Genomic DNA, 68,608 nt, shown 5'->3' with positions numbered 1-68,608 from the left:
AAAATTATTTCACAATGGGGAACTGTTCATCACTCACAGGAACCTCTGGGGAGTGTCCTAAATCTATTAGGGTTCTTACAGATTCTGGGGCTATGCTAGAATTTAAAGGCCCTAAACTAGCTGCTGAAATCCTCACTGGTTTTCCAGGCTATGGCATTTTCCAACAGGGCAAGGCCTCCTTGCCAATGTCTGACCAAGAAACCCTAATTAGTGGCCAGTACTATCTTCTTCCGCTGAAGCCACAGCCACTGGTTTGCGAACATGGGGTTGCTGAGAAACCAGAGGCTGCGGAAGCTGAGCCTGTGAAGACGTCATTTGGTGCACTACCGGATTTCGTGGAGAATTCGGCAAACGGGTCATCAAATCTTGGAGTTGAAGTCCTGGAGAAGGCTGCAGAAGCTGAGTCTGTGAAGAAGTCATTTGGAGCAGGATCAGAAGTTGAAGTCATGGAGGCTGCTGAAGCTGAGCCTGTGAAGAAGTCATTTTGTGCAGGATCAGATTTCGTGGAGAATTTGGCGAAAGGGTCGTCGGCTCTTGAGGTGCTGCCGTCTGGTGGCGACGGGGTTTGGAGGGTGAAGCTGGTGATAGACACTAAGCAACTGGAGGAGTTATTTTCCGAAAATGGCGACGCAGGGGCGCTGATTGAGACGATGAGGATGGCTGCAAGTGAAGGAGCAGGGGCAAGCACTCCAAGGCAGACAAAGAGCCTTTGGGGAGGAGCAGGAGGTTGGAGGAAGCCCATCTTCTCCAACTTGTTTAAGGTGCCCCCCAACTGATCCTGGGATATAAAAAGCTGGGTCATTTGAAACATCATGTTTCTCTGTCCCAATGTTTTTCAGATTTTTAAGGGCAAATCAAATGTTTTAGAGGGCTAAAACTTCTAAAACTTGATTAAGGACATCAGTTTAGTTATTATGTTATATTACCTTGTGAACTTTATTTTTGTACATATGACGAAGGCAAGGGATTTATAAACGGTTCGACGAATCTGTGTTTCGCTCTCTTGTTTTTTGTTTCCGTTTGTTCATGCCGATTCGGATGCTCCACGCACACACAAGAATCTCTTCAAATATGAAGGATTTAAACATCCTCCATTCATGCTTTATTTCTTTCGTCCTCGTTGTTTCTTGTTGGAATGCTTGAATTAAACATGGAAGATAACTAGGACCAATTCAACAACACTCTTTCAATCATCCACATCAGCTAGGACAACCAATTTGGGGTTTCAGGGGGTCAACTACGAACTTTCGGCAGATAACAGAGAACACAGCAGGTTATTTTCGTAACATTAAGGGCTAATTAGAAACATGACAGCAGTATTCGAGTTCTAAACAACGTATTCTGACATCAAATGACCAATTTGAAGCCCCAAAGCCCAGCCAAGTCATTTCATTACAACCAACAACGTAAATAAAATTCAAAAGGATAAAGACATTTCGATATTTTGAGATGATATTCTCACTAGATTCTTGACTCCATCTTACTAATGGCTTTCTCTATAGCAGGTACATTCTTCTTGAAGACTGACCATTGCTCCTCTGTCAAGCTTATTCCTGCAGAAAAAAGTTTACACACATACCACCGTAAGTAAACTAAAGACAGCACAGGTATCCATACATCCAACACATAAGTATAAGAAATATAGAAACGAGCAATATTGCGCTCAATTTTCGGCACAAAGGACTACTTGCATACACAAAAGGTAATGCCACCAAGAATTTCAGAAACATGAAATTGCATTAAAAAGCCGTAACCATCCATGACCTTGTATGTCTTAGGCCACTAATTGAAGTTTTCCCAAAAGAAGCCGTCTCTCCTGAAGCACTTTGAATAAACAATGGTAAGCGAGAAGAGAGAAAGCCCGAGGAAGTGGACTGTTACTCTTCTATTACATTACAGTACAGAAAAGCCTATTCTCGTCATAATCGATTCATGTCAGGAAGCGAGGGGTATAAAAAATAGAAGGAAACAAGTGACTGAAAGCCACTCCAGTACTCTACTACTACCATCAACGACTATAAACAACAATGCAGAAAACAAGTAGAGCAATTGGCATTGTAGTTTACCAAGACCGGTTTGGTACTCAGCCTTTTTCTTCGTAATCCCTCACCAATCCTTTGCTACCAAGATGACAACCTAAGTCATAAGTTCGATGTGCCGAAGAACACATTCATGATTCAGATTGTGCAAAATGCAGCAATGTAACAAAAGCTTATTCACAGCGTCAGGGAACTCAGTATCACGAGTCGCATTAACATCATCCATCAACAAATCCAGACAAATGAATTGTGATTAAGCTCTATAAGCAGAAATTTCAGCTACAAACTCAAATCATTTCCTGATATAAATGCACAGAATTAGAAGCTGCTAATAATCGGATTAAAGTTAAGTAAATCACCTTTGGCAGTAGGAAGCTCTTTCCCATCTTTGAAATAGAACTCCCTAATCGACACCAAATTCTTCCCTCTGAATTCCTGAAGCGTCACCTTCCTCTTCGCCGAGAGCTGCATATCACAACCAAAACCCAATAAACAAAAAACCCAAAAAAATCAAAACCCAACAACAGAAAATACATTCCATTCAACTTTTCTCGGGAAACAAACAGAAAAAACTGACCCTGCAAATCACGAGATCGCCGTTATCATCGTACTCCCGTTCCTGGGCACCTTCGGCTTCTGGGTTTTCATCCTTCGGCGCTGCTTCTTGTTCCTTCTGATGCTGCTCCTCGAGGAAGGACTGGACGACCTGCTTGACGAAAGCCCTGTAGGGGGGGTTGGAGAGGTTGAGCTCCAGCTCTTCGGAGGCCTGCTTCCGAATCTTGAACTCCGTCATCTCGTCCATGTTCGATTCCTCCAGAATTCTCCGCACCGTTTTCTCGATTTTCTGCTCGGTTTCGGCTTCCATTTTTAATTCAATTTTCGGTTGTGGCGCAGAAAATCTATGAAAAGTTATCTTCTTTTTAGCTTAATTGGGGAAGCCCTGTGTCACTCTGCGCCTCGAGTTCTTGTGGATTTGGGGGTGCTGTCAAAAAACAGAAATTTTTAGTTGTCACGGAAATGGTACATCATGTGCTTTTATAGGAATGGTAGAAACTTTTATTTTTTAAGTTATTAACATTTTAGCATATATATCTTACCATTTAATTAGTAACATATGATGTATCATTCTATGTACCGATCACATTGAAAAATATTTTATTCCGTGCGCAATTGAGCACAGTTATGCATCACAACGGTTCACTATTTTACTGGTCTAAGGTATGAAAGCATCTGACAACTTTTTATTCTCGAAAAAAACTTGAGTAAGTTATTTTATTTTGGTCTTACTCAATCCACGTTAATCTTGTTATAGTGTGAAGGTTACTTTATTTTGACAAACCTTTCAAAAATTTTCTTCTCAGTCCGATATTTATTATTGACTATCACGATTCACATCATAAATGTAACAACTCGAGCGCAACGGTTAGTGTTTGTTTCGGAGAAACGATGGTATGGACCTGAGAAACCGGACTTCACATCTCACTGAACACAATTCGAAGCATGAAGCAGAGAAAACGGGAAGATAGCAAGCAACACTTGACTTCATTACCAATCGGCTCCAACGATTATCATCTGGAAATGAACCCCGGTGTTGTAAATAAGAAGACGGGGAGCAACAAAGTGAGTACCTAAGCTGATGATTCTAGTTAGGAAACAGAAACTTTGAGTTGCTGACATAGAAGATAGAAGATACGACACCGGAAAGAGGGACTTTCCGATGACACTTACCACGGCATCAATCTATGACTACAAGAATCTGAACTGTATAGGAAAATATAACACACATCCATTTTTCAATTCAATGTGGTAAATATATACCAGATGGTTCACATTAAAACCCTCCAATTGGGCATCGGCTATTCGACTTCACACTTGTTATCAACTACTATACGCCGTCAAGGCTCTACCGAGATGCAGTTACCTCTTCTGTCCTTGGACCTTCTTTAGTCTTGCTGCATATACATGACATGACATGACACAGAATAAGTAGAAGAATATAACATGCCAACAAGTCTGGCAGAAAGTATCTATCAGGTGATCGAAATAACAACATAAGATCGGAGTTGATATCTTGCAGAAGATCTAAACTTTGGATGAGCAATGATCATTGAATTACATAAAAGACGGGAAAGTAATTTGTATCATGATCCGTGGATGCTACACTTAGGGTGTAGTGAGATTTGGTTTCAGCACAAACCAGATGACAAATTCAGAATCAAACGAAACTTCTTTTTGCACACATCATTTTCATTAGTTTTCCTTTATTTAAAATGAGTTTTAACGAAAAGCCCACGATATTGTTCTCTTTAACGAAAAACCATAATTTTACACTAAAAAGTCAATCATGGTACTATTCACTTTGCCCTTTATTTTGTCTTTATCGTTAAAACTTAAATTTTCAAATCCTTTTCATTAGTAATGCTTGGTCCAAATTCATGAGAAAGCGGCATCCTTAACATTGCTAATCAATTTCATTTGTGAGTATAACATTGTATTCCAGTAACATCGATGCATTAAACTGCTCTCGAGCATCGAGCATTCGAGCTATACGCACAAACTAGGAAAGCAATCCCTACATGTTACAGGGAAATCAAAATCTTTACCTTAATGCTAGTCTCGTCTTCCCCCTCTTCCGAAGGCAACCTCATCCAAGCTTTGCCCTTGTCGCCTATAGCGGCCGCCAGATTCCACAAAACCAGGACAGGGCCTGTAAGCTTTTATAGGCCACCAACCAAAGCCTGGAAATGTTGCAATTCCACCTTGAATCCTTCCCTCCCCATTGCATCCCTTCTCCACCTCCTCTCTCCCACAGGACTTACAGCCACTGCACCAAATTTGGTTCACATTAAACACCACATATCACACACACATGTTCTTTAAGCGAAATGATTTCCGTACACCCCTTTTCTCCCGCTACACACGAGAATCAACGGAAAGTTTCATTCCCCTTAATTAATCATCAAAATTCAGAATCATAGAGCTAAATCCCACATTAAAGAATCAAAAATTGAACAAAAAGTTTCCAAGTGATGCAATCTATATTATATTTCACACCACCTGCATACCAAAGTTCACAACTTTGCCAAAGAGAAACTTAAATCAACTCACAGAAAAGTTCTCAAATTATACTATATCTGCAAAAAGATGTAAAATTTGGGATGGAATCCAAGTTCCAATTAGTGGGTTTGTGACAGAATGAGGTGAAAGATTTGGAGTACCTGAGGGGAAACTGTTGAGTGGGGGGCTGTGATGGGGAAGCAAGAGAATCATCATCTTCTGCAACTGAGGAAGGTGAGGAAGTTGAAGAGAGAAGGGTGAGAGATTTAGAAGATGGGGAGGAGGTTTTGATGAGAGTTGTTGTAGAGGGATGGAATTGCGGCCATGTCTTGGTGGCGGTGGCGGTGGCGGTGTGAGGGAAGTGAGAGAGTGGGATGGGAGGTGAGAGAAGGGATGTTCCCATTGTTTTCCCAGTAGGATGAGAGGTGGAGTGAGAGGACTAGATAATTTCCTTCCCACTCTTTTTCTTTCAATTGTGAGGTTCACATCGAGGTTTAGAAAAATAAAAAAGCGTGAAAAAAAAAATTGGAGAAAAGAAAAAGGTTGGAGGTTCCACCGAGATTTGAACTCGGGTTACTAGATTCAGAGTCTAATGTCCTAACCGCTAGACCATGGAACCTCAGATACTTCTCTATTTCATGCTTATTATTTATTGTGTTACGCTGACAAATCCCTTTTACCTATGTTTTTCTCACCTAGACTTGGCAGAATTTCGAACAACATGTTAACTCAACACAAACACGCACGAAAAAAATTAGTGTTTCGATCGAGCATTAATTGATCATGCTTATATTATGCTGCAAAACCCGTTACTAATCAATTATTGACATTCAACACATAGTTTATAATTTCAACATTTACAGACTGATGCAAGAATAGAAATTAGAATCATTTTAATTTTTGAATTTCATGTGCTCACTAAAGGCGTAGGTATAATAATCATTTCACACCTTAGCTTTCCCTATAAATAATTAATTAATTAAATACTAACAATTAAGAAATGGATCAACTAGAGTGACTAGTTGATCTAATTCCCTTTCCTTACTTTTTGTAGTTCTAAATTCTCTCATCCTTTTACTAATTCTTTCTTGTTAAAAATCATAAGCTTATGGATCATCTTTCATTGGAGAAAATCTTGAGTGTAACTGAATAAATCCTCATGTTTATGCATCTCAATGTCTCACTCGCACAAATCCTGAAGATATATTTCCAAAAAATCTTGGATATAACCTCATATGCATCCAAATATAAGTATCTCACTCATGTTTTGGAAATATATTTCCAAAAACATATTAGGTATATACCCCATATGTTGGATATAAGTCAACAATCTGTGATAATTTATATATGCTAATAAATAATAAATGCAATAGAAACTAACAGAATATAAACTAGAATATGAATTATAAAACAGACAACTTGAAGATCGAGGCTTGCGTACCGCAATGTCCTTGAAACAGAAATTTCGTCCCTACTCTGTGCTTGTAGTTCTACGGACGTCTGCTTCACCAGGATTCAACGATCAAGTTAAAATTCCAGCACCGGAAAATTTAACTTCTGGCGAATTTAGTGTGGTTCTCTCAGTAAGAAGGTTTATGAATGTAGAAGATGAAGTTTATTATTTCTGTGATCTAAATGCTATGCAGATGTATGTATATATAGCAGATAGATGCCTGTTTGCAACATGTATGAGAATGGGGTGTGACTGTTGGGAGACATCTCTTCAGAAGGGTGATTTGCTCTGTGTTCAGAAAGAACTCTCAGACTTCATCTGAAAGGATGAGTCTTTTCATAAAAAATAATTAATTAATTAAATTAGAATTTAATTAAAAAATAATTAAGTAAATCCGAAAAATAATTAATTAAATAATTTAATTATTAGAGCCCAAGAGCCCCAAGGCCCAAGGCCCATCTTTTGACAATTAAATATATATTAATTATATATTAATTATAATTAATTATATATTAATTATATATTAATTATATATTAATTATAATTAATTATATATTAATTACCAATTAATTATTACACCCCAAAGCCCAACCCCAAGGGTGAGCCCAATTTTAGTCTCCAGGCCTATTACTCCAATCACTTTCTTTAAAGGACAAAACCTTATAAAGTGATAAAATGTTTTGGGAATGGCCAATGTGGGACAAGGAAATTTCTACTCAAACTACTCAAAATTCCAACAATACCCCACATTTGAGTTGAAATTTCATTCAAACTCCAACAATGACCCCACATTTGAATGCAAATGTAAATGCAAATGTGTGACTAGGCTGCCTAAAACTGAGAGAGAATAGTCATGATATGCATCGGGTGAAGTGTCTTTTGGACTTGAACTTACCCTAGTGAAAACATATCGGGTTTACTTGGTGACGCAGTGGATGTGGAAGATCTTGAACTGTTCACCGCAGTAGTAAACCAAGACAATATGCTACACACATATCATGGCTGCCACACGTCAATTCATACGGTTGTGTTCATTTTGGCCCTGAACAGATCCCGGATTTCGTAGGAGCTTTAGAGAATTTAGCCATGTCAATTCTCATAAATGTGGCCCCATTTACTCCTATATAGGTGACATTAATTAAGAATAGTCTGCCATATTCCTCTTGATAACAAGATATTAATGTCATTAAATGTATAAAACATAACCCCTCAAACGTCAACAGACAACACACATTTTATCATAAGAATGGGTAAGTTGTGTGTTCAACTTTTGAATCAAACTCAACCAGTTTGCCTATTGAACCTAGACCATGGGATCTCCAATCAGCTAGGTTAGGTTTCCGCCCAGTTCGATTCATTGAATTGGCTTAAGACCCATTCCCCTCGATGTAAATAATATTTGCTCTCTTGGTAGGCCTTTTGTCAAAGGATCAGCTATATTTTCCTTTGACTTCACATAATCAATGGATATTATTCCATTGGAGAGCATCTTCTTAAGAGTATTGTGTCGACGTCTGATGTGACGTGACTTCCCATTGTATACATGACTTTTGGCCCTTGATTGGGCGGCCATACTATCACAATGTATACATATAGCCGTTACCGGCTTTGGCCACATTGGAATATCCTCCAGAAAATGTTTGAGCCACTCGGCTTTTTCGCCAGCCAAGTCTAAAGCTATAAACTCGGACTCCATGGTGGATCGAGCTATACATTTCTGTTTAGAGGATTTCCAAGATATTGCTGCACCTCCCAAGGTAAAAACATATCCACTTGTCGACTTGGATTCTGTAGTGTCAGAAATCCAATTGGCATCACTGAAGCCTTCTTCAACAGGTGATATTTTGTGTAGTGTAATCCGTAGTCAAGTGTATTTTTCAAATACCTTAACACTCTTACTAAAGCATCACAATGCTCTTGTGCCGGATTACTTGTATATCTACTAAGCCTACTTACTGCATAAGCTAAGTCGGGCCTAGTTGAATTCATCAAGTACATTAGACTTCCAATTACTTGAGAATATTCAAGTTGAGATTTGGCATCGCCTTTATTTTTCTCCAACTTGCATCCAGCATCAAAAGGAGTCGCAGCAGGTTTGCAGTCAAATTGACCAAACATTCGTAATATTTTTTCTGCATAATGGGATTGTGTAAGGACATATCCTTCACTATTTCTCTTAATTTGAATTCCTAAAATGACATCGGCTTGACCTAAGTCTTTCATGTCAAAACTTGAATTCAACATTTTCTTTGTTTTGTTTATTACATCTTTATTGCTTCCCATTATGAGCATATCATCCACATACAAGCAGATAATAACACAAGTTTTATCATTACCCTTAATGTAGACACATTTATCAGATTCATTTATTTTGAACCCATGTGTCAACAAAGTATGATCAAACTTCTCGTGCCATTGTTTTGGTGCTTGTTTAAGTCCATATAATGACTTAACTAATTTGCACACTTTGCTTTCTTGTCTTTTAAGCACAAACCCTTCAGGTTGTTCCATGTATATTTCTTCATCTAGTTCTCCATTTAAAAATGCTGTTTTTACATCCATTTGATGGATATCAAAGTTGTATACAGCCGCAATCGCTATTAACGTCCTAATTGACGTTATGCGAGAAACTGCAGAATAGGTGTCGAAATAATCCAACCCTTCTTTTTGGCGATAACCTTTGGCTACTAAACGTGCCTTGAACTTGTCAATGGTTCCATCCGCCTTGAGTTTCTTCTTGAAAATCCATATATTAATTATATATTAATTATAATTAATTATATATTAATTACCAATTAATTATTACACCCCAAAGCCCAACCCCAAGGGTGAGCCCAATTTTAGTCTCCAGACCTATTACTCCAATCACTTTCTTTAAAGGACAAAACCTTATAAAGTGATAAAATGTTTTGGGAATGGCCAATGTGGGACAAGGAAATTTCTACTCAAACTACTCAAATTTCCAACAATACCCCACATTTGAGTTGAAATTTCATTCAAACTCCAACACCATATACACCCAAATGTATGTATCTCACACATTGATCTGGTGACGTATATCCCTTCTCGATTACACGGCATAATCTCTTACGATAAGAGGATTGATTTTAAATCTTACGATAAGAGGATTGATTTTAAATGTTGACTGCTACAACAACAACAAAACCTTTTCTCACTAAGTGAAATCGGCTATATAAATCCTAGAATGTCATTGTGGTGCAAAATTAGGTAAGCAAATGGATTTAAGTTATTTCTTGTGAAAATCATCAGGAAAGAGCACGTTCGGTATCCTTCTTGGTTTCAACTTTTTGTTACTCGTCACGTAGGTTCAAAACAGAACTGAATCCAGGAAGGATACCAAAACCACCCATATCTTACTCTTTTCATGAGGCTTGGACTCTGAGTACCTTGTTCATTCAAGCTTTAGATCTCATTCAAACTCATTTTTATATCCAACTAATTAATTCCGCAAAAACAAATTATCAACAATTATGATAATAGCAATAACAGGGAGAGAAAAGGGAAGCAAACCCCCTTTTTACCAGAAAAACAACCAAAACTGAGGTTGGAAAAATTAAAAACATCTTTCCGGGGAAAATATATCGAATGTTAAATCGACTTTCTCCTGCAGTAGATACCACTATTTTCTTAAAACTAGTATTAAGTTATATAATCAGTATCATCGTATCTTCACTTCTTTGTTACCCCTGCACAATCTGCTGTTCTCCCTCTACATCCATCACAGAGCCATGATGATGCACCATGTACCATCGCCCGTTATGGAACTCATAGACGTTGGTCACATTGAATGGCCCAGTGTCAATTTCAACATAGGTTTTCATGGTAACCCAGGCCATGTCTGTTAGAACCCGCGCACGCACATCTCGAATCTGAAAGTTAACCCCTTGCTCCCAATTAAATGCTAGTTGCCAACTCTGTATAACAGCATTGTACCTAAAGAGGTAGCAAAAATGACTTAGCTCTGGGTGTCATATATTAATCAGGCGCAAACGGAAAACCAAAAAGGCGTTATGGATATTTAAAACCACAAGAATAAAATCAGCTCTATAGAGAAAGAAACAACTAATAATGTTTCAAGATCAAACCAAAGAGAGGTTATGGGTATGAAACCCTCACTCTTTCAATTTCCACCAAAATTCAAATAATCAAACGGGATCTTCCTATCATGTCAATAACCCCTACCCGAAAGCCATCTAATAACTGTCATGTACATTTGGTTGACTCTTTTATCTAAATCTAAGTTTCAATAGATAGCATTTCACTCCCATCAAATAAAGAAAACCGTTAAAACACGAGGCAGAACAGGAGTTTAAGAATGAAAACAAAAAAGGGTCCGTTAGTGAATGAAAAGGAACGTTAAAAAAATCTCTCAATCACTTGGATGAACTTAACAGAAGAAAACAGTCATAAAAATGCAGTTGTTGTACAGTTGTACACAAATGAGGCATCTTACCCCGAAAAGAGTTCTCCAGAGGCATGAACACACTTCACATAATCTGCATTCAGCCATAAACGACTCATTTCTGGAAGTGACCTTCCTCGGATAAAGTTAAAGAATTCAGTATTGACATTCACAATCGCTCTTGTAGCAGCATAGTAAGCTTTCCATCCATTAACTGGGGTTACGCTATCCTGTTCCAAGGTGAAGTCCTGAAAGAAAATTTGAAAGCCCATAACAAAATATTCTTACAAAATGTTTTGGTATCAGATGCCAGTACATAAGAAACCGACACAGGTTAGGGTCTCAGATACGGACAAAATCGCTGTTTCTAAATTAAACTAAACACATGTCTCAACACTATCGCGGGCTAAATCCCATGTTATCCATACACCAAAACCATTATGTATTAGGAAGTTTAAATGTAAGAAATTTCACCATTTAAAGGAATGAAAACTTCATGCAGAAGACTAGATCCAATGATATCCATTAACCAAAACCAACACGAAAAGCAAATAAAAAGGATTAATCTTGTAATCTCTCAGGCACCGAAAATGTACCATAAATAACCATACAAAAGCCTAATCTCATCCCACATTCCCAAGTTAGAAAATGTACCATGGGTAACATGGAGGATCCTTATTTCATCACATATGTCAAACAACATTCCATTAACCAAAACCGATACGAAAAGCAAATAAAAAGGATTAATCTTGTAATCTCTCAGGCACCGAAATGTACCATAAATAACCGTACAAAAGCCTAATCCCATCCCACATGTCAAACCACATTCCTAAATTAGAAAATGTACCATAAGTCAAACAACATTCCAAAGTTCCAATACTATAAACACAATCACAACGGATTTTCGATTGATAGAGATGAATAAAGGGTCCCAATTTTCCCACATTTTCTTTGCAACCAAACACAATCCCTTCAATTGGGCAACCATCTTAGCTTCAAATCAAAATTGAACAAACACCCACATAAAAATACCTCAAATGCAACTAAAAATTCAGTAATCACGTACTTTATGATAAAGCGCCTTCCAAGCATTATCATCATTGGCGGCCCTCCGCATGAGCGAATTGGTCATCGAAAGCCTACAGAGGCTCGGGTAGTCCAGATAGCTAAGAGCATGCGTCGTAATCTCCGGAACCAGCTGCTCCATCATCGACGCGCCCGTATGCCGCTCCAGTACGGCCACCGCCGCCGTCGGCTTCTCCGTCACGTCCGTATCCGTCCCGCCGTTCAAGTGCGGCGCGCTCACGGGCCCCGAATCGGAGCCCGAAACGACCTCTTCCCGGTGACTAGTACAGCAAGTGCAGGCCTTTCCGCTTCCACTCGACGACGAGGTGGCAGAGGCAGCGCCGCCCGATTTGGGTTTGCCGGGGAGTGATCGGACGGCGAGGAGAGCGAGGAAAAAGGTGAGAAAAGTAAAAATTAGGGCTACAAAGAAGGTTTGGGGATAAGAGAGAGTGAGGGAAATAATCTCCATTCATAAGACATGAAAGCTCTGCAGAACATGAAAAACCCTAGAAATCTGGTGGTGGGAGATCCAGGATAAGGGTGTGCTGCGTCCGTGGGTGGGGGCGAGACTGGGCCGTTTTGCCTCGGCGGGTTCCGGTTTGAAAAACCCTAGAAAATGGTGATGGGATCGAAATTTTGCAGAGATAAAGAGCGGAAAGAGGGAAAGAGAGGTTGGTTGTGAGTTGGTGACTCGTGAGTGGCAACGGACTGAGTCCGGAGAATCAACTCGAACCGAGTGTACCGGGTCAAATATTAAATAAAATCAAATAAATACTCTATTCTTTTTAAAAAATACTTGGGGGTGCTTTCGTAATTAGACTTTTCCTTGTTCAAATTAATTTTTTGGGCAAAAGACTGTTTACTACCCTCATGTTTTATGGTTTTCAACATTTAGTACATCAATTTTTTTTCGTCCCAGAGTCATACCTAAAGTGTAAATTTTAGGACAGTTTCATATATTCGTTAGTCAAACTGTTAATTCTCCAGTTAAGTGATGACCTAGCGCCCATGTGGACAATGACTAGGCGCCACGTGTTATTAAAAATATTAAAATATTATTATTATTATTATTATATATATATATATATATATATAAAACCTGTCGTCTTCCCCACTCCGACCCCCCTCCCTTCTCTCTCCAACCCCCAACCTCTGCACCTTCCCCCACCCAGAAACTGGACACGACAAAATATCCTTCTCTTCTTTGCACCTACCCAACCCCAACCTCTGCACCTTCCCTCACACCGAAACTGGACTTGACAAAATGCAAGATCCAGCCAACCTGAAACCGGATCCGAGCTCCAGCTCTCAAGACGCATGGCGCAGCCGTTGCCAGACGCAACTCCGAGCGCCCCGTTCCGGGGCTCCTACCACCGTCAAACCCAATCCAAGATCCATTTTCTGATCCCGACGACCTGGATCTGCTCTAGGACTCGTTCGAAGCCCGTCCTGCAGCTTCGAGGAGCTGGGCGGCTCTGAGGACGAAATCTTCGACACCTACTGGACATGGAGAAGTTCGGATCCAAACTCGATGATGGACCCTCCAATCGATTATGCTTGGGAGAGAGAGGTGAAGAGGGAGGAATGAGGGGGATCGGGGAAGATGGACAGGGGGTGGGGTTGGGTTGGGGTGCAGGATAATGAGGAGGAAGAGGGGGTAGGGTTAGGAGAGGAATGGTGGAGGAGGTGGTGGTTGTGGAGAAGGGGGGATAAAAATGGGGGAGAGAAAAGGGGGAGCCGAAGAGAATGTTGCAGAGGGAAGAAGGAAGGGAGGTGGAAGACGGGTTAATTTACTTGATTTGGATGTGCAGTGGGGGAATATAGGGGGTGGGGGAAGGTGCAGAGAAGAGAAGGGAGAAAGAAGGGAGGGGGGTCGGGGTGGGGAAGACGATAGGGTTTTTTTTTTTTAAATAATAATAATATTTTAATATTTTTAATGACACGTGGCGCCCAGTCATTGTCCACATGGGCGCCATGTCATCACTTAACGGGAGAATTAACAGTGTAACTAACGGATGTATGAAACTGTCCCAAAATTTACACTTTAGGTATGACTCTGAGACGAAAAAAAATTGATGTACTAAATGTTGAAAACCATGAAACATGAGGGTAGTAAACAGTCTTTTACCCTAATTTTTGTATCATTTTTTTTGTTGGAATTCATTTTTATCATTGAAATTTTACTTGATTTATTTACAAACGGCGCTTCTATTTTTAGACTACGTAACACTTGTCTTCCTACTCAACAAAGATAAGAAAATAAAATTTTAAATAAAAATTGGTGGAAAACAATAATGTTTATGTACGTGGTGCAGATTCGATCACATTGATCATCTCTCCTAACATTTTTAACGCACTAACGTTGTCATTTGTCCCCAAAAAAACAAATATTCTTTAATACTTATAGATTCATTAGTTTGTTTTCCTTAAGCTATGGAACGAACTTTACGTTAGATGAGCCTAAAAAAATTGTTCATCCGGTAATAGTTCAATCAATTTGTTTTTTTTGTTGCCAAAACATAGTTTAATCAAATTGAGTAAAACAGTTTTAGATGAATTTAGCCTAATTATTATGTCGTATATAAAAAAAACTTACAAAAAATATTCAATTTTAGAGACCATAAAAAAAATTTGAACCACTGCGTAGCAGGGCATTTCAGACTTTTAGCCCTTTTGGTCAACGTATCAATTTTCATCGTACGGAACAAAAGGATATTACAAAAAAGATTCTATTAAAACGACATCACACAGGCTTGGGCTGTCCAAAGCAACAAAGCAAGACGAGTTGGACCTTGACACACCAAAGTTCAGCTCAAACCAAGTGAAGGGCCCAGGATTTTTTTTTCACCTCTTCACCAAGAAGATATTCTAAATTATTTTTCTGAGTAAGCGGGATTCAAATTTGTAAGTTAGGGGCGTCACACTGTTTTAACTAACTGACATAAATCACGTTTGTAAATATTATTAATTTCAAAACTCTAGGGGAAAAAAAAAAGAAACAAAGAACCAGTTTCGGAATATTTTCTTATCGACCACAAAAATTGTGATTCATCCAACGACATGAATTTTGAGTTTTTCTACAACAAATTTCTTTCTATTATACAAAAAAAAAAAAATCTAAAATTAACAAGTGGCCAAAAACCTAATGCTAAAGCTGGATTGGGACTATAAGAAAATTAAGAGGAATTTCTAACTATAGATCAAAGTAATGAATATTGTCATACTGCTGCTAACAATCATAAAAACCCAACCTCTATTGTTCCTGCATGCATTCTCAGGCTGAGACTGAGACGGCGAGGACGAGGAGGAGGAGGCTCCTCTTAAAAATGTCAAAATTTGCATTGAAACTAGTTTCAGAATTGCAAAGCACAAAAAGAAAAGACTAACTGCTAGAACCGCAAGCTCTTTGCTTTCGAGGCTCGCTTGATCCTTCACAACCTTCTCAATGTCTATTCTGCAGTAACAAAGAGCGATGTCAGTGAATCTATAGATTGATGTGAAGCAACGAGAACGGAGAATTTACTACATCACAAAAGCCTATAAGTTAGAAGTATATCTAACCTTAACATGTTATTTTCCCTGGCCAATGCATTCACTTGGGATGAAACAGCAGCTTTCCATGATTCAAGGTCGGTAATACTTTTTTCCTGAATCGAAGAATGCCAAAGAATTAGGTTGATAAGCTTCCTGTCCCGAAAATTATATGCATAAACATTATATGGATAGTAGGTTTTAAGAAAAAAAACAATGCAGTACCATAATTTCCTTCCATTGCAAGATATCTTTGATCTCCGTTTTGCTTTGATCCAGAAGCAATGATATTCTCAACAGCTCTTTACCAACCTCCGGCAAGATACCCCCCTGTCTTCGATTTAATTCTTTGATATATTCCTCCAGCACAGCTAAGTTCAGCTCGAGTGACCTCACTTTTTGCATTAAAATCTTCAGAACTGAGTCACCAGGAATTCTTCCATTCGGCTGCTGTCTAACCTTCAGAACCGGCTCTGGAATCTTGCTTGTAGTTACTGGATTTTTGGTAACATCTACATTGACCTTTTGTGTATCTTCAACGCTTTCTGTCCCTACACCAGCTGTTCGAACCCCAGTTTGACCTTCATTACTTGTTTTCCCGTCAGTTGAACCAACCTCTTCTCTTGGAGACAATTGTACAGTTGAATTAGGCTCTGCCAATTTATTGGCTGCAGGTTCTGCAGGCGCCACAATCAGATCTTCTAGCATCCGCTCAATTGCGTTAATGCCATACACCTCTAGAACACTTAATGTGCAGTAAAACTCAGACCCATAGTGACTTAGTAAATCTAACTTCAAGTATCTTACCCATTTGGGTTCAGGCAGCTTAAAGGTCTGAGCATGCTTGACATTAGCAGCAACAAAGTTGCCCAATGGCAACCACGCTTCTGCCGGAAAGCTTAAACTTCCAGACAATTCAAATTCCTTGAAATTAGAAGAGTAGTGCTCAAAGTTTGCAATCTTGACAGAATTTACCAGAGTCTCTTCTGCAAGCTCAACTATAACAAACTTTCCCCCGACGGAACAAGGGTTTCTCAGGTACTTATCGTGATCCTTTCCCAATATGTTACATGCTCCCTTTGCTTCCTTATTGTGAGCCACCACTTTTGCACCTTTGGATGCAGAGGCATAGTTGTATTCCATTCCATCAGATTCAAGCCCCTGGGTAATGTTAATAAGCTGACTTGGCATATCCTGACCTTTTTCCTGCTTTGTTATGTTTCGAAATTCATCAATATTGAGATAGGAGGGATGAGAAGTTCCTCCATTCAGAAGTTGTCCTGAATGATTTGTGTTATAATCATGTGCTTGATGTAGTTCACAAACCAAATCACCATAGCCTAAAATACTCCAAACTATTTTTTCTAATCTGTCCGTCTCTGGAAGTGAGTACTTGGAAATTGCATAGTTGTCAGAAACTCCAGAATCGTTACAGCTTTGAGACGAAGTAAAATCCAATACCAGTCCATTTGTCTGTTTTCCGCTTCCATTTTCTACAAATGAGCATGCATGGTCACCGTGCTTACCATTGTGAACACTAGGATAATGTGTAGATCTGTTATCAGGAGCTGAATTCCCTGAAGAAAATATATGCTCAAGTTAAATGATCAAATCCGCAAAAATAAGTAGACAATGGTAAAAGCTGAAATGCCACCCAAATAGCTTATCCTAAAAGCATGCATCCGAAAATAGCTGAATGGCGATTCCAATTAAAATACTCTCTTAGCTCCAGCTAAACGATAAGATTCTGTAAATCGTCGAAATAATTTCATTGATGATGAAGAATATAAGGGTACTAGCTGAAGAGATTTCCCCAACATTAAACTTCAGCAAAGTTATCAATCTATAAACTAGAGCAGAGACATTAGTTAGGAAAAAAACAATAGTGAAACCATATTATTCGAAAGAAGAAGAAATAGAATACCTACATAGAACTTCTCAGAATCTAGACTCCAAGATATGAACATTCTTTAACAACAACAACAACAACAACAACAACAAAGCCTTTTCCCACTAAGTGGGGTCGGCTATATGAATCCTAGAACGCCATTGTACTCGATTTTGTGTCATGTCCTCTGTTAGATCCAAGTACTCTAAGTCTTTTCTTAGGGTCTCTTCCAAAGTTTTCCTAGGTCTTCCTTTACCCCTTCGGCCCTGAACCTCTGTCCCGTAGTCACATCTTTAACAACAACAACAACAACAACAACAACAACAAAGCCTTTTCCCACTAAGTGGGGTCGGCTATATGAATCCTAGAACGCCATTGCGCTCGGTTTTGTGTCATGTCCTCCGTTAGATCCAAGTACTCTACGTCTTTTCTTAGAGTCTCTTCCAAAGTTGTCCTAGGTCTTCCTCTACCCCTTCGGCCCTGAACCTCTGTCCCGTAGTCACATCTTCGAACCGGAGCGTCAGTCGGCCTTCTTTGCACATGTTCAAAATCACCGGAGCCGATTTTCTCTCATATTTCCTACAATTTCGGCTACTCCTACTTTACCTCGGATATCCTCATTCCCAATCTTATCCTTTCTCGTGTGCCCACACATCCCACGAAGCATCCTCATCTCCGCTACACCCATTTTGTGTACGTGTTGATGCTTCACCACCCAACATTCTGTGCCATACAACATCGCTAGCCTTATTGCCGTCCTATAAAATTTTCCCTTGAGCTTCAGTGGCCTACGACGGTCACACAACACGCCGGATGCACTCTTTCCATCCAGCTCGTATTCTATGGTTGAGATCTCCATCTAATTCTCCGTTCTCTTGCAAGATAGATCCTAGGTAGCGAAAACGATCGCTTTTTGTGAGCTTCGCTAGATTGCTCCGGTCATTAGTGTGGATAAGTATATAAATAGATAGAGATAGGAAAGCAAACACAAGATGTACGTGGTTCACCCAGATTGGCTACGTCCACGGAATAGAAGAGTTCTCATTAATTGTGAAGGGTTTACACAAGTACATAGGTTCAAGCTCTCATTTAGTGAGTACAAGTGAATGATTTAGTACAAATGACATTAGGAAATATTGTGGGAGAATGATCTCGTAATCACGAAACTTCTAAGTATCGGAGTGTGGTGTCGTCTTGACTTGCCTTATCTGTCTCATAGGTAGATGTGGCATCTTCTCTGGAAGTACTCTTCCTCCATCCAGGGATGGTATCTTTAACTGGTGGAGATGCACAAGGTAATGTATCAATTTCACTTGAAGCTTACTTGTAGTTTCAGGCTTGGTCAAGCGCGATACAAACCATGTAGTAGGAGTCCCCCAAGTCGCCGAGCTAGGGGGTCTGCTGAAAGAGGTGACAGACAAGGTAAGCAATCAGAGCTCCGACTGATTGTTCACCTTCTCCCCATCTTGCAGCAGCATGAAGGATAAAGAGAAGAAAAATGAGAAGAGATGATATGAGATACTTTTGCTTTTGAAGAAGTAACTTTCCACAGGCTTATTCTTGAACTGAGCTGGAGGGTTTTCTGGTTTCCTCCAGAGTATAAGGCCGACTGAAGAATTTGAGGGTCAAAACAAGTCCACCAAATCTAGAGTACGTTCCACCCTGCTGATATGGGATACTTTTGCTTTTGACAGAGTAATGAATGTATCGGCACGTGTGCTGTTACGCTTGTCTCCACATGCTTCCTTGTATCCTTCGCACTTGCCCTATCTGTTCCTCAAGCAGATGCGGAATCTTCCCTGGAAACATAAGATGTTGAAGATGAGTACTCGAGAGCAATGCCAGGTAAGTAATCAGGTAAGGGGTTCCAGGCAGTCAGTTCCTGGCTGGAAGCTTGATTCCAAGTGCTGACTGATTGCTCTCTTTCTCCTTGTCTTGCAGGTAAAAACAAGGCCAAAAGAAAAGACAGGGAAAAAGCATGATATGGGATACTCTTGCTTTTAACCCTGATGATATGAGATATTCTTGCTCTAGTATAGCTTGTTTGCAGAGGTATTATCGGGGGGAAAGAAAGCTGAATATTTCGAAAGGCTTCGTTGGGAGTGCCCTCTCAGATATGATGAAGGGTTGAGCATTTTTGCAGGTTTGCCTGTCCGTTGGGGATGGAGGTCGACATATATAGGAGTCTCCCTAACAACAAGTAGTAATGCTATTCCTTTACCCTGCTTGGTCATAGCACGGTAGTGGGAGCTGCCAGTTTCACATGTTTTAACTCTGTCAGAGCACTTTGAAAAAGTGGTCTGTGGTATCTGGCTCTCGAGATTCGGAGAACGATGCCTCTTCGATTTTTGAGAAAGCAGTCATGCTGGGGGTATGACTCTCGAGATTCGGAGAGCAGTGTCTCTTCGATTTTTGAGGAAGTAATCATGTTGGGAGTCTGGCTCTCGAGATTCGGAGGGCGGTGCCTCTTCGATTTTGGAGCAAGCAATCTTGTTGGGAGTGTTGTCTCGAATGTGAGTAAAGGTTGGGCATGTTTGCTAGTCTACCTTGCCACGAAGCACAAAGGTTGACACAGGGACTTTCCAATTATCCAGCAATGGTACTGTTCCTTTACCCTCTCTTCGATTTTGAGAAAGTAGTCATGTTGGGAGTCTGGCTCTCGAGATTCGGAGGACGGTGCCTCTTCGATTTTGGAGCAAGCAATCTTATTGGGAGTGTTTTCTCGAATGTGAGTAAAGGTTGGACATGTTTGCTAGTCTACCTTGCCACGAAGCACAGAGGTTGACACACAGGGACTTTCCAATTATCCAGCAGTGGTACTGTTCCTTTACAGTTGTGGGTAATAATATGGTAGCTAGACCTTCAAAATTTATGTGTCTAAACTTTTGTTAGTGCTGTTTCTTTGCTATTCTTTTACCTTTCTTGGTCAGAGCGATGTAGTGGGAGCTGCAAGCTTCACGTGCTCAACTTTGGCAGAGAACTTTGGCAAAGTTATTTGTGGTACCCATGAGCTATTGTTGCGTGTGGGAAGTGGGTGATTGAACAGTAAGATTCATGTGCTTTCTACTTCACCAGAAGTCTTCGACAGAATGCCCATAATTTCTGCAAAGCTGAGTGTGCGTGTGACAGGTGCTGACAAGGCTAGAAAAGTAGGTGCCTCTTCGATTTCTGAGATCGGCCCTCGTGGTCTCTGAGCAGCCCAGCTTTTGAGAAAGCGAGCGCCTCTTCGATTGATTCGGAGAACGATGCCTCATCGATTTTTGAGAAAGCAATCATGCTGGGGGTCTGGCTCTCGAGATTCGGGGAGCAGTGTCTCTTCGATTTTTGAGAAAGTAATCATGTTGGGAGTCTGGCTCTCGAGATTCGGAGGGCGGTGCCTCTTCGATTTTGGAGCAAGCAATCATGTTGGGAGTGTTTTCTCGAATGTGAGTAAAGGTTTGGCATGTTTGCTAGTCTACCTTTCCACGAAGCACAGAGGTTGACACACAGGGACTTTCCAATTATCCAGCAATGGTACTGTTCCTTTACCCTCTCTTCGATTTTTAAGAAAGTAGTCATGTTGGGAGTCTGGCTCTCGAGATTCGGAGGACGGTGCCTCTTCGATTTTGGAGCAAGCAATCTTATTGGGAGTGTTTTCTCGAATGTGAGTAAAGGTTGGGCATGTTTGCTAGTCTACCTTGCCACGAAGCACAGAGGTTGACACACAGGGACTTTCCAATTATCCAGCAGTGGTACTGTTCCTTTACCCTTGTGGGTAATAATATGGTAGCTAGACCTTCAAAATTTATGGGTCTAAACTTTGTTAGTGCTGTTTCTTTGCTATTCTTTTACCCTTCTTGGTCAGAGCGATGTAGTGGGAGCTGCAAGCTTCACGTGCTCAACTTTGGCAGAGAACTTTGGCAAAGTTATCTGTGGTACCCATGAGCTATTGTTGCGTGTGAGAAGTGGGTGATTGAACAGTAAGATTCATGTGTTTTCTACTTCCCCAGAAGTCTTTGACAGAATGCCCATAATTTCCGCAAAACTGAGTGTGCGTGTGACAGGTGCTGACAAGGCTGGAAAAGGCTGGAAAAGTAGGTGCCTCTTCGATTTCTGAGATCGGCCCTCGTGGTCTCTGGGGAGCCCAGCTTTTGAGAAAGCGAGCGCCTCTTCGATTTTTGAGATCGGCCTTCGTGGTCTTTGAGCAGCCCAACTTTTGAGAAAGCAAACGCCTCTTCGATTTCTGAGATCAACCCTCGTGATCTCTAAGCAGCCCAGCTTTTGAGAAAGCAAACGCCTCTTCGATTTCTGAGCAGGCGCCTCTTCGATTTCTGAAGCTTCGTCGAGTGCAGATTTTTATAGGGGCTGGCATTAAGTTCCAAAGCACACTTGAATCTCCACCAGTAGAAACTTCATTCTTGCACTTCTAAGATCTTGATTTGTCCGACCTCTTCTCTCTTCAACACCTTTGAAAATGTCTGGCCCCTCCGACCGTCGTTTTGACTTGAACCTTGTTGAAGAGGCAGCCCCGCCTTCTCCAGACAACATATGGCGCCCATCCTTCGTCTCCCCTACTGGTCCTCTTACCGTTGGGGATTCCGTGATGAAGAATGATATGACCGCTGCGGTGGTGGCCAGGAACCTTCTCACTCCCAAAGATAACAGACTACTTTCCAAACGGTCTGATGAGTTAGCTGTTAAGGATTCGCTGGCTCTCAGTGTTCAGTGTGCAGGTTCTGTGTCTAATATGGCCCAACGCCTATTTGCTCGAACCCGCCAAGTTGAATCATTGGCGGCTGAAGTGATGAGTCTCAAACAGGAGATTAGAGGGCTCAAGCATGAGAATAAACAGTTGCACCGGCTCGCACATGACTATGCTACAAACATGAAAAGGAAGCTTGACCAGATGAAGGAAACTGATGGTCAGGTTTTACTTGATCATCAGAGATTTGTGGGTTTGTTCCAAAGGCATTTATTGCCTTCGTCTTCTGGGGCTGTACCGCGTAATGAAGCTCCAAATGATCAACCTCTGATGCCTCCTCCTTCTAGGGTTCTGTCCAGTGCTGAGGCTCCAAATGATCCCCCTCCGGTGCCTTCTCTTTCTGGGGCTCTACCGACTGCTGAGACTTCTCCTAAGCAACCTTTGTGAAGGCTCCCTCTTGTGTGCTTATTTTGACTCATGTATATGTACATATTTGTAGCTTATCGGGGATATCAATAAATAAGCTTTCCTTCATTTCAACGTATTGTGTTAAATACACCAAAGCCTTCTTCGCTAAGTTCTTTGAATTTTCTTTTGTTAAAGCTTGTATGTTGAAGCTTTCTGAGTGGAGCATGTAGGTTGGGGTAGTGTTCCCTTAATTTCCCGAGTGAGGAAAACTTCTCGGTTGGAGACTTGGAAAATCCAAGTCACTGAGTGGGATCGGCTATATAAATCTTAGAACGCCATTGTGCTCGATCCTGTGTCATGTCCTTCGTTAGATCTAAGTACTCTAAGTCTTTTCTTAGAGTCTCTTCCAAAGTTTTCCTAGGTCTTCCTCTACCCCTTCGGCCCTGAACCTCTGTCCCATAGTCGCATCTTCTAATCGGAACGTCAGTAGGCCTTCTTTGCACATGTCCAAACCACCGTAACCGATTTTCTCTCATCTTTCCTTCAATTTCGGCTACTCCTACTTTACCCCGGATATCCTCATTCCTAATCTTATCCTTTCTCGTGTGCCCACACATCCAACGAAGCATCCTCATCTCCGCTACACCCATTTTGTGTACGTGTTGATGTTTCACCGCCCAACATTCTGTGCCATACAGCATCGCCGGCCTTATTGCCGTCCTATAAAATTTTCCCTTGAGCTTCAGTGGCATACGGCGGTCACACAACACGCCGGATGCACTCTTCCACTTCATCCATCCAGCTTGTATTCTATGGTTGAGATCTCCATCTAATTCTCCGTTCTTTTGCAAGATAGATCCTAGGTAACGAAAACGGTCGCTCTTTGGTATTTCTTGATCTCCGATCCTCACCCCTAACTCGTTTTGGCCTCCATTTGCACTGAACTTGCACTCCATATATTCTGTCTTTGATCGGCTTAGGCGAAGACCTTTAGATTCCAACACTTCTCTCCAAAGGTTAAGCTTTGCATTTACCCCTTCCTGAGTTTCATCTATCAACACTATATCGTCTGCGAAAAGCATACACCAAGGAATATCATCTTGAATATGTCGTGTTAACTCATCCATTACCAACGCAAAAAGGTAAGGACTTAAGGATGAGCCTTGATGTAATCCTACAGTTATGGGAAAGCTTTCGGTTTGTCCTTCATGAGTTCTTACGGCAGTCTTTGCTCCTTCATACATATCCTTTATAGCTTGGATATATGCTACTCGTACTCCTTTCTTCTCTAAAATCCTCCAAAGAATGTCTCTTGGGACCCTATCATACGCTTTTTCCAAATCTATAAAGACCATGTGTAAATCCTTTTTCCCATCTCTATATCTTTCCATCAATCTTCGTAAGAGATAGATTGCCTCCATGGTTGAGCGCCCTGGCATGAACCCGAATTGGTTGTCCGAAACCCGTGTCTCTTGCCTCAATCTATGCTCAATGACTCTCTCCCAGAGCTTCATTGTATGACTCATTAGCTTAATACCCCTATAGTTCATGCAATTTTGTACGTCGCCCTTATTCTTGTAGATAGGCACCAAAGTGCTCATTCGCCACTCATTTGGCATCTTCTTCGTTTTCAAAATCCTATTGAAAAGGTCAGTGAGCCATGTTATACCTGTCTCTCCCAAAAGTTTCCACATTTCGATTGGTATATCGTCTGGGCCTATTGCTTTTTTATGCTTCATCTTCTTCAAAGCTACAACCACTTCTTCCTTCCGGATTCGACGATAAAAAGAGTAGTTTCTACACTCTTCTGAGTTACTCAACTCCCCTAAAGAAGCACTCATTTCATGTCCTTCATTGAAAAGATTATGAAAATAACCTCTCCATCTGTCTTTAACCGCGTTCTCTGTAGCAAGAACATTTCCATCCTCATCCTTGATGCACCTCACTTGGTTTAGGTCCCTTGTCTTCTTTTCCCTTGCTCTAGATAGTTTATAGATATCCAACTCTCCTTCTTTGGTATCTAGTCGTTTATACATATCGTCGTAAGCCGCTAACTTAGCTTCTCTGACAGCTTTCTTCGCCTCTTGCTTCGCTTTTCTATACCTTTCACCATTTTCATCAGTCCTCTCCTTGTATAAGGCTTTACAACATTCCTTCTTAGCCTTCACCTTTGTTTGTACCTCCTCATTCCACCACCAAGATTCCTTTTGGTGTGGGGCAAAGCCCTTGGACTCTCCTAATACCTCTTTTGCTACTTTTCGGATACAACTAGCCATGGAATCCCACATTTGGCTAGCTTCCCCCTCTCTATCCCACACACATTGGGTGATTACCTTCTCTTTGAAAATGGCTTGTTTTTCTTCTTTTAGATTCCACCATCTAGTCCTTGGGCACTTCCAAGTCTTGTTCTTTTGTCTTACTCTTTTGATATGTACATCCATCACCAACAAGCGATGTTGATTAGCCACGCTCTCTCCTGGTATAACTTTGCAATCCTTACAAGTTATACGATCCCCTTTCCTCATTAGAAGAAAATCTATTTGTGTTTTTGACGACCCACTCTTGTAGGTGATCACATGTTCTTCTCTCTTCTTAAAGAAGGTGTTGGCTAAGAAGAGATCATATGCCATTGCAAAATCCAAGATAGCTTCCCCATCCTCGTTTCTCTCCCCAAAACCATGGCCACCATGAAAACCTCCATAGTTGCCTGTCTCCCTGCCCACGTGTCCATTTAAATCTCCTCCTATAAATAACTTCTCCGTCTGAGCAATTCCTTGCACCAAGTCTCCAAGATCTTCCCAAAATTTCTCCTTCGAACTCGTATCCAACCCTACTTGAGGTGCGTACGCACTAATCACATTGATAAGTTCTTGTCCTATTACAATCTTGATTGCCATGATTCTATCTCCTACCCTCTTGACATCTACAACATCTTGTACCAAGGTCTTGTCCACGATGATGCCAACACCGTTTCTCGTTCTATTTGTGCCCGAATACCAAAGTTTAAACCCTGAGTTTTCTAGATCCTTTGCCTTACTACCAACCCACTTAGTTTCTTGTAGGCACATAATATTTATCCTTCTCCTCACCATAACTTCCACTACTTCCATAGATTTTCCCGTTAAGGTTCCTATATTCCACGTTCCTAAACGCATTTTGCTCTCTTGAACTCTACCCTTCTGTCCTAGCTTCTTCACCCTCCCCCGTCTAATAGGATCAAAGTACTTCTTTTGTGTGTCCCGGGTAAAGTTGATAGGAGCATATGCTCCCAAACAACTTTGAGTGGAGTCGTTCGAAAAGAAGTTTCTATGGCCCCCTTGCTCATTTAACACTGCATCCGGGTGCCGATGGAGATACAGCGACCCTTGCTCACTTATCACTGTGCTCAGGCCACACAGCGCGCCACTTACGGGTGACGCCCTAGCTTTAGCGCGATTTTGTTCTGGATTCATTTTCATAAGGATTCGACGTGATCATGGAGTGCCAAGAAACAAAATTGTTGAGAACATTAACCGCGGATAATAAGTAGCAAACCCCCTCTATGTTAAAATGTGAGCATCCAGCCCAAAACCAATCAGAAATGGGCGGAGAAGCCCCTTCTCGACTTCCATCTCCGCGGGAGTTTGTTGAATGAAAACAAAACTGGAACCTATTGACACTTTCTCATACCCATTAAGGAAATTTGGAATTCATTTCACCAATAGCACAGTGTCCAAAACAATGCTAACCATCTTCTTCTTTCGTAACATTTCGTAACATTTGGATATCTTTTCTCTGAGAATCTTATCAGCAGAAAATTAAAGGCACCAGCTTTTGTTCTATTTTATCCATTTCTCTTCAATCTATTGATATAAATACGGATTGGGGAAATGGGTTTGCTAGAACATACAAAGTTGAGAAGTGGGCATAAGGAATTAGAAAATACAGGTAAAAAGAGGCAAACTTTACAAAAACCAAACAAATGAAACGCAAATGGACAATAAAATTTCCAAGTACCTCCATTGCCATGGCCGAGACCGAGCTTAGAGTAGAACAAGAATACAAGGCACCAGAGAGAGAAGATCAGAGAGAGAGAAAGCTCGTAGAAGCTCTTGCTCTTGTTGTTGTAGCATTTCTTACTTTTGCTTTTGCAGCTTTCTCCACCACTGTTGCTTTCCTGGAAATTGGAGCCGTCAATGCTGGTGTGGTAGTTTCTCGTTTGGGTTTTGGTATAAAAGGAGCCGTTCCGAGGCTTCTTCATCTTTCTTCTGTGCAAAAATGGCCGTTGCGTTGGAGGGTTTTGGTGGGTCCTTATGTTTCATCATAAAAACATAGCAGAGAGAGAGAGGAGTAGGGAGAGAGAATGTGGGATTTCCTGAGGAATAGGAATCGGGAAAAGTCCTTGTCTGCTTTTTGTGGCAAATTTTTTCTTCTTTTTGGGTCTGTGTGGCTAATTATTCCCACTGTTGCGGAAAGCACTCTTCGCCGTTGAGAGGCGCATAAGTCGCTTTTGGATTTTGAGCTTTGGCTTTTTAATTGAAATGTCTGACACTGTAATTTAGTCTCAATTTACTTTTTGAAATTAATTTTATTTTGCTTTACTTTTTAAAACTGATGTTTTTAATTATTTTAATCTCACTTCATCTTATTCTGCTAAAAAAATGTTAAATTTAAAAGGATTTTGGATATTTTACTTTTTACAATACGTACTAAAACAATCTCAATTTTATTTTTGGCAACTGTGTTTTGACCATTTTTAAAAATAAATTATTCAATCAATAGAAAAATTCCTGACAACAAAACATTATATCAACCAAAATAAATGTTACAATTTTTTTTTCATAAAGTCATTTCATTTGCAAGGCATTCTTGTACTAGCGCAATGAAACTGTGCGCTTGAAAAATACTCATTACAACATAAAGAAAACATGATTAACCTATTCCAAAGATATCTTTATAATCAAAATTGGCCTAACCACAAGTTTCACCTAGAAGAAAATGATCTCAAATTAGTTGCACAATATATAATCTAAAAAAAAACCATTAAGCTATCAGGTACAAAATACTTCCTATGCAAACCTCAAAACCAAAAAAATTATCTAAAGCAAATGTGCACAGTTTGCAACCAAAAGTTTCACATTGTTGAGTTACATATTCCAATTGGCGATAAATTAATTACAATTTTAGTTTAAGAGGTGTGTAAAAAATGAAGTGTCCAAGATACCCTTCAATTTAACGTTTCTTTTACGAAATGGGGTGAAGTGAGACCAAAATAGTTAAAAATGTCAGTTTTTGGGGGCAAGTGAGACAAAATCAATTTCAGAAGATAAATTGAGACTAAATGACCGTTTTAGGAGACAGTTCAATTAACAAGCCTTGAGCTTTTGAGTTCAAGTTTTTGACCCGCATCTCAACGACAAGATATTTATCAATTCCCTGCAACACGGGGTGGTACACTACTGTCACTATACAAGTGGTGAGATACTTGTGTTAAAAATTACCAACTTAAAAAAAAAAATCATTCAACTTACATAATGGCACGTGATGTCCACCCATGTTTCCAGGTACAATGAAAAATTTCTCCTTAACAATGGTTTAATTTGGTGCCAAGTATCAATGCCACCTCCCACTACCAGAGTCACCAAATTTGCTCTCTAAACTAAACCGTAATTTGTAAACGTGCGCGTATTCAAGTTGGTTAGAGCTTGTGTGCTCACTCTTATGGACCAAGTTTCAGTCTTTCCCAAATTGTTTAAATTAGATCAGATTGTTGTTTGAATCATAAATGAACCGAAATTTGAATAATTGAGACACTGACACATCATAACGAGCAAACATTGCTAAACAAAGTTGATGCGTGTAACCGTGCTATGCTTCATTGTTTAAAAAGGAAGAGACTTACGTGAAACGTGAGTACCCAAGGCTGTGTCAAAACTTATCACCCATTGCCACATGTTTTAGCCTTTTTTTTACACGACATTGCAGAAGGATTTAGGACACCGCCACCTTGACGTCTCCATTTTATGCAAGTCCTCTAAGCAAGGTCACATATCGAACTAATTAACGAAAAATTGTGTGGCAGAGTTGAATGAGATCATGACATTCAACCATCTGAGTAGTAATCTCATTCATTTGTAAATGGAAAAAGTAGAGATGAATTTGGAAGCTAATTCCTTTCTTACAATATATCAACCTCCATCTAGAGAGTGCACATTTCTACATTATCTATCAACCACCAAAAAAAGTAAATAAAAAAAGAGAGAAAACCTAATAAAAAGGAAAACTGGGCATTCTTTTGAATTACAGGAGAGAGAGAGAGAGAGAGAGAGAGAGAGAGAGAGAGTTACACCAAAATTACAAGACAAAATCTCAATTCGTGCACTTCATGCTCTTGATGGAAGTGAAGCTTTCGATGCAGTCCACGGAGAGTCCCCATTCGCTTAATCATAGGGTTTCTCCATTGGATTGAGATAGAAGGGCGTACTCTGACTCACGTTCCTGTTCCTGTTCCTGTTCTTGTGTGACGAACTTAAGGCTGCCAGGATTTTCCTCCTCTAAAAGAAGCTTTAAGGGTGTTTGTGGAAGGTACTTGTTCAAGATAAAATCAATTTCTTCACCGCTAATTTCCTTGCGTTCAAGAAGAACCTGAAGTGAAAGAAAGCCAATGAATCCCACTGTCATTGCACCACTTCGAAGTTAAATGCAATCAGCTCATTTGCATGTATGCAATCTCAATTTGCATTCCACATATTAATATACGAATTTGCATCCAGACCAAGTACCTTCACAGTTTTAAGCAAGGCCGTGTGATGCTTCTTAAGCAGAGAAAGTGTTTTGTCATACATTTTGTGTATCAGCTCTTCCGCCCTTTTTGCAACATCATCATCTAAATTGAAGTTCACTGGTGGTTCAATCAGGTCATAGTCGTGGTACAGTGATCCCTCGAAGTCCAGCCGAGGGCCTACAAATTCAAGTTTCTTCCTCCAAGGTGGTGGCTCTCCATGTATGACCATCGGATTCTCCAAATTCCAACTGTAAGGAGAGATTAATCAAATCAGATCATTACAACCACACAGAAAGCAAGGAGGTAGAAAAACAGTAGTGAACAAGGGCCTGACATGGTTAAAATTTTACGAGCAAGCCAAGATGCATCAGCAAGGTAGTCAACCGATGCCCTTGATGAGTCTCGTCCATATATGACCTCTTCAGCGGCCCTTCCACCAAGTAAAACCTGCACAAAGGAAAGAAAAAAAAAACCATTAGATTAATAGGATACAGTATAAAAAGAAACTACAAGAACCAAAAACAAAAAAAAAAACCTGAAGGCGATGCAGCAATTGTGGCCGGCGCTCAAACATGTATGATTCGTCATCAAGTCGATGAAATACAACTTGTGACAATGTCTGTACAAATTACTTGACAAAGTTACACCGTAAGTAACAAATGATAGGACAAAAGGAAATTTCAGTAAAATCAAAGTAGCCATGACATGTTACAGAACCGCAAAATTAACAGGATAGGATAGTTGCCAGGCTTTAAGTAATCTAAAAAGATAGTTGGTCGTCTATAAATCATTCAGGTTACCAAATTATGCAACAGCATGACAAGAATGAACCACATAACAGTGACTATTTCATCAGACAGTGCCAAAAACATACAAGGCAACAAAGAATTACAAATTAGACTATGGACGAAAAAGAAGATAAAGGAGCAGAAAGAGCACCTGACCACGAGGGATGATTGAAATGCGATCACACCGTTCAACTTCTGCGTTTTCGTATTGCCTAAGCAGATGAGAAGTCATTGCCACTCCAACTTCAGTAGTGGCTCGACGACATTGACCCAGATGGCCCAACTCTATTCCAACCCGCTTTGGTCCTACAGTGAGTCTATCAACAGCATCATCCAAGTCTGTCTGAAAAATTGAATCATGCCCCTTCCTCACTGCGACAAGTGCAGCCTCTTGGACCAGCTGAGCCAACTTTGCTCCTGTCCATCCTGATAAATAGAAAATTGGATTCAGGACTTCAAATAACAAATCCACTGGAGCACCAAAGACGGATGCATACCTGGTAAGTTCTGTGCATAGCTGGACAAATCAACAGATGGTGACATTTTGACTTTGCTTGCATGGATTTTCAAAATATCCAATCTCCCCTTCGCAGCAGGTGGACGAATTTTTATCTAGAGGATGCAACCCAAATAATAATGAGCCACGAAATTACATTCAACAAAGCTGGCATATACAATTTAATGAATTTATGGATAACCAAGCAGAAAATTTCAGTTCCAGTCAGTGAATAATCCAGTATCAACCAGGGCAAATCCAACCAATGTCTGGAGAATAGATGAATGGCTCATTTAACATAAGATACAGATGTATAATATGACTGATGGATGTCATGCTCAAGCTTAAACAGAAGAACTAAATTCCATGAAGCTAACACAGTAGCCTAGTTCCAACGGTCTTTTACTTTAGAAAGAGAACAAACCTTCCGATCAAAACGACCTGGTCGAAGAAGTGCAGGGTCTAATAAATCCCGGCGATTTGTAGCAGCTAAGAATATAACACCTTTACCAGTATCAAATCCATCAAGCTCTATTAAGAGCTGATTCAGAGTAGTTTCTCTCTCTTGAGTGGCTGCATTATACAGGTGGTCGCTAGTTTCCTTGAAAATTCCTTGACGCCTGAGCACAGGATAGAAAACACATATCCATAAGTTTATTAACATCCAGTTCAAAGTTAAGCACTAGGCTCTTGTCAGCCGGCACCTTGCACAATAATGATATGCCATAAAGTTAATTACTGTATGTTAAAAAAAATTAAAACCACAAACAATAGCACAAATCATTAAAGTTCAGCAAGAGAAATATTCATACCTCGTAGCCAATGCATCAATCTCATCAATGAAAATAACAGATGGTTTGTTTACCTGCACCAACAAAAATAAAGCAATTCATAGCATAACAATCCCAATAAAGACTTCAAGAAAGTGAATATGTGGCTTTAATTGATAAAACCACTCTCTGAGAAGTCAGAACCACTTTTAAAGAGGAAATTCGATTTTAAAGTTGAAACTATGAAATTGATACCAGAGTATGACTTGTTTGGGTTCTCACTTCCCCTTCAGGGTGACAAAGTAGGATAATATGGGGAGAACCGAATTTGTTAGTGCATAGTGCCTCCAAAAAATATGTCCAGGTTTAAATGTTTAAGATTAAAAATGGAGTAAGGTCTAAAGAAGATTGATCACAATTAACAGAATCCAAGTACAAATAATCACCTTGGCTCTTTTGAATAGATCCCTAATACGAGCTGAACCAACACCAACTAAGACTTCAACAAATTCAGATCCAGCCATTTGGTAAAACGGAACACCAGCCTCACCAGCTATGGCCTTTGCAACCAGGGTCTGGAAACAGGTGAGTAAACTGAAAAGTTAGTAATGGATAATTTTATGTATTGTAATTAGTACACTGATTAAAGGTCTGCACAAATAACAAACCTTGCCACATCCAGGTAGACCCTCTAAAAGAACCCCATGTGGAGGTTTTATTCCCATTTTGTCAAATAGTTCTGGGTTCTTCAAGTACCTCACCAACTAATCAGCAGAATATCAAAGATACTAATAAGTTTCCCTTAATTAGGAATGTACCATTAAGAATTATAACAACATAAGACCACGAAAGAATTTACAATATTTAAGCAATTTATTCTCAAAGAATAGTGATAACGTATACCTCCAGAAGTTCCTCTACTGCTTCATCAATCCCTGCCACATCACTAAACTTAACTCCAGTTGACCCCTGAACACATGCCAAGACAAAATAGAATTCTAAGAACATTATGAACAACTTCAATAATATAGAAAGTTGCAAAATGTGTAACCATCAGAAAACTAACATCAACACGGGCTTCTGCTTTGGATCGTGAAAAATCAATCCCTTGCCACAGATCCTACACATAGTAAATGCAACACATGGTGATCAAATCCATGGCATAATAATACAAGGCATGAAACTGTAGAAATGACGTAGCATTACCCACTTCCGGAAGTTCTTAGGTCTTCTTGAAAGTGTGAAACGGACAAGAATGACCATGGTCATAAGGACAATCGTTATTGGTTTTAACATCTCAATGCTGGCAGATAGACCACCAAAAGTGTAAAATTCAGAAAATTTAGAGAAAATGCCTCCATCACTGAAAAAGTCAACAAGGTTATCCCATACTCTCTCCAAAATACCCAAGGCGAGACCAAGGAAAAGTCTCGTAAATGGTTTCACTATAGGCCATACGACATATACAGTTGACGCAAAAACGAAGCTGGTAACAGCAAATACTGCAGAAGCCAGGAATCCTCCAATAAAAACTGCTGCAGCAGCCATTACAGCTGTTACCATTCCAAGCTCCACCATCATTCTGCTAGATATGGAAGATGCCACCGGATGAGGGTACTGTGGTACCTTTCCAACCCAAGACTGCAGCAGAGGAATCAAACAGTAAGGAAAGATTAATCTTCTAAAAAAAAAGGTCGTACCCAGTGCACAAGGCTCCCGCTTTACGCAGGGTCTGGGAGAGGTGAATGTCGGCTAGCCTTACCCCCATTTATGGAAAGATTAATCTTCTATATGAATAAAAATAAAAATGGATTTCCTGACTCTTAAAAAATGGTTCCAATTATATGACATCTATGCATTGTGTTCTAGGACCAAAACCTCAAGTCTAGATATATAGTACAAGATATGGCCGCAAAATTTGAAGTCTGAAGTTAATTCTTGAACCTGATTATTTTCATTGAGCTCAAATATTTTCTATCACTGATACTACAATTAATAAAATAATATTAATGCAGCCAAACTTACTTTCTAAGCACTCAAACCAGAACCTCCGAATAAAATGGGACTACATACGAAACACTCTAATTTTACACCATGCAATAAGTACCACTTGATAATTCACTAATAGCTAGTTTTCTTTTTCTTAAAACCAATTTCCATTTGATTCACAAGTTATAATTAACTAAGCTCAAATGAGTTCAAAGATTGATCACCGTAGTATGCCCCTCAATCACATATCTCGGGCCCGTGTAATCCTCCAAAAGAGCTTGAGCTTCACCCTCATCCAGCCTCATTGCCCTGAAAATATGCAAAAACATATCAATAAGCTACCAAAAACATCCACAAAAATCACAACTCCTTAAGCAACAAGCTGGTTAGTCATTTTTTACCATTTGGTTCGATGCAAGCTCTTTTCGCCCGGTATCTCCTTCAAATCAACAATGTAATCACTGACCCCATAAGAAGTCCCTGCAACTTCCTTGGAAGTCAAGAGCTTAACCTTTTCACTCTTCATAGCTTTAAGAAAATCCTCATAGCTCATTCTGGGCAATTCCTCCAAACTCTTCTCAAATTGCTCTTCCTCTGGCAACTCCGTCCCAAAAATCTGCTCAGGCACATAGAGCTTCCCCTTATACTTCCTCAAAATGTCCTTCAAATACACAGCATCATCCTTCACTCCACCATCACTCTGTCCCTCAATTCTCTCATTTTTCAGCTTCGAAAAATTTAGCTGTTTGGCCAAGAGTTCAACAAAACCCACATTGGAGTTCTTCCCCAAACTCTCTTTTTCCTTCAAAGTATAGAACTTGTCGCCAACCAAGTACCTGGGTTCAATCTGGCTAGGGTTCTCCTTCAAAACCCTGGCCACAAAATCGTCCTGGGGGGATTTGCTATTGTCACCGGACCTTGACGACGGCCCGGAAGACGTTTGGCAGATAAGGGTGAGTGACCGGTGGCGGAGAGGCAGCTGCGGTTGAAGTTTCCGAACCAAACAGAAACGCTTCGAGTGAGCTGGGGATTTGAAGTGGGTGTGGGGTTTGGGAATGCAAATTCTGGGTGGATTGAGAATGTCAATGGATGCCATTGCTGGGAAGATGAAAAAATTTGAGCAATTGGGGTTTAATTTTGGAGGGAAATGCGGCAGTTTGTGCTCACATTTTTGGGAGTTTATCTAATTTTTAGGGTTTATGATTCTTCATTTTTTTAAATTCTGCAATTTTGTTGCCTGAATTTTGAGTTGGAAAGTGTGAAACTTTTGAGTATTAGAGAGAGGTTTTGAGTTCTGTTTCATATTATCCGGGTCAAGTTTCTTCAGGCGGATTCGCCTTTCATGATCCGAAGTCGATTATAGGTTTAAAATATCGATATTATCTCAATATTTCTATCGAAATTTTCATGTTTTTGGACGATATTTTAGATATTGATAGGAACTATATGTGGTACTAAGTCACTCATGTATCTTACCATGCCATGTATAAAGTGTAAAATATTGTACTAATTTATTATATATAAATGATTATGATGTGTTTAAATTTCTTACATTAATTACTATATATTTTCTATACTCACAATGTTTGCCAGCTCGCTATATAATCAACTTAAATCAGTTAAATCCATCATATATTACATTTCCTTTCAATTTTTTTTGCGATAAACTAATAGATAATTGACTAAATAAACATCCTGCAAAGTTTCAATAAAAAATTCTAAGTTTTTCTTACAATTTCCATGTTTTTTATTCAATTTTTATCGATATCAATAATATTCTGATATTTCCATCGAAATTTCCATATTTTTAAACTACCCGATATTTCCGATATCATCGATATTTTAGATCTTGGTTCTTAGTTTGTCCAGCTCTCTAAAAAATTGACATAAATTAAGGGGTTCGGTAGTTAACAACCGAATTTCACTCAAAGAGTCTGGGGATTGATGAAATGGACTTTTTATCAACCGAAGAAAGATTCGGCATAGAGCGCCGAACCAAGGTTCAGTTCAAAAATCCATAATCCAATACTTGAAATCAGGAAGTAGGGAACTAGTTGATTCTTACTTCACTATTCCTATCACCCATTCCTTATGTCTCTCGTCTTCTGTATATAAAGGGAGTATGTCAAAAGAGGATCCTCTTCAGATCCACTTTGTGGGAATCTTAGAGATTCTCACATCCTAACCGTTCATTGTACCTTATGAGGTTAGTTTTTGTCAGATACTATTTGTGTTTAATTTTAAATAAAAAAATCAAATAATTTCTGACCGTACGATACACGATGAATGACTAAGATGTGAGGATCCCTAAGATCCCCACAATTTGGATCCGGATGGGATCTAAATCCATCAAAATGGTGAAACATTTAAAATACCAAATTTTGTCCTTCCCTTAATTAGAATTGTAAAATATTAAAATTAATTGGTTAAGATTAAAATAATAATTTCAACACTGTTATAAACTTCTTATTTAAGTGTGATTGTGTAAATCCTAGATTAGATTTGATTATAGTTATTCTTCCCTATTAGGACATGTATTCCTTAGAGGAGAAGGATTTCTTCTTTCTCTTATTACTATAAATAAAGGCATTGCATAAGAGGAATAACACATCCTCTACATAACCCTACAAATACATCTCTCTCTATATTTTCTCCGTGTTGCCATCCCTCTCTATGTCAGTTAAATATAGGTTACAACACGTTATTAGCACGTTCCTACCGCTGCGCTTAGGAATCTGATGTGGAAGTTTTATGCATCAAACCAGTTCATCAATATCATCACGCAATCAGATTCTTTCAAAACAACGGTTTTTATCTCGATATTTTTGCAACCCTGATAGCATGACCATTGACCATAATGCATGACCCAATTTTACCTTTTTCGATTTTTAGATTCTACATAAATTGTGTATGCATTATATCCATAATTGTTGAATTATGTAAATTGATATTGCCATGAATTGCATCATATATTTGCCCATGCATTAAATTATATGTTGAATATGCATAAAAATTCATTAATTTTATAATCTGGAATTGAATTAAAATTTTTATTTTTAGGGCTTCGTTGAAACCCAACCATGTCGCATGGCCCATCATTTTCCTTGGGCTGAGAAACCCAATCCTAGAGCCACAGCTCCAAGCTTAAACCCTAAACCCGACGCTCAGACGGCGTTGCATCTCTTGCACCGTTGAGTAGCATGGCCTGAAGCTATGCCCAGCAACCACGACTACCCTCCTAGACAACCTGAAGTTGTCACCGACGAGTCTTGATCGAGATTCGTTTGAATCTCATCGGTTTTTCTTTTGAAATTCTGATTTAATTTTTAGGGTTCCTAAAACAACATTGAGAGTTTTTACTTTCTGTTCAAATTTTTGGGTTGACATTAAACCCACGGCTTTCACCGTGATTTTTTACACCACGACACGACCGCCTGAAGCGGTGGCGCTGATTTTCTTCTCCAACAAACTCACCCAACTCACGATAGGGGTGTCTGGATCAAACCAAGCCCACTTAGGTTTGGCCTATCTTTCGGCAAGCACCAGCCATTTGGGCTTCGGCGCTTCACTCAGCCCAACACCGGCCTATTGGCCACGGTGTTCCCACCGCACTAGATCCCAGCCGCTGCACTGGTGTATTCGTGTATGCATTGCACACGAGTGGTGCCCTTATTTGGGCCTACATTTATAGCCCATGTTTGTGCATATGGGCTTCTTACTCAAAGCTCGGCTAGGGAATGACACTAGGACAATTAGGCTTTGCTGTCTTTGCATCCCCATCGCAGCAAAACCTAGCCTTTGTAGGGCTTTCTGAGTTCCCTGCACCCGATCGCACCAAATCCTAGCTCGTAGCTGGTGATTCAGTGCACCTGGCCTACGATGCACTTGATCGCCCCCCCCCCCGGAACACATACTCTATGAAGCAACAGATTCGTGCTTATTTGTCTTAGGCCTACAGCCTAGCCGAGCCCAATTTAGCCCAATTTTTTGGCCTAGGCCGCACGTTTTAAATTACTCAGCCCACATGTGGGCTTTGGCCCATTATTTTGGGCCCCTAGTTTAAATGCATATTTTTTAGGCCCTCTGGGTTTTATAATTTTTTCACCCACAATTTAATTTTGGCCCAAAGTCCAAATAATTAATTCAATTATTATCAAGACCTGAAAATTTATTTGCATATTTTTGTATATATATTTGTGTTTGTCTGCAGGAACATATGAACATGAAGTTCATAATTATTTCGAAACCTGAAGTTTCTAGAAACATGCCTTGTTTAAAAACCTGAAGTGTTTTTTTTTTTCATGTAAATTTAAACCAATACATGTCTATTAGAACCTGAATGTTCTACTCATATGTGAATGAATTGATTTTTTCTTCATTACACTAACCACATCTTGTCCATTTATTTTGTGATAGGAACATGTCAAATTTAAACGAACTTGACTTCACCGCTTTGGAGGTATTTGGAAGAAACTACCTCAAGTGGGTCCAAGATGTGAAGCTCCACTTCACTGCAAAGAATTTGCGTCCTACTATTGAAGATGAAATAGAAAACCCGGTTGGCCAAGCTGAGAAAGTCATTGCCATGATCTTCATCCGAAGACACATTCATGATGCACTGTGTTTATACCATATTTAGGGCCTCCGTATTTAGATCTCGTACAAATACTTGGGGGACTTAAATGTAATTATGTAATAAAGAAATTGGCAAATATGTAATAAGTGATGAGCCCTTATTCTATAAAAGGACTCATCACCCTCACAATTAGGGGAGGCCATTTTCTTAGGCCATGGGAAGAGTTCTCTCACTCTCAGAAGCTCTCTCCCTCACTCCTCTCACTTCTCAGAGAAATACAATATCAGTGTGGACGTAGCCTAAACCTTGGGGTGAACCACGATACATCTTGTGTTATTTAGATTTATTGCAGATTCATGGTCGGATTTACGTTGTTCCAAGACCTTCGATTTTGTGCATCAACATTTGGCGCCATCTGTAGGAATCGACACGAAAAACTATGTCAGTTTTCTTTCATTTTTTCACCTCCGCCGTGAATCTGCATAAACCAAAAAACCAAAACCAAGAAAAACCCTTTCACTCACTCACTCACTATCTTGCAAAACCCTTCTGTCTCTTCAGCCTGAAACCCAAATAACGATGACGGATGTAAAGACGGGGTCTATCATCAAGGTGGGCACATACTCAAAGATAAGCATGACCCTCGATGATTTCTCTGACCGGTCTGTATGGGTACCGGATATTAGGTCATGAGGGCTAATGAGGCCACAATACGACTACTTTGAGCGTGGCAACGTGGACATGTTTAGCGTACATGGTTCATGCATAGATGCACCAGTGTGTCGGCTCACCCTCACCTCCAACGAGTTTGGTGCACACGCTGGGTGGTATTGCGATCATGTGGAGGTTACGGCCACGGGGCCTAACACTGCATGTTCGAAATCCATGTTATATGTTCAACAATGGTTGTCCAACGATGTTGCTCCATATCAGATGACTACAATTCGCAATGCGTGTAATCCCTAGAATGTCAATACCTCCACTGAACAAGTCATCCATCTCCACCCTCCGATCCTCTCACTCCAAACTCCTCTACGTGCTCTCCCCTTCCAAATTCGTCTTCTTAACCGATCCCCTTCACCACACGTGGCACCATGTGGATGCCCCTCTTGTCTGGCGCACCGACATGATTATCGCGCTGGTCGGCCATAGCATAGTCGTCGCAGGCGGCACCTGCGATTACGAGAACGGCCACAACCTATCTCAGAAATCCCGAACCGATCGCATACATCCAACCAATCGGGTTTGAATCTGTGAGCAATTCGAATAGGGATGCGAAACGACTTCGTGGAGATTGATAGCTTGGAGGAATGGTTGCTGTCAGAAACTGCAACCGAAGCTGAAGGTGAAGAACCAGTTATGTATTCAGCTTCGTTTTAGGAAACGGAGGAGAATTTTATGAAGTACCAAACTGCACGATGGCTTCTCTACTCTGGGCTTTTGGTACCGGTATGGGGATTGGTATTTTTATGTTGCTTTATCTACCCACATGCCGCTACATTCTACAAAAGGATATTCAATCGCGGAAGCTCTATCTCACTCCCAATGCCATTGTCTACAAGCTCAGTATGCAAAGCCGGTTCCATTTCCAATTTTCGGGGTGTTGAAGAAGGAGAATCATTTTTTTGTTGCCTTCAGTAGCGGATGTTGTGATCGAGCAAGGATATATAAGTCGATTCAAGCAACTTGGACGAGTTATGAAGCGGAGGCCCTGAGTCAAGCCGGAGAGTTTTACACTTAGAACTCCATATTTGTACAATTGAATGATAATCATGTGCTATGGGTCCTCTTTTTTCAGGAAATGAAAAGAAAAAGCAAAGGATGTCTGGAGAAAGCAAAAGCAAAAATAAGACCCAGTGGAAAAAGAAGAGAAAAAAGCAAAGGATGTCTAGAGAAAGCAAAAGCAAAAATAAGACGCAGTGGAAAGAGACAGAGAGCGTGCAACAGAAAAGAGAAAAAGATAAAGGGAGGCTCTTCTCGAGAGCACATGGGGACAATGCAAAAGAAAAAGAAAAAGGGAGATATTACTAAAGCCAAAAAAGATGCCCACACTTTCATCATGCATGTTCCTATTTTCTGAGAAAGCTACGGGAAGACCTAAGAGGAAGATAAGCGTTCCTTACTTTAAAGTGATGTAATTTATTTTTCGTATCTTTCGGAGATATCTGTATAACCCCATCAGAGGGTAATAAAAAAACGGCAAGCCCAAAATAATGGGTTGGAATGTTATGTGGAGGGCGAAGGCCCCTAAGCCCAAAATATCACCAACTAGGTGACCAAAAGTACGCCCAGTACTACAAAAAATTATTCGGCACCCCGCCGCTATTATCACCAACCAGGTGATCAAAAGTACGGCCAGTACTTCAAATTATACATGAGCATTACTCATGTCAATCATACATAAACATTCATGAGCATTACTTATATCAATCATACATAAACATTCATGAGCATCATTCATGTCAACATTCATGAGCATCACTCATGTCAATCAACATAAACATTCATGAGCATCACTCATGTCAATCAGCTTCAAAAGCTTCATTTACAGAGCTCTAGCTTCGAAAGCTTCATTTACAAAAGCTCTAACTTCGAAAGCTTCATTTACAAAAGCTCTAGCTTCAAAAACTTCATTTACATAGCTCTAGCTTCAAAAGCTTTATTTACAAAGCTCTAGCTTCAAAAGCTTAATTGAGCTTCAAAAGCTTCATTTATAGAGCTCTAGCTTAAAAAGCTTCATTTACAAAAGCTCCAGCTTCAAAGCTTCACTTACAAAGCTTCAGTGCAGGGTATACAAATACCGCCTCCGAACAACCGCCACTTCGGCCCATACATGGATTCAATTTGAAGTCTCAAGCCAAAAGACTCTATTAACCGAAGACTTATGGGACTACATTATATACCATATAGTGGGCCTTAACTGGGCCTCATGAAAAATACTTGGGGGACTCTAGCCCATTATTTATGTATTGAGGAGCAAACCCTTATTTTATAAAAGTGACTCCCTCACTTTCATTAGAGAGCATCGCCGCCTACTGAGCAAACGCCTCGCCGCGAGCATTAACTATAGCTCATCATTTATGTATTGAGGAGCAAGCCCTTATTCTATAAAAGGGACTCCCTCACCATTATTAGAGAGCATCAGCTCTAACCCATCATTCATGTATTGAAGAGCGAGCCCTTATTCTATAAAAGGGACTCCCTCACCTTCAACATCACAAGCCGAGCCAACCAAGGCAACATAAGCCACGAGCCGAGCAGCCGAGCAACATGTGCTACTTCTAGTTAAGCATTATTTCAGATTAAGCACCGCCTCATATCAAACATCAGTTCAAGACAACATCTAGTTACTTCGGCCCACACATGGACTGAATTTCAAGTCTCCAGCCAAACGACTCTCTTGATTAAAGACTTGGGGGACTATTGCTTATACCATATTTAGGGCCTCCGTATTTAGATCTCGTACAAATACTCGGAGAACTTAAATATAATTATATAATAAAGGAATGGGAAAATATGTAACAAGTGATGAACCCTTATTCTATAAAAGGACTCCTTACCCTCACAATTAGGGAAGGCCATTTTCTTAGGCCATGGGAAGAGTTCTCTCACTCTCAGAAACTCTCTCCCTCACTCCTCTCACTTCTCAGAGAAATACAATATCAGTGTGGACGTAGCCCAAACCTTGGGATGAACCACAATACATCTTGTATTATTTACATTTCTTGCAGATTCACGGTCGGATTTACGTTGTTCCAAGATCTCCGATTTTGTGCATCAACACACTGCAAACTGAGTACCTTGCTGAGGAAGATCCACGAGCACTCTGGGTCTCTTTGGCTGATCGTTTTGATCACCAAAAGGACATCTTCTTGCTTGAAGCAAGACATGACTGGCAACATTTGCACTTTCAAGAATTTAAGTCTGTGAATGAATATAATTTTGAAGTTTGTCGAATATGATCACTTTTCAAGTTTTGTAACGAGACCTTGACCAAAGAGGATCTCCTAGAGAAGAATCACTAAGTTTTCAGATTTGGTCTCTGTTTTACTTCTCGCTAAAAAACAGAATTAGCTGTTGATGAAAAATCATCATGCTCGATCTATTGGGGTGAATGTTATGCCTAAAGCACATTATAGCACAAACCAACGCCCAAAACGCCAACATAGGCATGGTAGGGGCGGCCAAAAGGCACCTCGTCAAGGTCAACAGAGCCCAGGCCAACCTAAGGGAGGAAACCGAGCCTAGAAATGCCTTAACCTCGCTCCCAATGCCCCATACATCAAGAATAAGGGCAAAGCACCAGAAACCATGAATGCAGACATGTAATATAGTTGTGGTTCAAAGGACCGTTGGTCCTGTGTTTGCCGAGCTCCCCAAAAGGTTGTAGCTGAATATCATTCTTGTTGTAAGAAGTTTGAATTAAACTTTATGCAAGTGGAAGAATCAAAAAGTACCAAGATGGAGATTTTTGACTTTCAGGAGGATACCAACTCTATGGAAGATTAGAATCTTAGACATGAACTATTTTTAGTTGAATTTAGAACCCTGGGGGCCAAATTCCACCTAGCGGGCGAAACCCCCCTTGTTTTTGGTCTAATTTTGAACAATTTCCTTTATGTTTGGATTATTTGTTGGTGATTGGTGTTTTGGATATTAAGTTTTTATTAATTACCATCCTTGAATACTTAAATTATTTTGAATGGATATTTGTTTTTACAACTTTTATGCATGTGACCGATTCAAATTAATTTCTATTTCTAGGTATGACTAGTGGGAAAGTTAGTTGTCTGGTAGATAGTGTAACCACACACACCGTTTTACGTGAACACATCTATTTCAATAACACGCATTTATTTCAGTAACTTCATAAAGTCTAATGTTACAATCTTGACTATTGATGAGACACTTTATTCTCCACGTTTCGGAAGATCGTTGTTGAGTTTCAAAGATATTAGAGATAATAATTACCACACTGAAACCTCTGTAGAAAACGGAATTGAATTTCTATGCATAACTTCTTACGAATATGGCCAGAAGTGTATTCTAGAAAAGATAGAGCATATCCCGAGTGGTCTGTATACTACGACCATACGCCCTATAGAAAGCCACTATGTGGGCGACCTTACCTTTAGGACCGTGCATTAAATTATACTTTGGCATGATCGTTTGGGACACCCTAGATGAACAACGATATGTCGTATCCTCAAATCATCACACGGGCATCCACTAACCCGAAGTTTAGCTTTGATTCAAGGAATCACATGTCAAACCTGCTCCATAGGAAAGCTTATTTTCGTTCGAATCCTTTTATTTTTCTACAAATGATTTAGAAGGACATTTATGGGCTGATTCACCTTCCTTGCGGAGTTGACGCTTCCACACGTTGGTCACATGTGCCTTTGTTGTCAATAAGGAACGCTGCATTCTCCAAATTGTTGGCTCAGGTTATCAAGCTCAGGGCTCACCACCCTGATTATCCAATCAAATCTATTCGATTAGATAATGCTAGAGAATTCACATCGAAATTTTTTTATAACTATTGCATGTCGATTGAGGTTGAAGTTGAACATCTAGTACCTCATGTTCACACCCAGAACGGCTTGGCAAAGGCATTCATTAAGCATTTACAAATGATTACTCGATTGTTAGTCATATGTACCAAACTCCAGATCGCTGCTTGGGGCTAGGCAATATTGTATGCAGCCATGTTGGTCTGCCTGAGGCCTGTTCCAACCCAACCATATAACGCCCTTCAGTTGGTTACTGGATACAACTCGATATATCGCATCTACGCATTTTTGGTTGTGCAATCTATGTTCCGATTTCGCCGCCCTTACGTACAAAAATGGGAGATCAGCAAATGATGGGAATCTGTGTCAGTTATGATTCTTCTTCAATCATTCGTTACTTAGAACCTTTGATAGGCGAACCGTTACCGCTCGTTTTACGAATTATCACTTCTATAAGACAGTATTCCTGTCGTTAGAGGGAGACAAGAACGTCAACTTTCCTGAAGAACGATGAGAATTATCTTGGATGACTCTCACTTTGTCTCATTTAGATCCCCACACCACTCAGTCTGAGACTAAAGTGCAGTGCATATTAGATCTTCAGAGCATAGCTCAGAGCATGCCATATGCTTTCACCGATCTAGTGTTAGTGACAAGATCACATATTTCGGCTGCGAATGTGCTTGCAAAGATGGATGTACCAAATGTACGATGTACTTCCCTCATGGAGGCCCAAGACGCCACTTTGGCAGATCTACGTACATTAATGGCTAGCTAATTATTTGCCCCTAGACACAAGCATGGCAGACCACTTGGTTCAAAGGATTCACACCCTCGAAACAGGAAACCCACGGCACAGGCCCCTGAAGAGCCTACCGTGAATCCGACTGTCACCTATTCATTATATCCAACTCATGAAAAAATACTAGATTATGGAAGTGTCCTTAAAGAGATGAATCCACATACCGAGAATTATGAGATTTTGGTCCATTATGCTTGCTTGGATGATGTTTGGTGTAGAAATGAGATAGATATTCAGCATCGATGCATTAGCATATGCAGCTACTGAGATCATGTTGAGCGATGACATTGAACCTCGTTCCGTTAATGAACTGATTGGTCAAACTGGAAACAAGCAACCCAAGTCAAACTCAATTCGCTTGCGAAACATAAGGTGTTTGGACCTATAGCTCCTACTCATTCACATGTGAAGCCCGTTAGCTACAAATGAGTTTTTGTTCGGAAGTGTAATGAGAAGAACGAAATTGTGCGTTACAAAGCTCGTCTTGTTGCGCAAGGCTTCTGACAATGCCCCGGGATTGACTATGATGAAACTTATTCACCCATTATGAATGTGATTACTTTTCGCTACCTTATCAGTTTGGTAGTTTCCGAAAAACTGAGTATGCAACTGATGGATGTAGTAACTGCGTACCTCTATGGGGATCTTGATATGGAAATTTATATGAAAGTTCCTGAAGGACTTACATTGAATGGATCAAATATTTCCAACCCCAGAACACGTTCTCAATTCGGCTGAGGCATTCACTCTATGGTTTGAAGCAATCAGGAAGAATGTGGTATAATCATCTGAGTGAGTATTTAACTAGTCAGAGATATGTAAACAACAAACTATGCCCTTGTGTGTTCATTAAGAAGTCATATTCCGGTTTTGGGATTGTTGCAGTATATGTCGATGACATGAATCTCATCAAAACTCCTTAAGAGCTCGCGAGAACTGTTGCGCACTTGAAGTCAGAATTTTAGATAAAAGATTCAATATTATCTCGATCTTGAGATAGAGCACCGTTCGGATGGAATCTTAGTACATAAATCGAACAACACCCGAAAAGTGTTGTGCCGTTTTAACGAGGATAAAATGAAGCCTTCGAGTACTCCTATGGTCATTCGCACTAGATGCAAAACAAGATCCCTTCCATCCGAAGGAGGATGATGAAGTGATTTTGGAGCCTGAAGTTCCTTATCTAAGTGCGATAGGCGCTTTATTGTACTTAGCTCAATGCACTAGACCCGACATCTCATTCGTTGTTAATCTTTTGGCAAGATACAGTAATGTACCAACACGCAGACACTTGATTGGTGTTAAAGACATTTTCTGCTACCTTAAGAGTACCACATATTTGGGTTTGTTCTATCCTTACGGATCCTCAAGTGATGCCACACCCCTTTATCTCAAGTCGATTCTCACCTTGTTGGTTATGCCGACGCATGATACTTATTTGATCCGCACAAGGAGGGTTCTCAAACGGGTTATGTCTTTACCATTTGAGGCACTGCAATCTCTTAGGGTCAACTAAACAGACCTTAGTTGCCACTTCGTCTAACCATGCTGAAATGGTTGCATTAAAGGTGACAACACCAAGCACATTGCGTCGAAGTTTTTCTTCTCACATCAATAACAAGAGCATCAGAAGATTGAAGTCACGCAAATCCGTTTACAAGACAATCTGGCCGACCTTTTCACCAAATCACTACCGAATGTGACGTTTCAGAAGCTTGTTCAAGGAATAAGTATGCGTAAACTTTTTGAGTTGTAACATTGTTAGTTTTCTTTAGAATTGTGTCTAACTCAGGGGAAGTATCCTGAAGTATACTTGCTTGATCTTAATGTACTCTTTTTCCATACGATTAGGAGCATTTTTCCCATTGGATTTTTGTTACCTAACGAGGTTTTGAAGAGCCACCCACCTTGGGTTGATCATATCCCTTATGACGTCTCGTAGACGTTTCATTTGACTTTGCATTACTCACGCATTTTGCCTTAGACTATGGATTTTGTCCCTACTTGGGTTTTTACCATAGCCTTAAGGTTTTTTGTGAGACTTAGTTCCTTATGCAAGTTCCTACCTTATTAAGACTAGCGTGTCCCCAAAATTAGTGCTGATGAGTCGACTTTCTTAACTACTACTTGGTATTTACACACTCAAGGGGAGAGTGTTATAAACTTTTTATTTAAGTGTGATTGTGTAAATCATAGATTAAATTTGATTCTAGTTATTCTTCCTTATTAGGACTTGTATTCCTTGGAGGAGAATGATTTCCTCTCTCCCTTATTACTATAAATAAAGGCACTGCATAGGGGGAATAACACATCCTCTACACAACCCTACAAACGCATCTCTCTCTATATTTTCTCTCTGCCGCCAGCCCCTTCCCCTATCAGTTAAATACAGGCCACAACAAACACAACCCCTTTTAATAGCTGATTACTTTCGTTTGTTATTTTAAATTTAACATTAAAAAAAAGGTCAATTATACGCGCCAAAGAGGCTACTCAGGCAAGTTTCTATTAAGTAAACATGTTATTAGTAGTCTTAAGAAAAATATTCCCACATCACTTTGCTCTATTAATCCAACACTTTGATAGTTCCTTAGGCAAGTAAACAACTAATCATTTCCATTTGATGGGAAGAAACTCTAATAGATTGTGTAATCTATTTTTTAATAAAAATTGGTGAACATATCTATTCAACGACTATAATGTAAAAGGGCCCCCAATTTTTCACTCTCATATTTTCATTTATTTCCTTTTATTCTTAGTTAATGGGATTCTCTTCGGTTTACTACGCAACCAATATTGTACTTATATTCTACACTATGAGATTCAAATTCGAGTAATTAGAGAATGTAATTCGTTCTAGTCAATGTAGGTGAAAAACATCATTTCACACTTCAATTAAGGATTAAATAGACTTCAATAACAGGTTCACCATTGCACTTGATACGCATATAGACAAAAATAGGTCGAAATTGCCACTCAGTATTACAGTTTGGTGGTATTTCTCTTTACTTGTAAGTGAGAAGTCTTAGGTTCAAATCTCGTGGATGACAAATTCGATACCAAATTAGATTGCACATTTTGTGGCTTAGCCGAACTTCCCCCTCCCCTTAGTGTAAAATATGTTGTTGTATTAAAAAAAAAAAGTCGAAATTAGAATGAACAGTTTGATTTGGAAAAAAAATGATAGCATGTTTAACCACAAGAGGATTATCAAAAGGGATCAAACTAAAAAGAGAAATGCTAAGGAGACTCTCCACTGACTCTCTGTCACCTCATGTTTTTTTAACAATGTTTTATAATGTTGGTATAGAAATTGACGTCAAACTGTGAGATGACAATGAGTCCATAGACAGTCCTATTTTGAAAGAGTTCGCTTAGCATTTCCCGACTAAATATTACCTAGTTAGATTGCAAAATTTGAAGTAGGTACCGTTGGTCCTCAGTTTTCAGCATTAACTCCTTTTGGCATTTGGTAGAAGTGAAACATTATACTTCAAGACGGACGGATGGAGACTAGTCTGTCTCCTTCACCAAATGCTCATAAGAAAAGCCAACTTCTTTGTATCCTCTCTCTCTCTCTCTCTCTCTCTCTCTCTCTCTCTCTCTCTCTCCCCTTTCTTTCTGCTCCTTCACTTTACAGAAAGGACCAAAACAAGAGACAAGATAAACATTAAGGACGGTCATGTTTTTGTAGTTTTTTCGTTTGTTTGGTTTGTTCAAAACCTGCATGAATAACTTCTACAATGGAGGAGGACTGTTTTGTTGATAGTTTGACAACATGTGATGGGATCCATGGACGAGGAGACACTCATCACCGCCGCAGACGCCCTCACCACCACCGCCGCCGTTTCTCGGCACCGGCCAAGTCCAACAACAGAGCACCGAGTCCAGTCACAAAAGTTCATGAGCTTCTTGAATGCCCTCTCTGTTCAAAGTCCATGTTCCCACCAATACACCAGGTGTGTTTATTTAGTCCTCTCATTTGCCATAGTGGGGTTACATTAATTTTCTATTTTTGAAAATTTGGAAAACTAACCGTATTATATTATACATTAAGGATTTTTTGGCCTTGTTTTCCAAGATTTAGATATCTAACCATTTGAGGCTCCCTCAAGCGTATCGCTTGAGGCTTCCTTCAAAAGTAACGCTTGAATCTTCCTAGTGCATGCACGAAACCCCTTCAGTGGTTAAAATTCAAAAAGTTTAAAATAAGTGGCTAAAAGTTTTTAAAGCGTCCTAAATGTGGTTATTTTAAATTTTTTTTTTTGTAGTATTATAATTGCTTTTGATGACTATTATTAGTTTTGCTTGGTTTTGGAAATGCGAGGATGAGGGTATTTTCTTCAAAAATATCATAAAGAATGCAGATGGTTTTGGGGATGTATTCAATTATGAGTTTAAAAGAGTTTATAAATCTATATGTATTCAATCAAAATTTTAAATGAATTCATGGAAATCCATAAGTATTCAATTAAGATTTTAAATAGGTTTATAAAACTCTATAGAAATCTGAGTGTATTTATCTGGATTTTAAAGTAGTTCATAAAACTCCATATGTATTCAATTATGATTGAATTTTAAAATATATTAAAAGATGAAGGATTTTGGGATTTAGAGGAATTTTATAGTTTTTTTTAGGCTTTAAGAAATAAGGCCTCAACCCTTATGATTTCTAATGATTTCACCAAAAATTCATATGGAGTGTATAAAACTCCATGGATTTATAAATCTTTTAAAATCTTTCAAAATCTCATGGCTCGTTTGGAAGTATTTTTGAAATTATTAATAGTGCTTTTAAAAAAAATGTTTCGGTTCCAAAAGCAGAAGAACAAGTGGAAGCACTTCAAGTGCTTTTCAAGAATTCATTTTTTACTAAGAATTTGTTCTAAAAACATTTTCATTAAAAACGTTTTCAGTCATTTTAAAAGCACTTTCAAACAAGCCCTCAATTAAATACAACCCCTTAAATCGGAGAACTGAATTGGTGTCTAATGATGGTTTGAGTTTTCTTTAAGTTTCATTATGTTTTGGAGTTGGGCAAGAGACTTTTAAAGTACAAATAACTTTATATCCAATTGCTAAAAGTACACTACAAAGAGTCTGAGATGAAACTTAAAAATTACTCGATCACTATAAAACTATAATAAAATATATTTACAACAAACAAATGATAAATAACTTGATGTGTCACTACAAAGGACTTTCGAAATGACTCATTGGTAGATGTCATTAGAAAGTTCTTTCAAATATATTGCATCTAGTCATTTTCAAGTTCCTCCATTATTTTTTAAGTCCTTCGTTCATAGCATAGGGTTGGATTTCACACAAATGGACTACTAGCCCAAACTAATTGGTCCAACACTGATATTATCTCCAACTTACCATTTTTATAGCCCATCAGGTACGACGTTTTATCACAAACAATCCTAGTGTTATTAGTAGTGCAATTGCTACGATTAAGTGCTATTTTACATGCGTCAATAGAAACTACACTTTCACTTGGATTTACTACTTACATTACAAGTGTTAGACTTAAAACTAGTTGATTCCGAAAGTCTCTGTTCTGCAGTGCCCAAACGGGCACACTCTGTGCTCAATCTGCAAACTGACGGTGAACCGGTGCCCGACTTGTCGAGAAAAACTCGGCGACATCCGATGTCTAGCATTGGAGAAGGTGGCAGAATCACTAGAACTGCCTTGCAAGTATTGCTCTTTGGGGTGCATGGAGATCCTCCCTTACTACATCAAACTCAGGCATGAGGGTCACTGCTACTTCAGACCATACAGTTGCCCTTATCCTGGATCTGATGAGTGCTCAGAGGTTGGGGATGTTCCATTTTTGGTTGACCATCTGAGAGAAGATCACAAGGTTGACTTGCACATTGGGTCAACGTTTAATCACCTCTATGTTAAGTCGAATCGCCGTGAAGTAGAGTGTGCAGCAAGGATGCTTATGGTAAGTGTTGTTTCTTTGTTTGGTTTTGATTGGTGGAAATTGATAATGAATTTGGGTAGTGTAGAGTAAAAGTGATAAATGGCTCGTTTGACCTTACTTTTTGAAGGCTAAAAATACGTTCAGATAATCAAAAGTAGTCTTGACAACTAGGACGTATGGACATGGACACGGATACAGAGATATGATACGATACAACACAGGAACACGTCAAATTTTTAAAAACGAAGACACGATACGTTAGGGATACGACAATTATAAATATATATGAATAAATAAATATATCTAAAATATTATAAAATAAGCATTCAAATTTATTACTCAGACTTAAATTTATTTCAATAAACCCTAAACAGAAAGATAAGCTATAAGCGTACAAAATATAATAATAATATTGTATACAAAAAGCAAAATGGTCTTTTAGCTTTTCCAATTTACATAACACAACAAATAAGCTAAAAGTCATTGAATCAGTTACCCAAAAAAAAATAGAGTCATTGAATCAGTCAAAGCAAAAGAATCTTTTAGCTTCGAAGTTGAAAACAGAAAAGCAAGTTTTCCTTTCAATTTCATAGATGGGTTATGGGAATCAAATTGAGCTTCAAAATTAACAAAGTGAAAACGAAGTCGAAAGCTCTCACCAACAATTGCAGATGGAGACGATGGAGACGATGGAGTACTTGCAGACAGAGACGATAGAGACGACGAATGGACGGACGGAGCAATTGCAGACGACAAGTCTAATTTCTGAGGTTCGAAATCATTTTGGTTTTTAGTCAAACAATCGTTTCAGTTTAGCTAATTTGAATCAATCACGATTATGTGCCGATTTATTGGATATTTTTTTCTCTGATTTAGTTTGAAACGTATCCGAAAAGTATGATACGCGTATCTCGACGGTATGATACTCATATCTCATCAATAAACAACGTATCCATTCATTCTGATACGTATCGGGCCCGTATCCATGCATATTCTGTGCGTATTCATATCCCTGCGTGTCAGATACAGGATACGCTGACTTTTCCCTGTGTCCATGCATCGTAGCTTGACAATCTTTGGCTTAAATATTTAAAAAAAATCTTTTGAATTACAAAAATGTTTTATGGAGTAACACATAGAGCCTGTTTGGAAATGCTTCCTTAGAAACTACGATGCATAGACATGGGGAAAAGCCAACGTATCCCTTATCTGACACGCATAGATACGAATACGCACAGGATACGCATGGATACAGGCCCGATATGTATCAGAACGAATGAATACGTTGTTTATTAATGAGATACGCGTATCATACTATCGAGACACGCGTATCATACTTTTCGGAAACGTTTCAAACTAAATCAGAGGATAATCAGAGAGAGAAAAAAATCCAATAAATCCGCATAGAATCGTGATTGATTCAAATTAGCCAAACTAAAACGATTGTTTGACTAAAAACCAAAATGATTTCAAACCTCAGAAATCAGACTTGTCGTCTGCAACAGCTCCGTTTGTCCATCGTCTCTATTGTCTCCATCTGGAATTGCTCCGTCGTCTCCATCGTCTCCATCTGCAACTATTGGTGAGAGCTTTCGACTTCGTTTTCACTTTGTTTATTTTGAAGCTCAATCTGATTCCCAGAACCCATCTCTGAAACTGAAAGCAAAGCCTGCTTTTCGGTTTTCAACTTCGAAGCTAAAAGATTATTTTGCTTTGATTGATTCAAAGACTTTTAGCTTATGTGTTGTGTTATGTAAATTGGAAAAGCTAAAAGTCCCTTTTGCCTTTTGTATATAATATTATTATTATATTTTGTATGCTTATTTTAGCTTATCCTTCTGTTTAGAGTTTATTGAAATAAATTTAAGTTTGAGTAATAAATTTGAATGCTTATTTTATAATATTTTAGATATATTTATTTATTTATATTTTTAATTGCCGTGTCCTAGACGTATCATGTTTTTATTTTTAGAAATTTAACTTGTTCCCGTGTCGTATCGTATCATATCTCCGTATCCGTGTTCGTGTCCGTGCATCCTAGCTTAGAGGCAACCCAACATTTTGAACAAAAATCCACCCAGAAAAAGTGTTTCTACAGCTAAAAGTATTTATAAGTCCTTATAGAACTTAAGAACTTGGAGTTGTAATAATTTTTTTTTTTTTATGCTTCTAACATAACTAGCTATAAGAAGAAGCTAGCTATAAGAAGAAGCGCTCTATATAAAAGCATTTACAAACGAGCCGGGACCCTGTTTACCAAATGGGTAATGGGTTGGCTCTAATCTTAGCATCTATGGTAACTGGTGAATGTATGACGTGTTTGTTTTCCTAGATGCTCGCCTTCACATTCTTTATATTTTGTTAGGTTTTCAACTGTTACAACCAGTACTTCTGTCTGCACTTTGAAGCCTTCCACCTCGGCATAGCTCCGGTTTTCATTGCATTCCTTCGCTTCATGGGCGATGCGGCTGAGGCACGAAGCTTCAGCTACAGACTGGAGGTGGGCAGCAACAGCAGGAAACTAATATGGGAAGGAACCCCTCGGAGCATCTGTGACAGCCATCAGAAGGTCAGGGACAGCCATGACGGTCTCATAGTCCAGCGTAACATGGCACTTTTTTTCTCCGGTGGAGATGGAAAGGAGCTCAAGCTTCGGATCTCCGGACGGATTTGGAAGGACAACAGTGCCTAGATGGAGCCTGGAGGGGTGTCCACATCCAATCTATGCAATTGGTGGAATCTGGAACCCCCTTTGCTCTTCCGTTCGATGCTCAGTTGTCCGTCTGTTTTGTGTCAAATTTTGGTGTTGTTTCTTAAAAGTTCGAACTTATGAGCCTACCCTCAGCACTTGAGCTAAAGCTCCTTGGCAAATTTTGGTGGCGTTTTTGTGAATGGATACCAGAGTATTGTGGATATCAAAGACTTTTTTTTATATACTAACCGATATTCTACTCAACTAGTGGGGAATTTGAACAAAGTTATATAATAAGTTAGCAATAATAATTAGAGGTATCGAACTTGTTGACCAAATAAGTCAAACTTGAGTCCTCTCACTTACAAGTGGAGAAATATCAGTAAGATGTAGTCTCATTTTTAACAAGGACATGATTCTTATTTAAATATGAGTAATGCTATGGAGACTAAATTTGTTGACAAAATTTGCAAACTAAATGACGTATCACCAATAGGAATGAACATGTTTATCAACGCTTAAGTTATAATTCAATTATCAACTTCTATGTTATTCAGTTTACAAAATTTTATCTACAAATTTAGTCTGTATAGCATTGTCCTTAAATAGTATGCGACGGATGAAATTATGTCATAATTGTGGTGTCCCGGATCTCTTCATCCATTCAACATAAGATGCTATTGTATTTTATCAAGCAACAGAACCTAACTATCACTACCACTTGTTTTGGATTCCATAATTCAAAAACTCAAGTTTTGCCGCTTTCTCTGGGAAGGGGATCTTGTCCGGATCTCTCCCACCAAAGACCCAGGATCAAGTGATCCGGACTGTTGAAATTTGATCTAATGGCTACAATTATTATGATTTTAAAGGGATCCCATGTTTGTAGCCGTTGGATCAAATTTCAACGGCCCGGATCACTGGATCCTCTTTCCTTTCTGTGGTAGCTTACTTTACGGGGGTGAGTTTTTAATGTGACTTTTACTAACCATTAGAAAGTCTATACATTTTAGAGACTTTTAATAATATACCTTTGAGGAAAAGAAAAGAATTAAATGATAAACTTTTGTAGAATTCTACAGAGTTCAATGCTAAAATTATAGAATTTCATGGATTGCCATGAAATTTTTATTGACCAATTTATTAATAAGTATTATTATTATTATTTGTAAATTTCCATGATTGAAATAGTAATAATGACCATGCCAAAGTGGCCTTACGAGGTGGTGGTAGTGGCAACGATGGAGGTAAAAGTGTCACGTGGTAACTGTTGGCAAGATAGTGGTTAAGTTGGTGTCTATTTGGTGATTATCATGGTGGGGGTGTTGAGGTGGTTGAGGAGTAGGTAGGCATGGTGACGGGGTGGTGATGATGGCGGTATAGTTGGTGGTCATGGTGGTGGTGGCTGTGGTGGTCATAATGACGCTCTAATGGCAATGACAATGGTGGCGGCGATAGCGACAGTGGTGGCAATGATGCTCCTTAAAAGTCTATTGAATACAATTGAATTTGAGAGTCAAGATTAAGTCTATCAAACTCCATATACAATACACCCCCTTAGTCATGAAGAATTCAATCGGCTTTTGTTTCGATGGACCTTCCTTTCCCATATGAAATGATTGTCCGTCGGCCCTTTCAGGTGTTTAGAATGCTAAGTATTCTTGAGAGACCCTATGGAAGCAACTATGACCAAATGTCATGCACATTAACTGATGATATTCTTGTATATGACCGGAGCTCAGGCAGGAAAACTCACCTGGACATATCTTCCGAGACACGTTTCCTTCATCAACTTGTACATTGTTTTGGGTTTGGGGTGCTTTTACAAGGTCTCTCGAAGCAATTTACAGATTGTTGAAGGTTCTGAACGATTTGAGAGCTGAAAATGACTTTCGTTATAGAGGATCAGCTGTTTTCGTTCTGTTGGGCTGTCTCAACATACTGCTCTGCGAGTTTCTTCACCTTCTCACCTTCCTTAATTAGGAAATTTGCATTCTTGGATTTAGAATGGTATTTCATAACCTTATCAGTTGTTTTCGCGACAGCCCACTTGTATTGTTCAGCCGTAATCACGCCACTCTTGCATAGCGGTCTGATGTGCTCTTTAATGTAGGCTTCCACCTGTAAAGGATTGGAAACAAGTCAGCCCAACTGACATATTTCAATTACCTTAAGTTCATCCACAGAAAAAATCCTTTCATACGGGTTTAAAGAATGAAACAAGAGCAATGTAAAGGAATTTAAAGTTTGTTTTAGGGAAAAGTGGCTGAGAAATACCTTCTTAGATACAGAACCAACGCTGTTAGACTGGTTGTTAGAATCCGTAGTGGATTTCTTCTCCTTCGTATCAACATTTTCACCTGGTTGTATGTGGTTCGCTGAGTTGCATCCACCACTGGCAACAAGCATCTTTTTCAAATTGTTCTCCTTACCCAATCCATTTGTTTTTACTGCTTGGTTTGACTTTGGCGCACAATTTTCCTTCTCTTTAGAATCTTTATCTTTAACCAAAGCTTCATCAATCAATCCAGATAGCTTTTCTGATGCTTCTGGAAATTTCGTTATCAGTGGCTCTTTATCAGGTCCATACAATTCTTCACATTCTGCAACAGAAAGTTCTTCACCTTCTTTACCGAACAAGGATTCCAGAGGAACGCTAGATTCGTCAGTCCCACCCTCCATGATGGAGTTTTCCAAACCTGAACAAGTATGATTCTCGAGCATGCTGGAAGAATCTTTTTGTACTTCAACAGTCGTCTCTGTCTTCTCAGAATCTAGATTCTGATTAGATCTTTCAGGTTGAAGTGTAGAGAACACCAGTTTCAATTTTGGTGCCCCTTCTTCTGGTTGTGGATTGGAGATTTTTGCAGCAGCAGCGCCAATGTAGTCTTCCTCTTCCAAATTATACTCAAAGTCACCATATATGTCCAGATCCGGCTGAAAATCCATTTCAAATACATTATCAGACCCTTCCTCTCTGATATCTAACGAGGGGCCATCTTCTTCAGCAGGAACTTCCACATTGGGATGTGGACTATTTGGAGGAGAATCGGACAGAAGACCAGCATTTCTCAGTGCTGCTTCAATTATAGGATCAGTTGGAAGTTCATTGGCAGCTTGTTCTGCTCTATCAGCAGGGACTGAAGATGGGGATGAACTATTTACCGGGGCTGCACCTGCACTAGACTTCCTATTTTCTGAACGATGCAATATCTCCTGGGAACATAGATTCATATACACTAGCTTGCTGCTTGACCTATCAGCAACCCCCTTTTCTATATTTATTGCATCTACAACAGCTAACTCCATATCCGCAGTTCTACGGATCACCCGCAGATTCGCTTTCTTCAAAAAGTGCTCAGTCAGACGGTACAGCTGTGTCTGCAAGGCAGATGTTTATAACAAGTCCAAACAATCAGTTAGCCTCCAGTTTCATGAAAGTAAACAAATAAATTATGTTAAAAAGAACTTGTAACTTGTACTGACATATCCTAAGAAACTCATGTTGGCGCTCTCATCAGAGTGGTGGTAATATCAGTAGCAACGGTTAAAACAATGGTAATGACTTTGTTGTTGTTCGATTGAGGTGGTGTTGGAAGCAGTGGTGTGTCCTAGGTTACGTTTGCTTGATGAATCACTCCTCATGCAAGATTATGAGAAATTAGGGGGCAAGGTTCCTTTCTAACATTTCCTCATAAGAAAGCTCAAAAAACTACCAGCTTTCTATTTTTCCATTCAAAGACCAACAGAAGGCAACACCTTTTTCATGTTCAAAATATTTCTTAATAGAAAGACCTTACGGAGTAACCTATCAAGTATCAAGAGAATTGATTAAATTCGATATCTAGGACACACCAATATTGGTTAGTAGAAGAACACACACAAGGTCTTCATACCTGCCTCACTGATAAGGGGATTTTATTATGACGACTGGGTGCCAAAACTGGCCTCATGTCTATTGGTAATTGAGCCTGCTCAAAGCAACCACAAATTTTATTATATGATCTGCAGAACCAAACAGCATAAATAAATGGTTTTAAAGTAAAGCTTTTACATACTAGCAAAGGGTAATTCGCTTTGAGTGTGTTGTCTTCCCGTTTTTCATTTGTCGTTTTTGTGCCTGCACCACTTTTCCTGGCAAGAACTTCTAGAGCCCATTTTCTTTTGTCAGTTTTATCAACCACTTCACTCGTGGTTTTAGATTTGGAAGCACCAGACAAAGAAACCAAGGATCCTTCCAAGCGTTTGTCTTGATGTACTTTGTTAGACGCAGCGCCATTCTCTGAGCTTGGAACATTATTCTTAGTCCCATATTTCTCCAATGAAGGAACCCGGCCTTTTGATGAAACCGTACTCGTTTCTGTGGAATTTGAAGTAGAATTATTAAGAGATGACTTTGAACACTTTTCATTCAAGGCAAGCTGTTTATTATTCTGCTCTGTATTACCAGCAGTTTTAAGAGGTAAGAGCGGCTTAATATCATCTTTTCTTGGGAGTACCGATACATCTGCTAAATACAACCTTGAAAGAATTGGATTTGTGGACTGCTTATCGGACTCCTGCTCTGTATCTACACGCTCTGACCTCTCTTTCAGAAGGTTAAGAACTGACTTCAAAGTCTCAATCTTTTCAGGCTCTGTAGTTCCTAAGCTGCGATGCTTCCAAAATTCGATTTGCCAGTCCCGGTCCCATGCACGTTTTCTTCTTCCATTGGATGTCCCATAAATCTTTTTTGTTAGATTCACACGTACTTTTCCCTTCTGCAATATTGCCTTCTTTGCGTTCAGTGCCAAATGTGGTACCTTCTTAACAGGTTCAGTTTGAGGTCCTCCTGCTATAGCAGTCCTAAAGGCATGAAGAAGCTTTGGATTGAAAAGGTTTTCGCCAATACCTTTTGAAGAAATTTTACCGACAGCTTCTCTTATTTCTTTTCTCAGTGTCTGAACTGTCACAGGCGAGTCCTTGTCCTCAGCAGCTCTCCTCATGATCTTTTTAACTCTCAAACCAGGCACAGTTTCTTGTTCTTGTGATGATTTATCAGCAGTATTAGAGCGTGCAATCCCCTTAGAAGATTTACGCTTCGTAGTTCTAACAATGCTCATTATATCGGAAGTGGTGTTCCCCTCAACAGGTTGAGATGATAACATGCTATCTTTATGAGCTACAGTCAGGATAGAACAGTTTTCAGAATCATCTGGAACAGATTCTTTGGCTTGGTCATTGGAACCCATGCATTGTGTCTTCTCATCCTCTCCGATTTTCTTAGCAGAAACTTTGGTCTCAATCTTAGGGTCAGTATCTCCATCATCCTCAATGATATGAATGTCATCGCTACCAAAAGGTCAAGGTAAAATAAAGTCAGAACTCTTGTTCTACTTGCTATGAAGCATGTAAAGCCAGCAAATCAACATTTGAATTACAAATTCTTCAGGAAAAAGACAATAAATAGAAGGCTGCTAAGATACAAGTGCGAGGATAATGAAACCGCTTAAAGTTAACCTGCATTTTTGTTCAACCAGTTGAGTTGACTTCTGCCGACATTTTCTTAATGCTTTTTGATATTTTAGTGATGAGTTTGCATTGCATCAAAGGGAAATAAAAGAGAGCTTTTGAGGAATATTTATAAAGCAGAAATTGAAAACTTGTGTCGCATGCATGCATTTTTATGCGAATAGAACAATAATTGGCCAAACCTACATATTGATTTAGTTTAATCTACAAACTACAATAATACAATGGAATTAGAAATATAGTAACCACCTTACTGGAATCCAAAAGACAGGAAAAAGAGAGATGCCCCGAAACCAAAATCTAATACACGACGAACGTGCCAGCTGAATGAATCAAGGTCTACTATGGATAACAGAAAGACAACATATCCAACATAAAGTAAGAAACATCAGTGACATACAGAGTTGAGGGTAGTAGAAAGAAACACAATACAGCCGACATAATTTAGGAATATTAGAACAACAATTACACGACTGATGGTGGCATCATATGAATTGAGGATAGCAGTAACAAAACCTGAGGCTCATAGCTAGCACTAATTGCTGAAAACCGTATAAGAATGACAAGTGACCTGCAATCAATACGCTTTCTCTTTCCACCAGAAGTCGATCCAGGGGCATCCAAATTAGCATCTGGTACAATTTCGTCAGCTGAAAACATTTCAATAATTAAGCAAAGTGCACGAGTGACTGGTGAACAAACAATTTAATTTTTTAAATTTGTTTTGCTTCCACTCCCATGCAAAAAGAAAACACAGCAAATGATGAATAAATATACCTATAGGTGAATATCCTTCCCAACGATCGTGCTGCTTCACATCCTCAGTCACTTCTTTTGGTACGAGAGTGTCAGCTAGAAACATTCAACAATAAGCAAATGGTACATGAGTGACTGTTGTAAACTTGTATTTAATTAGAAAAATAACTCTCTCTGCTCTCTTCCCCGTCCAAAACACAGAGAGAGAGAGAGAGAGAGAGAGAGAGAACAAATGATGCTTAAAATAGCTTCATACCTTTTGAAAAATATTCTTCTGAAGGATTGTGCTGCTTCACATCTTCAGTGTCATTATTATTCATGCCAGCAGCTAGAGGAACATAAAAAACAAATAAATAAGTTGAACATGGTAAGCATATGAAAACTTCAGTTATATGCTATCCTAACTTGAAATAAAGGAAGCTCAAAAAAGGAAAAATATATAGATTACCAGACAAAAACGAGACCACAGATAACCCAAGATGAAGACCCACATTGGAGTCATTGTCAGACTGTTTGTTACTAATCTGTGATTCATCAAAGGTCTTTCCAGAAGCATTCGTGATGCCATCAAAACTACTAGGCTCATTCGTTGATCCATCAGTACTCATCCTTAACTGCTTTGGTGCTAAAGAATTTGAAGGTAAACTGGAGGTATCACTGGATAGGGACAGTTTTAGTTGCTGAGCTTCAAGAACTGGTTGGTTAATATTTCTTTCCCAGGAAGGTTTTTCCAATTTGTGGCTATTGTCAGTAGACAATACCAATTCTTTAGACTTCAGGTCCTTTCCAACTTCACCGGCTGGCAAAATGCTTTCACTTGGTTTTCCATACCCACGATTTTCGCCAGCCATTGAGACCACAACAGCTGTCTCACCACTATCAGCAACAGAAACAGATACCTTTCTAGAAAGATTATCCTCAGCTTCAGGTTCACCATTAGCATTTTCTGGACCATACTGTTTGTTAGACCTCTGGACTGAACCTGCATCTGATTTTTTTGTCATCTCATCAACTACACATCTACAGGAAGACAAAACAAACCAAAAATCAGGATTAATAAAAAAAATCAGTATGACAAATTAGACGAAAAGAGGGGACATAGGAATTTTGGGAAAAAAAAAAAGAGAAATTTGTAATCCATTATGCCTATAAATCTTGAGGTGGATAAATAAGGATTGCCAAAGCTCACTAATCAGTCCAAACCTAGAAGGATTGTTACTTGGCAGCAATTGTAAACATAAATGGTTCGCTTTGTCCCCGAGTCACAAATCAGATGGTATCATTACCTGACTTGACTGTTTAATCTAATTGGTTGACAACTCAAGATAGGGATCTCCACAACAAAAACAAAGCTCTCATAGAAAGGAAAAGGACCGACAACCTAATTATCTCCATTGACTTTTATTTTAAGGGAACGGCCCATGACAAGTTGTTATTGATATTATACCAAAACAGGATCTATAAGGAAAAGCCACAGACTAGGTTCAGCAAAGGAGGCAAAAGAGCAACACCCATGAACAAAGGAATGATCCCCATGTAACTTACCTTGGGCATAACCATGTACTCTCAGATGTGCCCTCCGCATCAAATCCCACACAGAAAGCATGGTACCTGTTTCGATTCAAGTCAAAAAGCAATTAGAAACTAATTTTTTATAAAAGAATATATTTTAATGGAAAGAGTTCCTATATTACATTGCTTGATTGTTTACCATAATTCACATGAATCACAAGCAATTGATGTATCAAGATTGGAATCTCCCTCAATAGCCACTGATCCACTTCGAATTTTGCAGCCATCTCCATCCAAGCATGTAACTGCCTACAAGATGATAAAGTAACATAAGAATTTGGTATCAAATGATCAAATGTTGAAAAGTAAACTTGAAGAAAAAATAAAGACGCAAATTACAGGATTGGGGAGAAAAAGAAACAGAAGGATACTAATCGGACCTAAATGGGAATGACTTCAAAACCTAGAATTAACCTTAGTCTAACCAATACTTCAAAACCACTCTAACATCCAAACTCATCTTTTTAGCTTTTCTTACTTGATTGTTTTTTGTGGAGCATCCATATTAGAAGGTCCATATCCTCTATAAAGTACTAATTCAATTCCTCTCGGCTGCATCTTGATATAACGGGAATGGCTACAGATTACCCTAATGATGCTTATAAGCACAACACTACATCTCAGTCGTTAGACCAAAGTACTGGGTCTTCAGAAGAGATCAATGCATGGCACATAAGAAACCCAGGGAACGGAAAAAATTCACAACTCATGGGTCATGACTCATAAGATTCAAACGTAGAGTCATTTAAGGGAAAACAAATTTAGAACCATAAACGACAAGTAAAATATGTAGAATCACCTGACAACACTGCTACGTGAAAGTCAGTACTTTAAACCAAAAAAACACCTAGGAAAAAAATTATCAGGATTGCAAGAAGATTTTTAAAAAGAAAACATGCAAGGATAATTACATTTTCATCAATGTAGTATGATGGAAATGAGAGAGTGTTATTCGTCCCTTCAATACACCAATCATCATCACTGCACAGATGAATATGGAAAAATTAGTCTCTGCTGAAACTTGTCCACAATAAAAAATAAATAAATAAAGTGTCTTGGTTGCAAATTATTTAACAAAATCTTTGAATTCCAATTACACATGAACGCTACAGATGAGTAGTAAGCCACATAACATGTGCCGCATATAAATGTGAACAAAGAACCCTCATCGATAGACTTAAACACATTATCCATACTTACGAAAGTACCTATAAGTTGAGTCCTCGTCTGCTTTGCTGCTCCCAATAGTATCATATACCTTCACATCCAAATCAAACTCATATGATTTAGTGCCACTTCAAACCAGCATCAAATCGCTATTTTGAGAAAACTTCAAAATAAAAATTCTGTTTGCAACAAAAAGAAAACTATTGAAAACAGATAGTTAAGAAATCAAAGTAACAACTGTGCTTTAAACTAGTTGTACATTAATACCATTCTATAATCCATAGCAATCATAACAGAAATAATACTAAAGCGATAACTGTTTATTTGCATCACTCACTGGAACACATGTGATCATTTGAAATTCATTCTGGCAAAGCGGGCAGAGGTTTGTAATGGTAGCCCAATTGTCAATGCATGAGAAACAGAACCTGAAAAACCCCAAGATGAACCCATGTCATAAAACAAAATTCCTCTCTCTCTCACACACACACACACAAAGCCACACTAAAGCACATACCAATGCTGGCAGCAATCGAGAACACCCCTGTCGATTATTGCATTCATGCATATCCCACATGTTTCACCCTCGAAATTGGGATTGTCCTGCACATTATGACAGCAAAATGAAATATAAAATAAATCTCAAACAGATACGAAACCAAGCAGCTACACTTAGCTTGCGTATCTAAACACACGAAAAGTAGGTCACTATCCACACAAGCTACAATGTCTGACTTATTGATACGAAAACAGCTCAATCATACACTGCAGCTCTTCAAAATTCATTGAAATTTGAAAACGATCATTTCGGCCAATTTACCGAAAAAGGAAACTCATTTGCTCCATAAACCCTAATCCCTCAACGTAATCAAGCTACTGGTATATAAATAAGCTAATAAACTGCATGAAAAATACTTGCACAGCTCAATAAAAAAAATAAAAAAATTAAGAATTTGAACTTGAAGCTTACATTTTGATAGTTCTCATCAACTCCAAAAGCATCTTCCTCTTGCATTGGACTCGTAACTAAATCAACTTCCATTGTATCACCCAACACTCGCATCTTAACTAAAACCTAATCAAACAAATAATTACGAAAAATTACAAGAAATAAAAATATGATTTTGTATAATTTAGAGATCAACGAGGAAACGGAAACCACGAGAGCGGAGAGATTACCGGCGAAGGGGAGAGACCGCCATGTCTGTGTATTTCTGGGGAGGAGAAAGCGACGGGGACGATGAACGAGTTCGTAACTCGGAAACTTGGAAGCGTTTTTTACCGCTCACCACCCAACGTGATGACACGGCCCATCTGTAAGCCCAGTCACATGCCACGAACCCCAAATTCAAAATCCAACGGCTCTCCTCTTCCCTTGGAAAAAAAAAAGACATCACGTAAATTCAACGCTCACTGATGACGTGTCCTTTTAAAATCCAAAACAGCTAATCACAGGAGTGATTGTCAACTACGTGAACAACCATTCACGCGCATGCTGTTTATTAGGTTCTTGGGTTTATATATAAATATAGTATTAATCTGGTCGGCGAACCGTAACAAAAACAAATTAAATAAATAAATAGATACATGGGCCATCTAGATTCATCTGTAAATAATGAAGGTAGAAGAAAGGGATTGATTGAATATTTTAAGACAAATGGAATCAAAATAATGAGAGGAAGATGGCTTGGACTATTTCTGTACTAATAATGCATGTATATGGAGTTCCACTACTACTTTTGAGCTTTGAAGGAAAGTGCTTTTGAAGGCAAGTGCTTTTGAGGTTTGAGAGCACCAGAACGCACTACCCCAGGTGAGCCCCACGGATTCTAAAGCAAATATACGGCTTTTGAGGTTTGCATGCGCCTGTTTTTTTGACTTTTTAGTAGGTAGAAATTAGTTTTGTTTTATTTTTGACAGAGAGGAAGAATGGGATTTGAAAACAATTTGGTGTTTACTTGAATCTGCAGGGTGAAAATCTTGGTTTAGATTTCAGACGATCAGAGAGTGCTCTAAATTGCGCTGCAGGTTGACTTTTCTGAGTGTTTTACAAGCTACTTGCTTCATTTGATTTCTTTTTTCTTTTTTTTTTGGTAAACTGCTTAATTTGATTTCCTGATTTTAATGAAACAGTTCTATAAATGCTTTTTTTCAAATTTGTTTGGTTTGCTGGATCTAGTCTCTCTACAACACCAATGGTTGTAGTGTGTGTGTGTATTTGTATGTGTGTGTGTGTATATATACATGAATATTTGTATGTATATAACAGGTGCTTACCGAGAAAATAGTTGACCAACTAAAATATTGTTTACATTGGCGGGATCCGAAAATGAATCTCAGTTTCTTGGTGTCTTCTTCTTTTCTGGGATATTGTTGTAGGAAGTTATGATTTCCGGAAACGTTTTGAAGATTACTTCTCAGAATACCTATTTTTTATGTATTTTTTCACTGGATTCTGCAGATAAAAATTAAATCTCGATAGTCTTCTATCGGAATCATGCTGCACTGCTTTTGCTTCAAGAGTTCGAGAGTTGATAGACTTGGATATGAGGACCCTAAAATTCTTGCTTCAGAAACTGCTTGTAAGTATATAATTCCAAGAGTTGCGCTGTGGAACTTTAACGAAGTTATGTTGATTGAGATGCATGCATCATCCAATAATTATTTCCAGCATTGTACATGAACACGAAGCCATCGCTATGCTGCGCATATAGCTTTTTATTGCTGATTATCTTCCTCTAGCCCATCTCTTTTACAAGTTTGGAGAAGGAAGTATATTCTATGTCTGTGCCTTTTATCTTCACATGCTACAATTCTACCGAGCGATGCCTTGGCTTTTGTGGCACCTTCGTCCATGCTCATGCTAGCCAAATGTTGCAGCTGCAACAACACGCACTCTGCGTGCTATTTCCGGATGTTTGTTACTTTACTAATAATGTTGATTGCTTCATTTCTATTGCGTTACCATACAACTCCGCCCTCTTTCACTTGCTGTTGATGGGCTTGCATAGGTGGTAGGTGCACCACAACCACCATCGCCCATACACCATGCCCTTATTTATTTGAATTTTTTGTATATTTGGTACTGGCTGGTGTTTGTATGGAATATATGGTCGATCATAATCTGCACAGTGCACATATCAAATTTCTGAATTTAGTACTTTCGATTGTTTGACAGTTACGGTAAATGAAGTGGAGGCCTTGTATGAACTGTTTAAGAAACTATGCAGTTCCATAATTAAAGATGGTCTTCTACACAAGGTATTTATTCCTAAGGTTGCATTTTGATCTTCTGACACACATTCTTGAGATGACATTTTGTTTGCTCTACACTCGGAGGGCTATAGAGATTATGTTGTTGAAGTTGAAAGTCGAAAGAATCTTGCTGTTTCATTTTCTTATGTTACTTATGCACTGAATCTTTGACATGACATGAACAGGAAGAATTCCAACTTGCACTATTTCAAAGCAGCAGTAAGCAGAACCTTTTTGCAGATCGGGTGCGTTTACATAAGTGTTGCTTAACTCGTTTGACGTTTAATTGTAATGTTTTGTGAGATTGTCTACTTTAGATCAAATTTTGCATACAAAAGAAAAGGGCCATTTATGTGCGTTGGTAGCAAATGAAGTCCGTAAATCCTTGGATTCGCTACTGTAAAAACTTCTTGAAATCTAGAGCCTCCCAGCCTAGATCAGCGTTTCAATGCGTGCACTGTCATAACTATCGTACTGAAACAATCTGACTGTTCGTATAGTTTAGCTAGCTTAAAACAATTAAACGAGGAGCTTTTCAACCATATCATGGTTGTTCACTTTTCTAGTCATTTTAAACCAAGTTTTTTCCAGGAAAAAAAATTCGAGCTGTTGAACCATACTAATACATGAACCACATAGCCTAGATAAGGAGCTAATTCCAATCGAGATTTTAAGATATATTCTAACAATCTGCATTTTGTCATTGCAGGTTTTTGACTTGTTTGATCTCAAGCGCAATGGGGTCATTGAGTTTGGAGAATTTGTTCGGTCATTAAGCATTTTTCATCCACGTTCTTCCGAAGCAGACAAAATCTCATGTATGATAACAGAAGATTGTGATTTGTGTTTCTTTTTTCTTCTCGTTGGTATCTATCTTTTTTGCTGCTTGTGTGTGTACAATTAATAGTTGTGTTCTTTCCACGGAATTCTTAAAGTTTATACTTCGCAGTCGCATTTAGATTGTATGATCTCGGACAGACTGGTTACATTGAGCGTTATGAGGTAAATCCCCTGCTATTTTTCTTGACCAATTTTTCTTCAAATGATATGAAAACTGCAGTTAAAGTTTCTTACTTTTTATTTTGAAACATGAAATATCTGCAAATCTGATTCTTTTTACCTCTCTATGGGTGTTGTCGATAATATTACCTTGGCAGTTGAAGCAGATGGTGTCAGCCCTTTTGAATGAATCAGATCTGGACCTTTCCGATGATGTTATTGAATCAATTGTCGAGAAGGTTTTGATTATTCTACACTTTGTTATTATACGTTCTTGTTTGCTCAGATTCTGTATTTTTTTCAGCCAACAGTTCTAGTTTTACTCGTCATTCTAATTTTAATCCCATTGTTCTTTGTGTTTTTCTAAAGACAATAACGGAGGCGGATTTAAACGGAGATGGCAGAATTGATCAAGAAGAGTGGAAGGAATTTGTAGCAAAGCATCCATCTCTGATCAAGAATATGACTCTTCCATATCTAACGTGAGTCCGAAACCCCTATCAATGTCACTGGTACTGCTTTCTTTCATCTATTTGACACTCACTCATTATGCTATCCATCGAAACAAGAAATCATATTGTACAATTCTTCGCTCTTGGTATAGCTCCACAGAGAAAGTACCAATTATCCATTTACAAAGCGGATTTTCACTTTTTCAGTTAACATAATATGCTAATCAACAAACACATTTCCTCAAAGTTACATGCTTCTAAATTCAGCTTCCATTTTCTAGGGACATTACCGTACAATTTCCCAGCTTCGTGCTCAACACCGAAGTTCAAGACTAGACATAATCGTACTTCAAAAACCCAGACACCGTCGCTGTTATTTCTTCTCGAATGCTAGACATGTCAAGTAACCAGCCTGTGTAAAGCCATGGTACATAGAGGAGGATAAGAACCAAAAGCAACTATTAAGGCTGCAGTTCATAGCATGGTCCTTATTGAGATCAAGCACGGCATGGTAGATGTCCGCCTGGGTTCTCGGTAATGAAGACCTCATTTGGCAAATACTCTTGGTGTTTCACGGCGTGTTGTGTAATTTAACTGCTTAACTGTAATCAAGGTGTAAATTTTGGTTTAGAATTCCCTCTTTACTTTACTTGGATCGGATGGATCCCTGTTTCAAACTCTGGTTGAAAGTTAAATGTTTGTTAATTTCTTTGCTAAGAAGAACTGAATGTATAGATTAACTGGCACTGAGGAGGGACACACAACATTGAACTTTTTTGTTGAAGCACTTTTTTTCTGGTCAGGTGGAAAGTGGAAACATTGTTGAAAATAACCGAATTTGGTACGAGTCTGCCTTTGCAACAGATATTTCTTTTCTTTCCAAGTTTTGCTAAGAGATTATCGATCATACATGTTATCTTCTCAAGGAAACAATAGCACCGGGTACCTAATTTGATATGGCGATTTATCGAGGGACTCGCATCAATCAGCAGTAACTGATCGTCATCCACATTCATGTATCCCTAACTTTTATGGTTAAAGGAATATTTTCAAGAGAAGTTAAAGAGAAGAACCAGATTCCCAAATTCCAGATTCAAAACAATGACCATTGCTATGAAATTTCTTTGTTCTTCAATCAAGGCATGTGCAAATGCTTACCGCAAGTTAGAATTTCCACCAAATTTGTGAGCAAAGATATTTTAAGTCCTCACACTATATTCACCAAGCCCGGATAAAGAAGGAGGGGGAGTGCGTCAAGTAGTCGAAGAATGCGTAATAAAAAACTTTTTTTAATTCACCGACTCTTTTTTCGTTTTGCCGACGCGACAGTCGGCACTTTGTTCTTCACGTCGAATGCATATGACACTATATACACACTTCTAGTTTCATATAATATTCCATAAATCCTGTTAACTAAAGCAGCCATTGTTGACTAAAGAACTAGGAAATCAGACATGAAATCCATTGTAATTAATAGAGTAGTTGTAAGCAGTAAATTTAGATATAGGCAGTAGTTTCATACCAGTTTTTTATGACTTCTTGTACAGGTTTCATACCTAATCATCATTGCTTGTATTCCTATAAAAATCCTCCGATTGGGAGATGAATATATCAAGAAATTAACTCTATTTTGGCATGGTATCAGAGCCATTCTGATCCAAAAAAAGAGTTTCTATTCTGATTAACCTACTGGCACTACTGCCATCTACCCCATAAGACCTGCAGAATAGCAGGCCTTCTACTTTCATACCAATCCAATCTCTCTTTTTGGCCATATCTGCCAACATCACTACCCATATTGAGCTTGTTAACCATATACATTTCGTTGCATCTCTACCCATCTTCTGTCCATTTGCAATATCTCCACAAACCCAGAAAACTTTCCAAAAAAAAAATAAAATAAAATACTACCCTATACCCTATAAACCATACCCGTTGGAATCACCCAACAAACCCATGCCGTCGCCTCTTCCTCCTTGCATTTTGTTCCTGCATCTCTCTCTGTGAGACAGACTCTCTCTTGTTTC

The 68,608-nt window shown here is 39.1% G+C and overlaps 8 protein-coding genes and 1 non-coding gene across 15 annotated transcripts in view; 3 read left to right on the top strand and 6 right to left on the bottom strand.

Moving 5' to 3' along the window:
* LOC126625062 (uncharacterized) overlaps nucleotides 1-987 on the top strand; it is a 1,096-nt gene extending 109 nt beyond the window's left edge. Inside the window, exon 1 of the mRNA XM_050294134.1 lies at nucleotides 1-987. This exon is cut by the window's left edge and continues 109 nt beyond it. Coding sequence (XP_050150091.1) covers nucleotides 15-776 — 762 coding nt within the window. The 5' untranslated portion in view covers nucleotides 1-14 and the 3' untranslated portion in view covers nucleotides 777-987.
* Nucleotides 988-1,255: 268 nt separating this feature from the next.
* On the bottom strand, nucleotides 1,256-3,039 carry LOC126625065 (RNA polymerase II transcriptional coactivator KELP-like). The gene is made up of 3 exons (XM_050294135.1): nucleotides 2,617-3,039; nucleotides 2,399-2,504; nucleotides 1,256-1,553 (listed from the first exon to the last, which is right to left on the bottom strand). Exons 1-3 carry the CDS (start codon nucleotides 2,902-2,904, stop codon nucleotides 1,462-1,464), a joined length of 486 nt encoding a protein of 161 aa, XP_050150092.1. The 5' UTR covers nucleotides 2,905-3,039; the 3' UTR covers nucleotides 1,256-1,461.
* A 2,604-nt stretch (nucleotides 3,040-5,643) lies between these two features.
* Nucleotides 5,644-5,715, bottom strand: TRNAQ-CUG (transfer RNA glutamine (anticodon CUG)). The gene has a single exon. It is a non-coding gene; the product is annotated as a tRNA-Gln (tRNA).
* Nucleotides 5,716-9,979: 4,264 nt separating this feature from the next.
* LOC126625060 (F-box protein SKIP8) lies at nucleotides 9,980-12,780 on the bottom strand. Its single transcript, XM_050294132.1, has 3 exons — nucleotides 12,039-12,780; nucleotides 11,024-11,220; nucleotides 9,980-10,503 (listed from the first exon to the last, which is right to left on the bottom strand). Exons 1-3 carry the CDS (start codon nucleotides 12,504-12,506, stop codon nucleotides 10,251-10,253), a joined length of 918 nt encoding a protein of 305 aa, XP_050150089.1. The 5' UTR covers nucleotides 12,507-12,780; the 3' UTR covers nucleotides 9,980-10,250.
* A 2,267-nt stretch (nucleotides 12,781-15,047) lies between these two features.
* LOC126627236 (SUN domain-containing protein 5-like) lies at nucleotides 15,048-27,003 on the bottom strand. Of its 2 annotated transcripts, none has more exons than XM_050296687.1 (4): nucleotides 26,542-27,002; nucleotides 15,794-17,145; nucleotides 15,599-15,684; nucleotides 15,048-15,491 (listed from the first exon to the last, which is right to left on the bottom strand). In XM_050296687.1, the coding sequence occupies exons 1-4, from the start codon at nucleotides 26,783-26,785 to the stop codon at nucleotides 15,227-15,229; spliced, it is 1,947 nt and encodes a 648-aa protein (XP_050152644.1). In that variant the 5' UTR covers nucleotides 26,786-27,002; the 3' UTR covers nucleotides 15,048-15,226. The 2 variants fall into 2 exon arrangements, with proteins under 2 accessions (XP_050152644.1, XP_050152645.1); XM_050296688.1 differs by having other exon boundaries at nucleotides 15,339-15,486; nucleotides 26,542-27,003.
* A 1,675-nt stretch (nucleotides 27,004-28,678) lies between these two features.
* Nucleotides 28,679-34,643, bottom strand: LOC126626748 (probable inactive ATP-dependent zinc metalloprotease FTSHI 1, chloroplastic). Its single transcript, XM_050296144.1, has 15 exons — nucleotides 33,753-34,643; nucleotides 33,576-33,660; nucleotides 32,569-33,003; nucleotides 32,429-32,482; nucleotides 32,266-32,331; nucleotides 32,031-32,126; nucleotides 31,809-31,937; nucleotides 31,405-31,457; nucleotides 31,017-31,212; nucleotides 30,594-30,708; nucleotides 30,248-30,522; nucleotides 29,844-29,927; nucleotides 29,643-29,755; nucleotides 29,307-29,556; nucleotides 28,679-29,169 (listed from the first exon to the last, which is right to left on the bottom strand). Exons 1-15 carry the CDS (start codon nucleotides 34,445-34,447, stop codon nucleotides 28,969-28,971), a joined length of 2,847 nt encoding a protein of 948 aa, XP_050152101.1. The 5' UTR covers nucleotides 34,448-34,643; the 3' UTR covers nucleotides 28,679-28,968.
* Nucleotides 34,644-47,768: 13,125 nt separating this feature from the next.
* Nucleotides 47,769-53,133, top strand: LOC126626037 (E3 ubiquitin-protein ligase SINAT3-like). The gene is made up of 3 exons (XM_050295200.1): nucleotides 47,769-48,201; nucleotides 49,812-50,198; nucleotides 52,543-53,133. Exons 1-3 carry the CDS (start codon nucleotides 47,986-47,988, stop codon nucleotides 52,867-52,869), a joined length of 930 nt encoding a protein of 309 aa, XP_050151157.1. The 5' UTR covers nucleotides 47,769-47,985; the 3' UTR covers nucleotides 52,870-53,133.
* Nucleotides 53,134-54,333: 1,200 nt separating this feature from the next.
* Nucleotides 54,334-63,224, bottom strand: LOC126626036 (uncharacterized protein At4g10930-like). Of its 4 annotated transcripts, none has more exons than XR_007624564.1 (17): nucleotides 63,055-63,223; nucleotides 62,846-62,950; nucleotides 62,393-62,478; nucleotides 62,213-62,303; nucleotides 61,917-61,966; nucleotides 61,620-61,689; nucleotides 60,848-60,957; nucleotides 60,682-60,747; nucleotides 59,585-60,156; nucleotides 59,393-59,464; nucleotides 59,158-59,232; nucleotides 58,952-59,030; nucleotides 56,928-58,200; nucleotides 56,766-56,840; nucleotides 55,147-56,250; nucleotides 54,626-54,990; nucleotides 54,334-54,540 (listed from the first exon to the last, which is right to left on the bottom strand). XR_007624564.1 is itself a non-coding variant. In XM_050295199.1 (17 exons), exons 2-17 carry the CDS (start codon nucleotides 62,936-62,938, stop codon nucleotides 54,775-54,777), a joined length of 3,945 nt encoding a protein of 1,314 aa, XP_050151156.1. In that variant the 5' UTR covers nucleotides 62,939-62,950; nucleotides 63,055-63,223; the 3' UTR covers nucleotides 54,334-54,774. The 4 variants fall into 4 exon arrangements, 3 of the variants coding, with proteins under 3 accessions (XP_050151156.1, XP_050151154.1, XP_050151153.1); XM_050295199.1 differs by having other exon boundaries at nucleotides 54,334-54,990; nucleotides 56,928-57,229; nucleotides 57,317-58,200; XM_050295197.1 differs by having other exon boundaries at nucleotides 54,334-54,990; nucleotides 58,952-59,012; nucleotides 63,055-63,224.
* Nucleotides 63,225-63,555: 331 nt separating this feature from the next.
* On the top strand, nucleotides 63,556-67,425 carry LOC126626038 (calcineurin B-like protein 7). 3 transcript variants are annotated; one of them, XM_050295201.1, is made up of 10 exons: nucleotides 63,556-63,688; nucleotides 63,846-63,903; nucleotides 64,337-64,457; nucleotides 65,054-65,136; nucleotides 65,316-65,375; nucleotides 65,840-65,948; nucleotides 66,080-66,132; nucleotides 66,288-66,368; nucleotides 66,499-66,611; nucleotides 66,863-67,425. In XM_050295201.1, exons 3-10 carry the CDS (start codon nucleotides 64,373-64,375, stop codon nucleotides 66,915-66,917), a joined length of 639 nt encoding a protein of 212 aa, XP_050151158.1. In that variant the 5' UTR covers nucleotides 63,556-63,688; nucleotides 63,846-63,903; nucleotides 64,337-64,372; the 3' UTR covers nucleotides 66,918-67,425. The 3 variants fall into 3 exon arrangements, with proteins under 3 accessions (XP_050151158.1, XP_050151160.1, XP_050151159.1); XM_050295202.1 differs by having other exon boundaries at nucleotides 63,565-63,729; XM_050295203.1 differs by lacking the exon at nucleotides 63,846-63,903 and having other exon boundaries at nucleotides 63,563-63,688.
* Nucleotides 67,426-68,608: the final 1,183 nt, after the last annotated feature.

The sequence above is a fragment of the Malus sylvestris genome, chromosome 6 (assembly GCF_916048215.2).
Source record: "Malus sylvestris chromosome 6, drMalSylv7.2, whole genome shotgun sequence".
NCBI classification, from domain to species: domain Eukaryota; kingdom Viridiplantae; phylum Streptophyta; class Magnoliopsida; order Rosales; family Rosaceae; genus Malus; species Malus sylvestris.
This window is presented reverse-complemented; position numbering and strand designations above follow the sequence as displayed.

Excerpts from the sequence above, each read along its gene's own strand:
- LOC126625065 (XM_050294135.1), bottom strand. The coding sequence starts at position 2,904 with ATGGAAGCCGAAACCGAGCAGAAAATCGAGAAAACGGTGCGGAGAATT. Across the intron at positions 2,505-2,616 it reads GCGATCTCGTGATTTGCAGG|CTCTCGGCGAAGAGGAAGGT; the intron begins GTCAGTTTTTTC and ends TGTGATATGCAG. Across the intron at positions 1,554-2,398 it reads AGAGCTTCCTACTGCCAAAG|GAATAAGCTTGACAGAGGAG; the intron begins GTGATTTACTTA and ends TTTTTTCTGCAG.
- LOC126625060 (XM_050294132.1), bottom strand. The coding sequence starts at position 12,506 with ATGGAGATTATTTCCCTCACTCTCTCTTATCCCCAAACCTTCTTTGTA. Across the intron at positions 11,221-12,038 it reads GGAAGGCGCTTTATCATAAA|GACTTCACCTTGGAACAGGA; the intron begins GTACGTGATTAC and ends ATTTTCTTTCAG. Across the intron at positions 10,504-11,023 it reads TCTGGAGAACTCTTTTCGGG|GTACAATGCTGTTATACAGA; the intron begins GTAAGATGCCTC and ends CTACCTCTTTAG.
- LOC126627236 (XM_050296687.1), bottom strand. The coding sequence starts at position 26,785 with ATGAAGAAGCCTCGGAACGGCTCCTTTTATACCAAAACCCAAACGAGA. Across the intron at positions 17,146-26,541 it reads TCTCGGCCATGGCAATGGAG|GGAATTCAGCTCCTGATAAC; the intron begins GTACTTGGAAAT and ends TATTTTCTTCAG. Across the intron at positions 15,492-15,598 it reads AGGGAAAATAACATGTTAAG|AATAGACATTGAGAAGGTTG; the intron begins GTTAGATATACT and ends TTGTTACTGCAG.
- LOC126626748 (XM_050296144.1), bottom strand. The coding sequence starts at position 34,447 with ATGGCATCCATTGACATTCTCAATCCACCCAGAATTTGCATTCCCAAA. Across the intron at positions 32,127-32,265 it reads CAGTAGAGGAACTTCTGGAG|TTGGTGAGGTACTTGAAGAA; the intron begins GTATACGTTATC and ends TCTGCTGATTAG. Across the intron at positions 29,756-29,843 it reads AATTGCTGCATCGCCTTCAG|GTTTTACTTGGTGGAAGGGC; the intron begins GTTTTTTTTTTT and ends TCCTTTGTGCAG.
- LOC126626037 (XM_050295200.1), top strand. The coding sequence starts at position 47,986 with ATGGAGGAGGACTGTTTTGTTGATAGTTTGACAACATGTGATGGGATC. Across the intron at positions 48,202-49,811 it reads TGTTCCCACCAATACACCAG|TGCCCAAACGGGCACACTCT; the intron begins GTGTGTTTATTT and ends TCTGTTCTGCAG. Across the intron at positions 50,199-52,542 it reads GTGCAGCAAGGATGCTTATG|GTTTTCAACTGTTACAACCA; the intron begins GTAAGTGTTGTT and ends ATATTTTGTTAG.
- LOC126626036 (XM_050295196.1), bottom strand. The coding sequence starts at position 62,938 with ATGCGAGTGTTGGGTGATACAATGGAAGTTGATTTAGTTACGAGTCCA. Across the intron at positions 61,690-61,916 it reads GACGAGGACTCAACTTATAG|TGATGATGATTGGTGTATTG; the intron begins GTACTTTCGTAA and ends TCATCTGTGCAG. Across the intron at positions 56,251-56,765 it reads TCCCCTTATCAGTGAGGCAG|ACACAGCTGTACCGTCTGAC; the intron begins GTATGAAGACCT and ends TCTGCCTTGCAG.
- LOC126626038 (XM_050295201.1), top strand. The coding sequence starts at position 64,373 with ATGCTGCACTGCTTTTGCTTCAAGAGTTCGAGAGTTGATAGACTTGGA. Across the intron at positions 66,133-66,287 it reads GTTACATTGAGCGTTATGAG|TTGAAGCAGATGGTGTCAGC; the intron begins GTAAATCCCCTG and ends TTACCTTGGCAG. Across the intron at positions 66,369-66,498 it reads TTGAATCAATTGTCGAGAAG|ACAATAACGGAGGCGGATTT; the intron begins GTTTTGATTATT and ends GTTTTTCTAAAG.